Raw genomic sequence first — 72,089 nt, forward strand, 5'->3', positions numbered from 1 at the left:
CAGTGCTCCTGAGCTCCCATAGCCAGCTGCTTACTCCAGCTGAGCTCACAGGATCCTCATGCTCCAGCTCCCACAGGAAAGAAATCTGGGAATGCGTGAACCTAACTCTAGAAAGGAGCCAAATTCTGGCACAAGACTTCAGTGTCTTGACACAGCCTCTTTCCTGAGGAAGATGGGGAAAAAAAATCCATCTCAGAAGAGATTCAGTGTTCAGTGCAGCCTTTCTACGCTGCTGCTGAAGTCCAGCAGCCCTTCACCCGTTATTTTACACTTCATACCCATGAAGCATATAACAGCTTGCTAGTAGATATGCCGTCAAAATGTGAGAACGTTTTTCAGTTATTCACAGCTAGGCATCGAAACCAGGCACAAGCAAATCTGCTAGCTACTGGATTTGCATATACACAGGCTTTCATATCAAATGAGATGCACTTTGTGTGAACTCTGTAGCTCTTATACGTTTTCAATTAATATCTGTTCACTGGTTTTAATAGGTTTCTCCTATAATGTTTACAAGACTGTATGGACTCTCCTTTTGACTAATTAACACATCTTTAAATTCCTTTGACTAAAGCTTTTCACTGTCTGGTGAGTAATACTTTGATTTATCAGGCTTTAGATTCAACTATTTGGGAGGAGGAGTCATATGTTCATTAAAAAATAATCTCTAATATTATACCCTGTCATTGTAAGGCAATGTGGCAAGTCTTCCACTATGTTCTTTGGTGTTTCAAAAGCTGTCATTTTATCTGTGCTTTATTGGTGCCATTTCACTTTATATGGGGAAACAGAGGTAACTGATTTTGTCAGAGTTGATGGTTCAGAGGACTACACCTTTGCTCCAAGCTCAATGATGCCTACAAGAAATACACAGAACCACGAAAACTGGCATTGCCTTTGTCCCAGGAGATTGAGCACGGCTTTGTGATGAAAATGATCTTTGCCCGAAGCCTACAGGAGATAAAACCAGTAAAATCCTGTACCATCTACAACAGCATGTGTCACCGGAATTGCTGAAGAATTGGAGACCCAGTCTTCCATACTGGAAAAGCTACTCACAGCCTTTACAAAAACAATGGATTAGAAGCTGATGCCTTCAAAACAGAGCTCCACACTGCCACAGTTACAGAGGAAAACTACACCTGCTTTTCCCCACAAGGAGTCCTTGGTGTTGACCACACCTTTGATTTTCTCAAAGTGCATTTGTGTGTCCTTCTCAGAGTGCCTGCTTCTGGACTCATGTCGTCAGCCATGGACATCTGACTCTTTTAAAATCCTTACTTCAGCACCTCTGTGCTATGATAAAGGATTATCCAAAAGAATAGTCAATCAAAGCAGATAGCATAGATCTTTGTAAGAGCAGACCTTTGCTTTAAGGAGCAATAAAAACCTCATTTAAAAAAACACACAACCAGCATCTGATTTAGCTGCCTTTGAACTTAGCAGCCTGAGTGTGGAAGTTCACAGTACACGGCTATTTTTTCAGGTGGACACCACTGGCACTTGGGGGTCATATTTTTTCAGATTTTCTTTGCTATCATAACACTAAGAGATTTCTTTTTAAAACAAGGAAAAATAAAGCTGACACTCCAGAGAGAGTGAAGAGGACAATATGTCTCTTCTAATCCTTGTGGGGGCTTTTGAGTTCAAATCGTGCAACATGGTGCACGATTCAAGAACAGAAATCTTCAAGAACAGATTTGAGTACCAGTATCCACTAGTGAGTATAATACGAAGTAAATGGAAATAGACTCTGGAAAAAATCTGTTTTACAATGCAGTAAGTATTACTTACAATGCATTAAGTATTAGAGTGCTTACACATAAAGGTAAAAAAGCAACAACAACAACACACACTAGCTAACACTTTTTCATTGTTTTATTTCTACAGTGAAATTTACCTCCCCACATGGAAAAATAAAGCAAATGGTAATATAGCTCCCTAAATATAGTTTCCATAATGACCTTATAATAAGCAAAGCTGGTGGCCTCATGTGTTATATAGTTCTATTAAAAAATAAAAGTGCCTGCTTATTAACTTGCCATACCCAGCCATTTTTGCTGAAATTTTCAATACCAGGTGCCTACCCAAGCTGACTGGTTTTAAAAATCTTTGCCAATTTTTTTCAGTTATTTTCTTAACTACATTATAAAACCAATGAAGGTATTGTTCTTCCCAAATTTAAAATTCTGGTAGTCTTATCTTTGAGTTTTGAAAGCCTTATGGTTCCAAATAGGGATCTGGTATTTAGCAGGGTGGGACCTTTTCAATGGGAGGTGGTTTACCACACAAACCCTTTGAAACACGGTGAAGCGCCAGGCTTCTGAAGTGTTAGGTTTTAGCAGCTTCATGTCTCAAGATCTGGTCCCCACTAGGCATGGTCCAGCCAAAGATCAACCAGGATTTTCTTGAAATTTGCAAATTCCTGGCGTGGATGTGCTGGGGCCCGATGCAAGCTCCCAGGAGCTCTTTCCTCCCATGATTGCCGTGGACTCCCAGCAAGGTGCCGGCAGCCTGGCTCAGCAACAGTTGTTCTCGCGGGACCTTCATTTTCCTGTCCCATTGGGAATATCAGAGCACTCAGCACTGTTGAGGACCCTAGAGTAATCCTTAGAATAGATGCAACATTTCCTGTAATATATGTGTACATATCCACATACGCACACAAAATATGTAGAATGGGCATATGTATTCATATAGACAAAGACACATTGATTCTTCAGAAAACTCAGATTCTTGATACCTCAAATTCAGGGCTTGAAATTCTTGAATACTTCGGATCTTCATTTCTGTGTGCCTTTGTTTGCCATTCATAAAACACAGACAACAGTCTTTCCTTATTTTATGTCAGTGTTGTGAAAATAAGTTCCTTACGATGTGAGACATCCAGTGCTGCAGTGAGGAGTACCATAAACAAGTCCACAAGGAGATGAGGAATTCTGTCTTCTGAGCAGGATTTGAATGTTGTTAGGTACATACACACACCAAATAGCTAAAAGACAACACTGGCTAGTTGTTTGTTGTTTCAGGCACTGAGTCGAGCAGAGATCCCATGGAAGACACAGAATTTGATCAGCTAATGCAGAATCTTATTTCAACATGATACTGTTTCAAGGACAGGCTGAATTCTGAATTTGAGATCTTACAAGTGCTTGCTTATGCATCTTCTTTCGTATCTTGTATTTTATAATATTCTTTTACTTTTTTGCGTGTGATGCAATCCAAAGCACGAAGGATCACTTTGGCAATCAAGAACTACCATTCATCTGTACTGTAGAATTAATTTCATTTGTGTCTGCTGGAAACAAACTGTGATGAACATACTTCTTTTAAAGCATGCCAGTGCAAAATGACATTTAACATAGAAGATATCTTCAATCAAAAAAAAAAAAAGTAATGAATCAAGGAAGAAATGAACAAAAGAAACAGTATGCCCAAGGAAGTACTAATTTAGACTAGCAGAGGGCTGAGAAGAACTATTGAACAATTTCATTATCACATCCTTTTCAAAGAAGGAAGACTCCTGCTTTCCTATTTCACTATAATTGGGTGAAGAAATGTGGGTGGGAGCACAATTCATTGCAGAATTTGATGAATTATTTACTAATTAAGGAGAGAAGCAGGATAGTATGAGCTATATTACTTTGATATGAATGTTCCTTTTATTATATTATTTATACACATGCAATTGTTGCTTTTATTAACTAAGAGGTTAATCACTTGAATGGGATGCTTTGCATTCTTTACAATTACATACAGGAGCAAATTGGCTAATTTTATGTGAAAAAAAAAATAACCTAGCAATTTTTCTAGTACTTATCTGTATGGTGCAGTTTAATAACATTTTTGCACTGTGTAAAATGAATAAACCAGCTGGTCTTCTGTTTTGGCAGCAGCACTGCACATTGCAACATGGCACACACAGACTCAGGAGCCCTTGTTGGGGTTTAGGCACACTGCAGAGGTGATGACACACAACTCCCAGAGGGGTGGAAGATGAACCTGGTGACGTACTGTGTCTCCAGACAGGCTGTTTATGGGGCAGGCTTGAGGATGACTTCAAAGGTGGCTGCCTCATTTTTTCTGCAGCTGGGAGTGCCATTTTGTTCTAGGGATATTGTTTCTGTAGCAAACTGATCACTGTCTAGACTGGATGAAATTAAAACTGCCCTGCTGTATGCGTTAAATACTGGTAGTGCAGCAGAACCCCTCCCTCCCTCAACCCTCAAGCTTCTGGGGTTGAAGAACTGATCCTGTCTGATGCTACAAAGCTTTGGCGTGTCCGCATGCAGAGCACTGGTGCTGTGAAGTTGCCCACGAGCCTTTCATCCCATACCATCAGCCAGACTGATGCTGCTAAGCCCTTTGATGGTAGTTGTGCTCTGCCGCTGCTCCCCGAAAAGCACATGCCGGACTTTATGGAACTGGTGCCGTTCAGGTAAGATCAAAATAATGGAACATATCCCTGGAGGAAAAGGATTTTGCATCTGGACATCTCTTCATATCTAGATCGCCTCACCAGAACTCCAGAGGAGCCCGCACTGTAGCAGGCCATACCACTTACATTTTTTTTTTTTTAATGTACATACAGATTGTTAAAAAAATAACCGAACATATGGTCTCCAGACAAAAACACCTACCTCTATTTAAAATATATAAAAATATGAAAGAATCTCTGTTTAGATTCCTTGTTCACATGTCCCACCCTTTCTTCCCTGATGCATATAAAGACATTAATATGTAAACTTAATTTATTAGTCGTTAGAAAAATAAGTAAAAGTACATGGTTTGGACTGATGATGTAATAAGTTATTTAATGATTTTTACTGATTCAATGGAAAAAATTATCTTATTGTTCACTAGAGATGGGGGATGGGAGGTTAATATACATATTGGTTTAGATATGAATCATTTTGGGAACATTAATGGAATTTTTTTCAATTGTAACCACATGGGGGTTTATTAAATTTTAAAACTAAAAAAAATGCAGATGGGGCAGCTCAGCCATCTAGCTCACTTTTCACATCTTCATAACACACCACAGTGTAGCCAAACTAAGCATTTATGACCGCAGCCCTGGGAAGGTCTGGGGAAAGCCTGAGCCCCATGGTGCAGAAGGCTGTTCTCCACTGCCAGGAACAGACATTTTCTTTGTGTATCAAACTCATTCCTTCTCAAGAGAGCACAGGGGCACTCTGGCCAGTGTGGTTGTTCTGTGTGAGCATCCTGCCTTTGACATACATTACTGGGACACAGCTGAATATGACCCAGGCACCTTCAATAACTGAGTCCAGAAGAAAAAACATTCTTAACTTGTCCGAGTCTGAGATGACTGAACTTCCCTACCCTTGGCAGCTGTAGTCTGAAGATGACACAGGTCAAAAATAAATATCCAGCGTACCCAGAACATGGAAAGTTAAGGGGTGAGAAAATAATAACAATGGTAAGAGAGAAGCACAGTCTGTGTTCTCCAGTTATCCAAGGAAGAAAGCATCTTTACAGCACAGAAGCACAGCTGAACTTCAAATTGTTATCAGGTTTGGCTGGTAAAATTCACTTTCAAGGATATCTCTGCACTTGGAAATAGTTGTTTAGAATAGACAAACAGAACACTCATATAAAGATAATAAATAAAAAAATTCTTATGGAACAGTAGTGGAAAACCTTAAATTCAGTAATGTCAAAATGTGCCAAGGAAAAACATAAGCATAATGTTGACTATACCAGGCATATCTTCCATGGAGATGTGGATGTGAAATTAGAAGAAGCTATTCAAGTGAATTTTCTTTTACTTTACCGAAATGCTTCATTTCAGAAAGATCACATGGAAAACTCCATCAAAACTGACATCTCTCTCTTAAACATTTATTCATTAACAAATCTGTCTTCTTTTTCAAATGGAATATCCATCAATCAAAACTTTTTTACTTGCTCCTACTTTTCCATCGTTGCAAAAAATCAATCCCCTCAGCCTGGGCTGGGAACCAGCCCCTTGGTGCGGAGATGCACGAAAGGCTGTGTGGGGTACAGGCACCCCCAGGAACAGGCACTATTGAGCAGGAGAGTCAGAGAGGTCTCATCCCCTCAAGCACCACTGCTGATATTGTGCACAAAGCCATTTGCTGGTTTGGGGGCAGCAGCAGGCTGACCTTTCCTTCCCGGAGGCTCAGCATGAGGTACCGCAGCATAGAGGCAGAAAGGAAGGGGGGAGGAATGCGTTTGTTTCAGACCTGCCCCCCAGATATGCACAGATTCTTCCGTCAGACTGATCCAGCCACATAACTCTCTGATTCTTGAGGGCTGATTTGGTTCAAGGCATCCAGTCGCAGGCTGAATCTGTAAAGAAGCTGAGTGCTGAGCACTTGCTGCAAAGACAGAAAAAAAGGACCGGGTAGGAGTGATCACCCAGCTTGCAGGAATATGCTGAATCACCTTTGCACTTCTTTTGCCTCCACTTGAAAAGGGGTAAGGGAAGTACCTCAATGGGATGAGGCACTCTAATATCAGGAATATCAAGAATCACAGTTTTCCAAGGGACAGTCTTACACACTTCAAAGCCTGAGAATGCCATCTCAGATTTTGCCCTGTCTTTTCTAGCTTTAAGAGTCTTGCATTTGCCTGGGTGCTGCGTGAATGCTACACTGGTCAAGCGAACCCGTTGTGACACTTTGGTATGGCTGGGCTAGCTATATCTGCACTTTTTAAAATGAAAATTTAATAACAGTCCATATGGTTATAATTAAAGAAAAATCCATTTACATTTTAAAATGCACACATTTTATTGAAAACAGCTTACATAAACACATCTGGAACACAGCTTTAAATAAAAAGCATATGCAGGGTCTGATTCTGTTATTGCTTATGCTGGAGTAAGTAAAAAGTGACTCCATCAAAGCCAGTTCACAGGTGTAAGGCCAATGGGAGATCAGAATCTGACCTAGGGCTTTTCATTTCAACAAACAGAATATTGCCAAGTTTCACTTCAATCTTGCAACTTGGAATACAGGGGAACCAAAAGTTTATAGCCCATATGAAGAATTATTGTATTACGAATAACTGAAGTTTATAGAAAAATTGTTTCCAATGGTTAGACCTACAGTTTCACTCTCCACAAAAGCAGACGGAAAAGCAGACACTGACCTCTCAGCTTTAGTAGGCTTTTACTGAGAGGTCTGTACTCTAGGCAATGTCCAGATTTCTTCCATGCTCTGCTACAAGTAGTCCATCTTCCATTCCATCTTTCAGAGTTAAAAAGAAATGTAACTGCAAATAATTGTATCATATTTAATCAAGTGCACTCTCCATGTACTTTGCAATCTATGGTGTCTATTTTGCCAGACATTTATCCATGAACTTCCCTTCTATTTCAGGGATTTGGTCCACGCACAGATAATTTATATGTAGAGCTAATACATATGAAGTTCTCCATAGATTAAGAACTGGTGGAAGGGGCCTGAGTACTTGCAACATGTACTGAAATAAACAAGTGACACAGCCTTTCAGCTCTGCTTAGAACAGGAGTGAGGAGTAGCAGGTACCTTGGGGTTAAATGTATCCCCTTTTTAGAGGAATTCCAAAAAAGTCAACCAAAACATTATGGTAGGATGTTAAACATTCAATGCATTGCATTATGGGACACAAAGCACATTCAAGACAAATACAGTCCTTCTTATTTCTGTCATGTATATGTTCTGCATCCAGCATGGCAGTAAATTAAAAACACTTTACTGAGGTAATGGTAGATAATTTAGTCTGCTTTTACACACTGTTTTTGCTTCCAGACATGAAAGGAATGGCTCTCCCTTTGCAGCCAACGTTATCCATTTTCCAGTGGGATTTGCCTCTCTACTGACCAGTGAAGGCTCAGGATCTTTAAGATAGCAGATTTATAATATCATAAGTAGGAAAGAATTAAAACCTTGCAATTCTGAGTGGGCTACATGCTTGTGTGTGTGCGTGTATGTTACTATGCTGAGAAAGGCTCCGTCTGTGTTGTGTTGTGACCAACAGGACAAGTGTGTACTTGCACACTTTATTTAATCATTTAATCCACTGCTATAATGCTGTATTTTCTGGGACAGAATGTGGCTGCCAGCTAGCAGGCCACCACTGGAGTATGAACACTGAAGGAAACCACTATATCTCATATTAAAAGCTCAGGGTGAATTTTAGGGTGGAAAGAATTAGTTACTCAGACTACAATTTGATCCTGAGATGAAAACTACCACCTTTACCTTTTGAAGCATGCCGTGGGATCCTTAATGACCACAGATGGTGGAGACCTCAGTTTTATGTCTCATCTTAGAGAGACAGAACAGCCTTTATAGATCTAGATGCAACTAACTGCTGGCAAAAGCTGAAACTTTTACATTTAATGAAGCTGAGGATCTAAGAGCAAATAGCAACTATTGAACTTGTTATGGACAAACCCAGAATCTGATTAAGTCCATGGAGCATTCACTCAAAAAAAGCAGCCCATTGTGGTTTACATGTCAACTCTCCTTCACTGTTAAAGAAATCACTGAGTTCTCTGTAGTCTGTGGTCACAAAAAAGGTGTCTGCTCTGCATACCAGCACCAAAGCCTGCCCTTCCAGTGAAGCCTGTAAGCTACGCGGGGAATGAACTCTTGTGGGACTGAGTATCTTAGCTGGATACTCACCTCAGAGAAACATAGCTCAAAAGGAGACACTGAGCCTTTGCAATGCAATCACCTTGATAATTACCATTAACAGAGCATAGCCTGCTCTGGGAGCCTTCCAGGATGTGAGGTGCAGCCTAGAAGCACAAAGGTGATGGATGAGTTTTGAGAGCCCCTCCGCTAAAGGAGTCACACATCTTTCCCCTGGGATTTGTGAATTACCTTTCGTGCTACAACAATACGGTGTATTATTTTAAACAGCTTTAGAGGGCAGGGCTGTATGGCAAGTCTGACAATGCACACAAATAATCCAGGGGAAGAAATAAGGCTGTATTCTTTAGGCTCATTTCCCCTTAAAAAATAGCATTAGCATCCCCCTCTGGGATTTTTTGGGGTATAATTCAGGGGGTGGGGTTGGCATAATTTGGGGGGGGTTGCTTCTGAACTGGGCCTGGATGTGTTGAATTCAGACCCCCTAAGCTTGTGCAGTTTGCAGGCCACTCCATGACTCTGTGATGTTTTTGTGCTTTGCAGTCGTTTTCTGCTGTTCCGCTGCCAAGCTTCGCAATTAACTGGAATGTACAAACATTTCTCCTGGGTTTGACGGGAGCAGAGACCTGTCTGTATGCTGAAGGTCATGTGAGAAGTTTCGGCAGGGTGCACTGTCTGAAGCCACAGCCTCCTGACATCCCCCTTACAACCCAGTGTGCTCATTCTAGATGTTTTTTTACCATAGTTTGGCTGCTCTCTGTGTTTATTTTGGAGCTGGAAACTAGACCCAAAAGGAGAGCGGTGTTTTTACTGCCCAGCGGGAGGCTGAGCCTGCGAGTCGGATCTGATCTGACTCACCACTGTAGGAGAGAAAACAAGCACATCCTGAGGCTCGATCCAAGTGTGGAGTCCTTACCTAAACCCCCAGCCCCAGGGAACTCCAAAAGCTGGGGTTTGGCAATCCTTGACTCTCCAAAGAGTTATCCAGAGACTTCTTCCCATGCAGTCAGAGTTTCAGTGAGGAGGCTTCCTATAGCAATAGGGGAAGATAAGGATTACTAGGATTTTGCATAATTACATGTAGTTTGAAATAGGGTGTTTTGTAAGCAGTGTTCCCCTTCTGGTTTATTGTGTTTAACGTTCAGTTCTAGTTTATAAACCTTTTTTTAATTTTCCTAACACATGAAAGCATATATTGGAAGATGTATGTTGCATGCTGGCTGATCTTTCAGGTCATTTAAAAGGTAAGATACTAGGAATTATTCCTACCTAAGTTACAGCTATGTAACACCCCAAAATAACTCCATCAGAATACATCTATACCAACTCATAGCAAAGGAGCTACTTGGGATTGCATGTCTTGGCTGTCAGCTCGTCGCGGTGGGGGAGGGGGGGGTTAATTTGAAAATCTCAGCCTTAACTTCTGTGCATGTCTGCCCTTTGTGCCAATGGCCTAAAAATAATTTGTCTTTGTTAAAGTAGTTTCACATCCACATATGAAAGTCACTATAAAATGTTAAGTATATTGTTATTGTTGAGCATACAGAATGTTGACTTTGAAAGCAACGTCTATTCACTTTTCACTATTTGGAAAGATGATATTGAGAGAGAACTAGAATAGGGCTTAACTGAAGGTAACATGAAAGCTCTGAAAGGGGCTCCAGGGGACGTGCTATGCTTTCCACTCTGTTATGGACAAAGGTGAATATAGGGAGCAGCAAGATTAGCAAGGAAGTCATATTTTAATGCTGGAGACATAAGATAAAGACTTGTCTGAAAACAAAGTCTCTAGTCAGCAGTATGAATAAAATGCTAGGTTCCTTAAAAAAATAAGAGTACCCAATCATAAAAAAAAATAAATCAAACCTCTGTTTTTATTGCAGTATTTACCCTTCTGCTCTTCTGAACATGGAAGCTCAGAAGGTATGTGTCAGCAGGCAAGCTCTCCACATATAATTAAACAAGTAGGTTGGTTCCAAGATGTGATATGACAGACATGTGTAATATTGTGTAATATGAAGTGTGTAATAAAAAGACACAGAGGCTATTTTATCTTTCTAAAAGCAATACTGTATAGTACTGAACTAGTTTTGTTAGTCCCTCTGATGGATACAAAGTGCAAAGTGGTATCCATATGGCCCTATGGAAGTATAACATCACATTCTTCTAGCTTATACAAGTTTAATGGCACTGAATTAGCATGGGCTGCCCTTTGGTGCTAATTCTTTCTGCACTCAGGGGGTTAAAGGAGCTTCATACTATCCAGATGTTCAGTGGCTCCTGCAAATGAAAGATTAGCAATTTTTGCAACTGCTGCTCTTTCTTCTGCTCCCTTTTTAAAGCTGATATTTTCCTTAAGAACTTGCTTAGTATCTGAGTCAGAGGAATCTCTTCCCTAAGGTAAATCAATCAATAGGCTGCACAAGAAAAGGAACAAAATGTAGAGGAGGCAGGCCTGAGTTGTATTAATTTGTTTACAGGTATTGCCTTCCAGGGACCAATACATTCGTCCCAGGGTTTAATTTTCCTATGTGAAATAGGAATAAAACACAGCATTATTTCAGGGTATAAAAATAATAATACCAAAAAGGAGCCCAAATTTCTTAAAAAAAAACCCATCTTTTTTAGTGCTAGTGAATAAGTGTCCCTTTTAATCTTTCACATTAGACTATAGGTAAGTGATGCAGTTATCAGAAATACAGCTATCTTAACTCCCACCTGCCACCAGCAAGGCTTCCTGGAGAGAAACAGGAAAAGTAGCCGAAATGAATTCCAATAAATGAATGCCAGCTTAATATCTACTAAGCCTGTCTTTTGTATACATAGGTTTACTCAGGTTCCTGCTGCTGCAAGAGCTGCTCAAGCATGGAATAAGTAGAGTTCCAATGAGACAAAACCTTCTGCCTCAGCTGGCATTTAACAACCTGTTTTCTTGCTGCAGCTCAGCTAGAATTTTTCTAACCTTAACAGAATGGGTAGATTTCACATCTTGCTCTAATATGTACTTTTTCAGTGCTCCAGATATCATACAGGAAGCAATGAATCGTCTGAGGCAGAAAGCAATGTCAGATGTGTGTTTCTAGCACTGTGACTGCGCTTCATGAAACTTCCCTAATGAAGACATTCACCAGGCTCTTCTTGCTGTTCTTCCTCTGCCTTCTGTGGAGTCCAGAAATGTCTTGTGCCTGGGAACAAGCTTTTTCTTGCATAGCTCCACCAGCTTCCATGGGAAAACTAGGTGGAGATACCATCACCTTGCATTAGTAAAGCCAACGTGGGGGCATGATGGTAATGAATTATTTGAAGAAAGTACTGCCTTAAACTTATGACTACTTGAATTAATTGCTTATTAGATTTAATGGGCATTAATGTTTGTTTGACATTTATTCTCAGGGCTCTGAGGTCATTGCCAGCCTGACCGTCCATGCCAAGCTTCCCCCAGGGTTCCCCCCATCCCTGCCCATTGCTCCAAAACAGCGAGGGTCCTAGACCTGGAAATCCCTTTGTTGACAAGGAGCACAAAACAGTTTGGGAACACTGAGTTGGGTAAAGGGAAGAGACACTTTGAGGAAGAGGGTTCTTCCAAAGCAGAGACTCAGTTATGGACTTGCAAGGATTTCAGTGTGGCCCATCAGAGATGCACCATGGCAGCCTGAGGCGCACAGCTACATTGTAAATAGTTCAGGACTAGCATGGACCATATGGCAGGTGAGCTGTGCCACACATGGATCAATAGGTCACACATACACTTACGCGTTATTGCTCTGGGAGGAAAAGTTATTGGTAGGGAGGCAGTTGTGTGCTGGGAACCCAAGGCCATAGTGAAAAGGAGATGCAGAACAAGGCAAATAGGTGAAATGCCAGTCTCTTTATGCTGCAGATCTTTAAACTTTACTGGACTTCATGAAATATAAGAGTTTCTCCGTTGCCCATATGCTTACAGAGGCAATAACCACCCTGTTCTTTCTCACAACAGCTTAAAGGATCTTGAAATCTGCAGAAGGAAGGAAGGAGAGGGAGAGATATTAAAAGGGGGGGGAGGGGATAAAACCTAAAAAAAAGGATCTTGCATCAATTCCACTAATGTGAGGATCTCAAGGGATGGACAAGCTGATTCTCTAGGCCTTCTTAACTCTCGTCCCCTCCTACTTGTCCCCTCCTAAACATCTTTGATATGTCAGTGGTCAGCTATGCTTATATATTGTGAAGAGATCCACAGAATTTTATTGTGATGTGATCTGTTTAGCAACAATATTTGTCACAGATCAGATTTATAAGCAAGCATGGTCCACTTGCATACACTTGTCCTTTGTAAGCAAATGTTTGATTTTAAGCCTGGGAGGTACTACATCCCCAGTCAAACAAAAGCAAAATCTCAGCAAGAGGAGGCCTACACCTTAGCATGTTACTTGGTTCTAGCATGAGGGATCCTGAAAGATGCTTTTGTAAACCTCGGGCTTTGGGAAAGTGGAGGGAGCTCCAGTGGCTGGTGAAGAGACTCCTGTCTCTTACCATTCCAACAGAAGCAGCAGTTTGTGGATGCAGCAGGAAAGAGTTACAGCAAAGGGGGCAAGGACTGATGGAGAAAGTTGATCAGATCAAAGAATTGCACTCTTGAAAACTAATACCTTTACCTCTGTGTTAGTAAGGCCTACAAACTCAGTCAGAGCATAGCAAGTGGGAGAGTACAATACCTGGCACCACTACCTAATTCAGGAATTGTGCGCTACAGTGATGAGAGGCAGGTATTTGGAGGGCACTGAATCAGCAGCGATGAAAAACTTACTGCAGAGATTTTGCTGATCTATCAGACTAAAGCTGCTGTTGCCCAAGCAGTGAGCTCAGAGCCAAGGCCCTGTGGATTGTCCCCATTAGGGTGAGAAAATCATGATGATCTACTATTTTGGATATAGTTCCTTTTATTTTCCAGAAACGCGTAAAGCCTTGCTTCTCAGAGCATGGGCAGAGAACCAGACAACAGGAGCCTGTTTCACTTTTTACAGCTCCTGGCTTCTTTTAGTCAGCATTCAGTCCCCAAACTCTCTCTCCAGGTAGCTGTTTTGTTTCAGGGCCACATTAGTAGTGCTTTTGCATCTGTTGTGTTTTACCTCACTGACTCTTCCCTCAGCTGCTCTGGTCTTTCTGTTTCTCAGAGACACTGAATTACAGCCTAGTGTATCAGCCCACAGTTTGCTGTGCCAGCCACCAGGGACATTGATTGGTTTGTAGATAATGTCTCTCTGTGAAATTTTTGCTTATTTTTTTGTTCTGGGGAATGGTCCTTCTCCACCAGATCCCTGATATCACAAAAGGACACTTGTGGCTTTCTACAGCTATCTGAAAAGAAGGTGGAAGACTAGTTCTGTCAACTACAATTCAGTCCATCTTGTGAGAGTAGTCTAAAACCATTTTTTTTCTGTCAGCTGTCCAATGAAACAGCTCTCTGTCCCAGTAGGAAACATGTACTTGAACATTAAGCCAGTGTCAAGGCATGACTTTATATCCACCAGTCCATTGTAGGGTCCAAATGCAAACCAAATATTTGCAGGAGTGAATGTTCTCTCTCAAAGACCAGATACAACATGAGCTCTATCCTGTATAACAAGCCTATGCACTTCAGGAAATATCTTTGGATAATTAAATTCTACAGGGAAGCCATGATCACTAGAAAACATCACAGCTCCACCTCTTCCCCACTCCTTTCCTCTGTACTATGGGAAACTGTTTTCTCTCTGTAATACTGTCTCCCTATTTATATTTTGCTTCCGCCACTCAACTCAGCCATAATCCCACATCACACTGTGTTCCTTCTGTCTAGCTGGCTTCCTTGAGTCTGGCTGGCCTTGCATCACACTGACCAAGGCACCAAACAATGCCAGTGGACACCTCAGAACAGGAACAGCATCTCTGCCACATCACAGGATTTACCATAATTTAGGCAATGAAAATGAGAGTACTAGTAAGAAAAGTCACCTTGGCTGTCCAGCTCCTTCTCTCCTTGAACTCCAGTGGCTCCTTGGCTTTTGAAATAATGTAGCACAGAAAGCTGGTCTCCCAGGCACTGAGTTTCTTCTGCTGGGCTCTAGCCAGCTGCTCTCTTTGCCTGCTTTCTCTCTTCATTGACAATTTATTGGCTGCCCTACACCTATTTTTTTTCCTCTTAAATTTTCTCTTTTCTGGGCAAGTGTTATACTTGACTCACCTGGCAGTATATTTCCTCCGTACTTGAGCAAGAACATGTCAACTGCAAAGAAAAAAAAAGCGCCGTCCCTCACCGAACCTGCCACAATGCCACGGCCATGCCTGTTAACATCGAAATACAGTGTGCTTGGGAAATGAAACTGCTCTTCCATTTCAGTGCTACCTCCTGCTTGTACCTTTGTACTTGGTTTGTTTGGATCATCTCAGAAGGCTCTGGAGGATGGTCTCAGACATCCCTGCCTCCCACCTCACTGGTGGCCTCTCCTTCCACCAGGCTCCGAGCTCAGTTCCCTTATTCCCCCTTTCAGCTGCTACACCCAGTGGCTCCCATGGGTATTCATTTCTATGCTGAGCTTCAGAAAGCATGTTTAAAATCACTTTACATTTAAATTAGCTAAAGGCCATAATGTTTGGATTATGACTAAAGAGCAAGCGTGTTGTAACTCTTTCCTCTCCTTTGAAATTTAACATCTGGATTAAGGAAGGATGGAGTTTTTCCTTCTCCAGCTCTGCCTTCATCCTTTCTCCCAGCAGGTCCTCGGGTCTAGCACCGGTTGGAATAAACTGCCTGTCCGTGCTTGGGACTAATCGGGACTGGCCACAGGATGTCACTATTACTCCACAAACATACAGAGAGTGAGGGGTTTGTTTATAGAAGGGCAGAGTCTGAGCTTTAGTTGTCCACACCTCAGATCCTGCCAGCGTGCTCAGCTCCGGCGTGGTACTTCAGGAGACACGTCCTGATGCTCCTCAACAGAGCCACAATCCCGTGTAGAATCTGGTGATGTGTGCTGATGCCATGTGTGTGCGCGTGAATGCGTGCACATGCTAGCTTCAATTTGCCCCAGGTTTACACAGCCCTTGGATTGCACCTTGGATATGGGATTCAATTGACTGAAGTCAGCCAAGGATTGCTTTGTTTCAGGCCAAACTCACATTAGGCCTCTGAGTATCAAATGGTTCCCTGTAAAACCTTAAATCAGCCCAGATCCCCTCCAGCTCAGTCTAGGCTCATAAAACTTATGGTAAAATTCAGTTTCAAGTCCATAACAAAATGCAAAGGCAGGTTTCAGGTTCACTTTTGGATTTTGTTCTGAATGTTTGCTTAGCTCTGCTCAATGCAAGGTCACACAGACTGAATGGGGGAAAGGCTTTTAAAACGTTTTCATTCTCCAAAACAGAGATAAGCACATGGCTGTGAGCTGGTGCAACCAGGGGTGAACATTCAACTGCAGAAGCAGAGAGAAATGTCTATTCAAGAGAAGTAGATCTTCATAACTGCAGACAGAAACCAGACTAAGTAAAAGGATCAGAAGAAAACTTCTCCATTCTGGGAAGCTCACTATCAACGTGTCAGTATAAAGAGTCTTGCTCTTTTCTCCTCCTTGCCTCTTCAGCACCTTGTCCTTCCCTCCTCGTTTCCCGAGATGTATGAGCTGCTGTGCCTCAGCTCTGCTGTCTTGGGGAGTCTACAGCTCCTTTCCATGCCAGTAAATTTTATTATTCACATCTTTCTCACAAAACATCCCAATTCACTAAAATTTGTCCTCTGGATATATATTATCCTTGATTTGCTGAATTTTGAGAACTTATTCCATGTTTACACCTCCACTATACTGAATCCAAGAAGTTTGCGGTTATTGGTACCAGCTTTTTTTTCTGGAGAAGCATTATAAGGATTCAGATATCATTGGCAATTCAGAAAAAAACCGGCTCACATATGTACAAATACTATTATGTTCTTAATTTTTGCATTTTTGCAGAACTTTGGTGATGTACTAAGACTTCTCTTACAATTTGGGAATCCTTCTGGTAGCACTAGGCATAATTTTTACTCTTTGGATAATAAGGTAGCTAAACCACCAGAGGTAATCATATCCTATTCCTCTATAAACCAGGAATGTTTTTTTCTCAGTATTCGTTCAGGAATGCCTATTCTTACAGTGCTGTTGCTGTGATGGGTAACAGGCAACAGGTGACCCATGGAAAAGAGACTCCTACAGAAGGTCAATTTGGACAGACCTATCTAAAAATATGCTACCTGGGCACACTTTATGAAAGTTAGGAATGTTATTTTGGGAACCAAACTTCACTGGTATGACCTTGGTGGGCTAAGATAAGTTGGAAAAAGGCTATTATAAAAATCTAGAAGAGGATTTCTTTGGTTTCTGAGGAGCAGAAATATAAAAGTCTGTAAAAGTGAAGCGTTTCTACCTTATCAGAGGCGGAGAGTTTCCACAACTCTTGTTATGTATTTGTATTTTTCTGTAGTCTCAGTGCCTTGTCACCAAGTCCCGTGGGCTTTAACAATAAACCTCAGGCCTTGGTATTTGCTACATCCTACTGTTCAGCTTGAAGGATTCTTGATTTGGACTTTGCCTGCTAACCTAATGCTTTTTGTGCTGTTTCTTGCCTTCAACAGATAGAAGGAAACATCATGCAGCCAGAAGACTTCCCTTCCAATTCCAGCTTCCAGCCAGAAACCAACGGACGGGAGAGGAGGCTGCTACCTCTAGGGAGGAACTGCTGTTCCAGGCTGGCAGAATTTAAACTGTCCACCTGAATTTGACTGTGAGGAAGCTTCATTTTCAACATCCTCTTTCTGCTGCTTTGTATGTCTCCTTAGGTACAGAAATTGAGCTGTCAAATCAGCTACAGCTACAAGAGACTGAGAAACCTTCAGCCAGGCTAGTCCAAAGCTACACAGGTAATGAGTTAAAGAAAGCAGCTGTTGGCACATTTAATGAGGTAGATATGAACCCTGTATTTTTCATGTTATTATGGTTACCATCCATCTAGGAAAGAATTTGTAATATAGAGGTGGCTGCCTAGGCTCATTTCAGTTAACTGGAACCGCAGAAGTGGCATAACTTGCCCAAAAAGCTAAGTGGAAAAATAGCTGGTAAATACCTATACTGAACCGTGTGCTCACACGGTTGTATTGCTAACAGCACTGGAGACAGCTAGTTTAAAGCTAGCTGGAATATATCTGGTGATTTGGCTTGTCATGTCCACAACCTACATCTTTGCTTCAGAGAAACAGCCAACTGCTACAGGTCCATAAAGATAGCAATTTCTGTCCCCATGCCCCAATACCAGTTCACTGCTGAGAGAAAGAGAGGCTCCAGCATCCTTCCCAACACTTGCTTCAGCTCATAGCACATCCCTGCAGGGAGGCACATACCATGTGCTCATCCCACAGCACACACCCTTTATTCTCTGTGCCAATATGGAAGGTCAAGGTAGGTCAGCAGGCAGCACAAATTGGTTTGACACACAGACCAGCTCATATTTCCGTTGTTGAAGAAACTGATTTTTAGACATACCTGTTAGGATAGATCTGTCTTGTCTCATTGTCATTAGACAATGACAAACGATTTTGAAGCCACTATCACAGGGAGTTAACATCATCTGATCAGAACAGAGCATCATCCGTGTAATCCACAAGCCTGACAGACCAGGCTGCTCTATTTTTGTGTTTATCTTTCATTCTCTTATGCAAGTATTTTCTGTAACCAGAATCTTCATTTAAGGAACCTGGTCCCCAGCTCTTTACCCATACATTTTGCATTTAATACCATGTCCTTTACAGCTGAGCTGCAGCTCTCAGAGTAACAAAAACATGTAGTTGCATCTAGCAGTTCCATTCCCTTTCTGTCTGTCCAGTTGCAGTGATGATTAAACCAATTTAGTTTAGAGTTGGGAGTCACAATTTGCATGACTTATACTATTTATTCTTACATTGCACAAAGAGCATAGTGTATATAGAGGTACATCAGTATATCAAGATGCATCTGAGGCCTTATTCCTCCAGAGGCAAGCATGGCAGTTCAGGTTAGAAATTACTGCACTGAAGTCAGTTGGATATAGTGGAGATACGAACAAAATTGGACTTGGTACTATTTCCTTAGCGATTGCTGAGTCTTGACTATTACACTGGGTATTTCACATCGTGCCTTCAGACATGCACCATGATATTCGAGTTAAATGTCTTATTTCCTCTATTTTGTCTGTCTTGGACCTCTCCCTGTGCTTTATACCCTAACACTGCCTTACAGACACTAATGTATGGCTGTATGCTCATATCCTATTACTACAGGTGAATGAGGAATAAGGACACCTGTCAAAAATGGTATTATCTGCCTCATCTCCTTTAGCTTTGGGAATAGCAGAGCTGCTTTGAGGTATCAGAAGAAAGCACAGCAAGATTTTTTAAAATCAGTCTGATTGCATACATGGTCAGAGTGCTTTCAGGTGGCACTTCAGCACAGAAAAGGTGAATTGATTTTCTTTGGTTTAGCCATTCAAGTCACAAAACAGGCTAAATACAAATGTAATAATTTTACAATGTATCCACTAGATGGTAGCCTATGCTTATCCTTTCCATTTACCAGGTACATCAAGACATATTATATGATGACCAATGATCCATCTCAAGAAATCTCATTGTGTATGTTTTTACTGTCAAGGAGATACTTGCCCAGCCGGTCCTAGCATGTGAGCAGGAAAATGCAACCCCTAAAAATTCCTCCTTGTCAGAAATGCATTTGCCCACTGCCCCAGTTCAGATCTGGTGGGAGGTTTTGGTGATCCTTAGGAAATATCCAAGCAGTATAAACTCCATAATCCTGGCATCTGCAGTTATGTTCTTATTATTTCAAATTCAGAACAGTCGTTCACATTGGTCAACACAGTGGTTTTCCTGATTACACTGGTACCTAACATTATATTTCTTATTTAAAACATTATATTTCTTATTTTCTAGAGCATGATTAGCCTTTTATTAAAGGTCAGATTTTATACAGAAAGTCTAACAGGTTTTTCTGCATAACATTTTTGAAAGAGATAATCAATAGTAGGTCAATGTACAAGTCTTCCCCTGATCCTTCCAGAAAAAGATCAGGATAGTCATGAATTTTTGTGCCTCCTAAGCAAAATGCACTTCTTTAATCCATTTTTCCCAATACAAATAAGAAAATAGAGAGCAAAGGGGAGAGATATATTATTAAGAAGTATCATCCCTCTTCACAATGGTATCAATGTACTGACAAAGGGAAATACAATCGCCAAGGACTTTAAAGGAGAATGGAAAACAATAAAGATTACAGTATTTTGTGCTGTTTGTGGCATACACTGACTGAAATAAAAGCATGCCACACAGCAGCTTTTCTGCTGTGCATGCCTCTAATCTCTGTCCTTGCAGTGCTGCCAGGTAGGAGGTCGCAGAGAGCAGCAGGTGTTTGACAGACCTTTCACTTTAATGACATTATATCAACATGCCACAAAATGTCATAGCTACCTCTAATTAGCTGCATAAGCATTTTCTACTCATAGACATGTATATATTTTATATATATATATATAAAAAAAATCTTCCTAGAAATTTCACTCCAAGCTGGTTCCACCAGCCCCTGTGAGGGACTGCAGATGTGTCTGAAGATCAAGGCTCTCTAAGGCCATTGACAGGTCTCAGATATTGAGGTTGAAGGCATTCAGGTGAAAACTAGGGACAGAAGACATCTCGGAGAGCCAGCATGAGGCCTCACTTCTGTTCAACACAGGGAGGTGACCGTCAGCCATTACAGTATGGCACAGATTGCAGGCTATTCTTAGCCTTGAAAGCACACTGACTAGATACAAGGATATTTCTAGAACTGTTGTGTCACAAATTTCTCCCCTAAAACTTTTTTTTTTTTTTTTTTAATTAAAATTAACAGAAGCCTAATTGGCAGGATTCCTATGTGCAGATCTGGAAGTACATTTACACCCTAAATTGTTTTTACTCAGCAACTGAAAATGCTTCCCTAGTTTCTGCATCTCATTTGTATGATACACGGCAGTTAATAGAACACTTAGGAGAGTTATTAAAAATGCTCATTCCATACCATCTTTGCCATTTTTATATTATACCAAGGGGAGTGAAGCTCACTAATGCAATACTAAAGCCCTTCAGAGTTCTAACTACTGTAGTTTTTGTGCTTGGTTCATGTACCATGGGTTCATATAATGTGGTCAGAATGAAAAGAAGAGAAATATAAGGAAGGTCTCCTCTGACTTACACCTGTGCTTGGTCATTCAGTCAAGATCAGGTAGAAAGGAAGCTGACCAGGAGCGTATGGCAAGTCCGTCTATATTCATCTATAGAAAGACAACTATGGTTAAATATTACAGTTTAATTATAAGGTATTTGTGTATTACCTGCTGTGGTGGGTTGACCTTGGCTGGCCACCAGGTGCCCACCCAGCCACTCTCTCACTCCCCTTCCTCAGCAGGACAGGGGAAGAAAATAAGATGAAAAGCTCGTGGGTCAAGAATAAGGACAGAAAGATTTCTCAGCAGTTACTGTCATGGGCAAAACAGACTCAACTTGTGGAAGTTTAATTTAATGTATTGCCAATTAATAATAGAGTGTGAAAGTGAGAAATAAAAAATAAAACTAAAACCATCTTCTTCCCAGACTCACCTTCATTCCTGACTCTTCTACATCCTCCTTTCCACTGAGCAGTGCCAGGGGAATGAGGAATGGGGGTTGCAGTCAGTTCATAGTGCTTCATCTCTGCCACTCCTTCCTCCTCATGCTGTTCCCCTGCTCCAGCTTTGGGTCCCTCCCACAGGATACAGTCCTTCATGAACTGCTCCAACACAGGTCCTTCCTGCAGGCTGCAGTTCTTCAAGAACTGCTCCAGTGTGTGTACTTTCTAGGGGGTGCAGTCCTTCAGGAACAGACTGCTCCAGTGTGGGTCTGCCATGGGCTGCAGTATCTGCCAGAAAACCTGTTCCTGTGTGGGCTCCTCTGTGCAGGCCACAGCTCCTGCCAGGAGCCTGCTCTAGCTTGGACTTCCCATGGGTTGCAACTTCCCTCAGGGCATGTCTGCCTGCTCCAGTGTGGGGTCCACCGTAGGCTGCAGGGTGGATATCTGCTTCAACATGTTTCTCCAGGGGCTGCAGGGGGACATCCTGCTTCATCGTGGTCTATTCCATGGGCTGCAGGGCAATCTGCTCCAGCAGCTTGAGCACCTCCTCCCCTCTTTCCTCATGAACCTTGATGCCTGTAGGGCTGTTTCTCTCACATTTTTCTCTCTCTTCACTATCACAGATGCTGTGCAGCATTTTTCACCCTTTCTTCAATACATTATCACAGAGGCGCCACCAGTATCACTGACGGGCTCAGCTTTGGGCAGCAGTGTGTCTACCCCTGGAGCCAGCTGGAGCCAACTCTGGCTGACATGGGGGCAGCTCCTGGTCTCTTATCACAGAAGCCAAACATGCCGCCCCCCTGCTACCAAAACCTTGCCGTGTAAACCAAATACATCCACCTTTTCATCACATCAAATGAAAATCCACATCTTTCTACATTTAGGATAAATATAGAGTTGCTCAACTGCTGGACTGAAAAGGATCCCTAGTTGGTCTCCTTCTCCTCTGCCTCTAATGCACAGCCATTACAGGTCTTATTGTTACTCCTGGATAATTCACAGTCTGAAGGACTGTCTCCTTCATTTCCTACATCCCCTGCCAGGGATATCAAAATCTAAGAAGAGAATAAAATGGAGAAATGCAGCCAATTGCAAAATGTGTTCATCAGTTGTTAAATTTTAAGTGCTAATATCTGACACTAGAAAATGGAGGACTGTGTAGTGTGACCTCAGGCATTTTGTACTGGCACATGAAGAATGCAGCTATGCTGATGTTTAAGGAGAAGTCCCCAAGCAGCACTGTTGATCATTTAATGAAAAGTTCTGCTCAGAATTTAATTGCCTTTAAAAGAGAAATAGGTGAATACTATCCTGATTTTTAAAGAGAGGAAAAGAAAGTAGAGATTACACAGTCCCACAATAAGCATCAATCATGCTCATGCTGCAGCTACAGCATTCTGTACACCCAGTTTTTGAAAGGATACAGCAGAGGCAGGAAACAAGATGAATAGGAGTCTGATGTGATTTCTGTATGAAAGGAACCAAAGAGAATGGAACAGTTGAGCACATGGAGATGTGCAGGAACAGGCAAACTGCTGTACTTAGAGCAGTATGTTATAAAGAAGGAAAGTAAGATGCTCATAGTTATCATAGAGTACATTGAATTATTCTGAAGCGCTGGTAAAAGGAAATGCTTTCTACACACCCTGCAATTAGTCTCACTGTATCAAGATAATATCAATGTAAATCCCTAGTATGATCCAAAAGAGAATGCTTCAGAGACTCCAGGTCCTGCTCTGAATCTGAACTTTACAGCTAGAATTGAACGCGAATGTATCTGTTAAAAAGTATTAAAACTTGTCAGTGAGAGAACATATGTTGCAGAAACAGAAGTACACAAATGACATACGTATTTCACATTTGTCTGCTTCCCTGCACTATACATGAAGGCCATAGTTGCCATTTCACATGACATCACTTACCAATGAAGTCTGAAAAGGCAAAACCATTTCAAAAGAAACCTTTGCCCTTGACAGTGGCAGTGGCTGCAGGGGCAGCTGTAAACAGTTAAGGACTTACTTGCCTCAGGAGGTCCTTAGAGGTAGAAGCTGTTCTTTAAATTTGAATCTTATTTCATCAAAAATAAGGTAGAAGGGTCAGAAAAACCTAAATCCCAGTACTTATGCAAACCCAGCATCGCGCAGCGCAGTGTAGACTGCTGCACCCTTGTGCTCGTTACATGCCATTGATCACACCATTAGGAACTCGCCAGAAGAACCCCCATCAACAGAAACTTCCACCTCGTTAAAACAGAAAGCCAGTCCCCCTTCTTTGGGTGATCTTTCAACCCAGTGCTGGCATGCCAGCAGGACTACACAAGAACATCCTACCAGAGCAAATTGTAAAAGCTGGTGTGCAATCAATAATGGTTTGAGTTAGTGATAGCTACAGCAGGGCAAAAGCAAATGCCCACTACAGACAAGCCCCAGCAGAGATCTATGAGGCATTCAAAGTGGGCCAGGATGTTTTATTGGTAAGGCAGGTCAATCAACATGTAATTGATTTTAATTAGCACTCTGTTGAACCCTTCACATGCAGCCAGCTGTTAGCTCCATCACCAGCAGGTGAATTTCAACAACAAAAAAAAAAAAAAAGTACAGAATACTTTCCTGCAATATGAAAACTTGAAAGTAAATGATTTCTAAACTGGTCCTTAGATGTAGAAACTTTCACCAGTCATTCATTAATGTGATAGGCAAATATTCCAGCATCACTGGCAGCTGGACTTTTAAGGTAACTTTTGATCCTTAGGGGCCTAATGATCATTAAATAATGACATATAAACCTAAACCACATTGTATTGGATAATCTTTCAGCAACCAGACACTTACATCCACATAACACAGTGATGCGACTATTGATTACATTACAGGCTAAGCCACAGCAATTTAATTTCTGTGAAGGTCTACTCGGTAATTTGCTGAGGAGCGTTCTGCAGAAAGCACTGTGGCAGCTGCTATATGTTGACTTCAGGACTGGTAACTCTGACAGTGACCAGCAGCTGTTCTCCAGGAGACTGGGAAGATGCTAGAAAATATAGAATCTCTGCAGGACTTTAAGAGACATCTTGCATCTTGGTGCAGCCTGGGTGAGATTTACTCACAGACCAAATCAAGTTGAAAATCCGCTGTTGAGGTAGCTCTGGTCTCAGCACTCGTATCTTCTGCCTTAAGTAGTTCCTTTTGACCTCACATTCCCTGCTTGTGTCTTCCCTAGTTTTGACCATCTCACATGCTTTCTTCACTTTCTGTTCCTACCATACTGTGGAAGTGTGATCCCATACAGCACCTCGTTTTATACTTTCCCATATTACAAGTGAGGAGGCGAAGCCCTAAAGTGAAGGTCCCTAAGCATGTGAAAGTACCTCAGCCCTATTGATTGGAAAAGGATGACTAGGAAAAATGTGGGCTCGCTGCTGAATGAGGTAGGTGCTCTGCTGATGGACTCAGAGAAGGTAGTTACTAAATGCCTTCTTTGCCTCAGTCTTTACCACCAAGGCCAGCCCTCTGGTTTCCCAGACCCTGGAGGCAAGAGAAGTCTGGTGAAAGGAAGGTTTTCCCTTGGTTGAGAAGAATATTGTTAGAGATCATTTAAGCAAACTTGACACTCACAAATCCATGGACCCCAATGGGATGCACCCCCAAGTGCTGAGGAAGCTGGCAGATGTTATTGTCAAGCCACTCTCCGTCATCTTTGAAAGGTGGTGGAGGACAGGAGAGGTGCCTGAGGACTGGAGAAAAGCCAGTGTCACTACAGTCTTCAAAAAGAGCAAGGAGGACCCAGGAAACTACAGGCTGGTCAGCCTCACCTCCATCCCTGGAAACATGAAGGAACAGCTCATCCTGGAGGTCATATGTAAGCATGTGGAGGAGAAGAGCGTTTTCAGGAGTAGTCAACATTGATTTATTTATCAAGGAGAAATCATGCCTGATCAACTTGATAACCTTCTGTGATGGAATGACTGGCTGGGTAGACAAGGGGGGAGCAATGGATGTTGCCTACCTTGACCTCAGGAAGGTTTTTGACACTGTCTCCCATAATGTCCTCACAGGTAAGCTCAGGCAGTGTGGGTTAGGTGACCGAACAGTGAGGTGGATTGAGAACTGGCTGAATGGCAGAGCTCAGAGGGTTGTGATCAGCAGCGCAGAGTCTAGTTGAAGGCCTGTGGTTAGCGGTGCTCCCCAGGGGTCAGTACTGGGTCCAGTCCTGTTCAACTTATTCATCAATGGCCTAGATGAAGGGACAGAGCACACCCTCAGAAAGTTTGGTGATGACATAAAACTGGGAGGAGTGGCCGATACACCAGAAAGCTGTGCTGCCATGCAGTGAGACCTGGATAGGCTGGAGAGGTGGGAGGAGAGGAACCTCATGAAGTTCAGCAAAGGCAAGTGTGAGGTCTTGCACCTGGGGAGGAACTCCATGCACCAGTACAAGCTGGAGCTGACCTGCTGGAAGGCAGCTCTGCAGAGAGGGACCTGGGAGTCCTGGTGGACAGCAAGCTGGCCATGAGCCAGCAGTGTGCCCTGGTGGCCAAGAAGGCCAGTGGTATCTTGAGGGGCATCAGGAGGAGCATGGCCAGCAGGTCTAGGGAGGTTGTCCTCCCCTTCTACTCTGCACTGGTGAGGCTGCATCTGGAGTGCTGTGTCCAGTGCTGGGACTCCCAGTTCAGGAGAGACAGGAAACTACTGGAGAGCGTCCAGCAGAGGGCTGTGAAGATGGTTAAGGGGCTGGAGCATCTCCCCAATGAGGAAAGGCTGAGAGAACTGGGCCTGTTTAGCCTGGAGGAGAGAAGGTTGAGACTTAAGACTCTAAGACTGAGATTTATCAATGTCTACAATATCTTAAGGGTGAGTGTCAAGAGGACAGGGCCAGGCTCTTTTCAGTGGTGTCCAGTGACAGGACAAGGGGCAATGGGCCCAAACTGCAGCACAGGCAGTTCTACCTGAATATGAGGAAAAACTCCTTTACCTTGAGGGTGACAGAGCACTGGCACAGGCTGCCCAGAGAGGCTGTGGAGTCTCCTTCTCTGGAGACATTCAAAACACACCTGGACATGATTCTGTGCAACCTGCTCTAGGAGAACGTGCTTTAGCGGGGGGGGGGGGGGTGGTGGTGGCGTAGATTAGATGATCTCCAGACACCCCTTCCAATCCTGACCATTCTCTGATTCTGTGATTACAGCAAGATCTATAAACTAAGCCCATTAAAAAAATCATGCAATGTTTTAAAGCTGCAGCTATCAGTGCCAAAATCCCACATTTAGATCATCCAGTCACCATGTCTCAGCTCCCGTCTCAAACCCTTTAGGAGTTTTCTATACAGAAGTGTCTACATCTTCAGTTTTAATTTCATTAAGAGCCTTGAAGGGCTGCCCTTGAGCACTTTTCCTCTTGACAGAGCTGAGCAGGTTGGCACCAATTTCATGCATCAGCCCCGCTGTTGCTCATGCAGCAGACATTTCTCCACACCTCTCCTCTTTGCATGACTCAACACAAAAAGCACTCTGAGTGCCAGCCAGCAAGCTGGACACTACATAAAGGCCACTCAAAGAGCAGCACGGGTGGTAAGGACATTGTTCCCTGTGCTGCTTTTCCAAAGTGTTAGCTGTCAGGGGGAGACAGAGGAGTAATCCCTTCCTCTGCCAGAGAAAAGTTGGAAGCAGCCTTGAGACGACCAGGTGATGGCAGTGGGAAGGGGGACAGGAGCACTCATTACATCCTGGAGAAGCAGTCCCACTTAGTGTGGAGTAATTATGTACAAGTCAGGTCTCAAAGAGAGAGAAAATCCTAATCTTAAGGAGTGTCCCTCAAGAAGGAATGGCCCTGAATGCAGGTCTTTCTTCCAACAAACACCTCACTCATTGAGTTTATGTCAAAGGTGCAGCTCGTGCAAAAGGGAATGCCCACAGCAGGATGGAGAGGGAGCAGATGTGCACACCCCCATGCACAGGGCACTGCACCGGGTGGTAAAAGTCACAGTTCAAATCATCTTAGGCAGCCAAGAAAAGGGTACAGAGATTGCCCCCAGGGACCTGAGCAGTGCTGCACAAGAGGGAGCAGATTCTCACTAGTCTTCAGAGAGGTTCCAGCACTCCATTGCAGGAGACAGCTGAGGATTTGGGCTTGTAAGAGGGTGAAAAAAACTCTTGGTAGCATGAAGTAGCATTCTTACATCCTGGAGCAGGTTGGACACTGCCCTGACATCTCTTGAGGAGAGGCCAGCTCTGCCAGGCCATTGCAGACCTCGTTCAGCCCCCAGTGTGCTGAGATCCTGCCTTTGCTGCAGGGGAAGCATGGGTCACTGAACCCAGGGCTGCAGATACAGCTCAGACCTAAGGACAAGGGAAGCTAAGGAAAAGCATGCTGTTGCTGGGAGATTACAGAGACAGGAGCTTGGCCACTTTGGACCTTCACTGGCAGACATTTGGATGCTACAAAAAGCTACCATCACAAGTTCTGAAAAATCCTGTTTGGGCTGAGAGCTGTGTGCCTGGGTCCTAAGATGCTTCCCATGTCCTGCACGTGCAGAAAGTCTGCAGCGGAGCTGCGGGTTTGCCCTGAGCCTCAAGCTGGAATGACTGAAACCGTTTTCTTCCTTCAGCTCACAGGAGACAAGAGAAAAATGTTTCTTGGCAATTAGTGCTCAGGCAGCCCCTGAGTTGTCATAGATTTAATTCAGCTATACCAATAGTCCACAGACTAAACTGCATCAAATATCTAGGGCTACTGAGGAAAGGTAACCAGCATTTTTTCATGCTTTTATACATGAAAAAAATACAAAACTCCCTGGAAAAAAAATTATTTTGGCAAAGCTTTTCCCATTCTCTGGGGGCAAAAAAACCTGTTCATTTTAATTTCTTAAGTTTTCCTTCTTGGTTTTAATGCAACCCAGTAATAGACTATATCGACTTTGTCCCAGACATGCAATAATCACTCTGTGGATGAAGGGTTTACAGTCAGGGCATTTAATAGGGAACTTTTTGCATACACTCATTTCCAAATACATAAATAAATAATCTCAGAAGCAGCTAAACTCAGTATTAGCAGCTGAATTAAACTTGCATATTTCTGAAGTTCACAGTCCCATTGCCTGAGGAAAAACTAAGAGAGTGAGAGACATTATAAAAGTGGCAGAGAAATACTGAATTGCTTGGAAAAGCTGCCTTTCCCCTTTTGGTGCTAGCACTTCCGTGACAGCACCCAGCAGAGCCTGGCTTTGGTACCAGAATGGCATTAAAATATAATTGCTACAAAGGTGACCAGCCTGATACATGGACCTGTTTTGTGGGGATTTTTTTCCCTGGACGTGAAAGAGAAGAGAAACCCTTAACTGAATCAAGCTGAAATGAAAAGGCCACAGGCCACAGGCCAGAGCAGCTTGAAAGAAAAGATGAGGTTAAAAGCTATGTTGTGTGAGAACCATTTTGCCCCCTTTTCTATTCACTTATCACCACCTACACAACGACTAGTTAAATCGTCATGGGGATAACCACCACATAGATTTTTTTCTGGCAGCTAAAGTGAAACTTTATTAATTTGACAGCATCTCGGATAAATCGCATAGAGATCTAGAATGCAAGATTTCCCTGACAAAAAACACAGTTTCAAAGAAACTCAGACAACTCCATCAATAGCAACTGATACAGCTGAATATCCAGGGGGAATGTATAAAGCAGTAAAAAGCTTTTCTGGGGGGTCAGAAAATTGCCTGTAAGAAATGTGTGATAAATGTAGATTTCAAAATGACTCTACATTTGTTTGTGCATGGAAGTCAGCTGAAACAGTGAACTGGACCGGTTTTGAAATTTAAAAAATTTATTTCAGCAACTAATATCTGCTTATTTGTTCAAAAGGGAAAAGGGGAATTGCAAAAAGTTTCCAATAGAAAATTGCAAGACAGTCTGAAAATAAGTCCTGGTGGTGTCAATATGGAATTTTGTAAGTTGTGTATGATACTGTGCCAGGCCAAGCCAAAAGGGGAGACCATTTTTAGGCACAGTGGAATGAAGAAGATCACTCCTACCTGGAAGAGCTTACTCTGACCAGCTGGGTTTGAGACTCATTTTTCTTTGCCATTTGGCTTAATGATTCTATAAATGTATAAAACAGCTCCACTGTTACTATTATTATAGTAGTATCATAATTTACTATTTGATCTACAACTCTCACTTGACTACTGCTCAAAAAAATGATGCTGTGGTGGAGAAGCAGGCTGAGTCTCTCACACAACGTTTCCTCCCTGGAGCAGGCGATGTGTGACTGGAAGCCAGAATCAGCTTCTCAGTCTACTCCCGGGGCAGACAGTTTAAACAGGCCTTGTGTATGGAAATAAAGAACAGGTTTAGAAAGCTGGAAGTGGATCACACCTCTTGGTGTATCACCTCTAGCCCATGGCTCTCTCAGACACTAGTGTCTGAAAACCCCTTTCAGAAGCTCATCAAGTGCCATCTTCCAGTCTGGTGGCTTTTTTGACCTCACTGTTAAAGGGCTGATCCAGCGTCTAGTTTTGTGAAAGTCCTTTCTTGTGTTTAACTCCCTCCCAGCTTTCATTTTCTGAGCATAAGCAAGCCAAAATCTTCTGGTGTTTTCTATTATGAAGAGCTCCCCCACTCCTCATACCATCACAGCATCCCCTTACAGTACATTTTCTAGGTCAAGTTCACCCATCTTGAACTGGGATGACCCAGACTGTATGCAACACTCCAAGTTAAAACCATTTCACTATTCATAAGTACTTATAAAATGTGGTGAACCCAATAATTATTTGACTGGGAACATAAGATACGGTCCCAGCCCCTAGAGGCTCTCAAGCCACCTCTTGCACTGAAAAACACTCAAAAATATATGGCAAGACCGTTGGTAAATAAACAATTATAATGCTCTCACTTCTGACCCTCTGAGTTTGCATTTTAGTCAGGCTAATTGCTCATTGAAAAGGGGATATGTGGGGTCATTTTTTGAGAATTAATCTATTTGGTGACAGTTCTAAACTCACAGTTACTTTCCTATGATCACTTTTCAGTTTAATATGTGAACAAATGAGTCTCCATTCTAGCCTTCTGAAGTGATCACGTTGGGTTATTTGTCAATATATGTATTGGACAGTGTGTTTTTCCAACAGGTGTGCTGAACATGGAAAACTATTAATTATGTCCATATTTTTCAGGATAATTTTAATTAACCTTCATGGCAAATCAAGATGTTTCCTGTTTCAATAGTCCCACACTGACACCATCTCAAATGTAGTAATAACTTACAGTTGATAAAAGAAGTACCGGTCATCTAGTGGGTGGTCTCTAAGCAGTGAGCCAGAAGACAAACTATTCCTAGCTTGCTTGCTTGCCTACAATATGAATAATGATTCTTTTACATCTCAGTTGGTTTTGTACATGTATGCATATTTTCTTCTTGCCTTCCCTCCTTGGATTTTAAGGTGATTGGGTCATAGTAAACTACATTAGCAAGTAATTTGGCACAAAAGGTATGTAACCACAGAGCAAAACTGTCAGAACTGGGGACCCAAGAGCCATGGTATTCATCTCTCATTTTGTGTAGCATATTTTGTCCTATGCATTTTGTTCTAGTCTGATTCAAAGCCCCAAAATCCCATTAGCAGCCAAAGCACCTATGTTTCTGGTTCAGTTTGGTTCAAAAGCAATCCAGTTTGCTTTCTTGAAAACCATTCCTTGATGGAAACCAGATTGTGGTAAGTACAGGTGGCCAGGAGACCTTCTTGAAAACTACACTCCTGCTCTGAGTGAAAACATTAGTGTATACTCATATGCTCTTTCATTTTGTTGTATGTTGTAAATGATATTAGACTGGAGCTTTCAAAAGTTAAAACAACATTAATAACCTAGAAAGACAGAGCAAACAGCAATACATGAAGAAGAGGTAGAATGAATGAAAAAACATCAGAGCAAACCTATGCACAAAGCCAGCCTTATTAATCAAAATATGTCAGTTTGGGAATGTTTGCAATCTTGATAGAAAATGCTGGCATTCCTGAAATTATACCTTTCTGAGTTAGTTCCTCACTTAATGATAATTAATTTTTTCTCCTTCATTGGGACACAAAACCGAATATTAAAATACTAGAATTTGGTGTAAGTTACAGTTTCCCCTTTTCAGTCAGTAACAAGTCCTTTTTTTTCTAAAAATATACAGACTGAACATTTTTATAATTTTCGACCAAACATTTTGTTATTTGAGATTGTGGTTTCTCATGAGTAAATAACATTGGGCACATTGGGCCAAAAACTGGCATTTGCATTTTGCAACTCCAAGGAAGAGCCAGTAATCAGAAGACAATGGCAAAAGCTAGATCAAAACCAAGATCTTAAGTGGTCTCCTCTTCAGCATCAAAGCCGTCGACAGCAGCTGTTACTGACTACCAAAGCAGGGCTTGATCACTGGGAATCAAAGGTCACAGTAATGCAAGCTGTATCTCCTGACTTCTTCAAATACTGTAGGAACTTGTTGACATTTTGGAGTGAAGTAGGAGAAAATTTTGCTAAGAAGCATCTTATTCCATAGAATTCACTTAATTTACTTGAATTTTTTTGCTTTCCTTAGATTTGTTCACCTAAATGGTAACTTGTGAATCTATCTTATTAGGCACTTGATTTTTGCCTTTATGTGTGGAACACTTTCTGACAGCCACTGTTGCACAGAGTAACATTTGTATATAGTAAATGGAGGCTTAGCAATTGCATATCATCGTCTACCCCAGAGAAACAAAAAATGATGATTCCTGATGCACACAGATGGCTTTTTATCTTCAGGGAAATACCAAGCAATTCTCTATGCACCATCCTCTAATGCTGTTAATGTTCATAATTACTATATGTTTTCATAACAGCATATTAAGTTTTTTTCTTCTTTATGAGCGTTTTCATTAGCCTTTGTTTACTTCCTAAAATGAACCCAAGTTCATTTCAGTTCACTGCCATACTTTCTTTTCTTCACACTTCTAACTACCAACGAGTTGCTTTATTTCAATCGAGGGCCTTAACAGGCTTAAGCTAAGGCCTGTTTAAGTGGCTCCTGCACTTAGGTCACACCAGCCCCACGCAGCGCTACAGGCTGGGGCAGAGCGGCTGGGAAGTACCTGGTGGGAAAGGGCCTGGGGGTGCTGGTCAACAGCCAGCTGGACATGAGCCAGCAGTGTGCCCAGGGGGCCAAGGTGGCCATCAGCGTCCTGGCTTTTATTAGAGACAGTGTGGCCAGCAGGAATAGAAAAGTGACTGTCCCCCTGTACTCGGCACTGGTGAGGCCGCTCCTCGAATATTGTGTTCAGTTTTGGGTCCCTCACTGCAAGAGGGACATGGAGGTGCCGAGTGTGTCCAGAGATGGGCAACGGGGCTGGTGAAGGGTCTGGAGCACAAGTCTTATGAATAGAAGATGAGGGAACTGGGGTTGTTCAGCCCAGAGAAGAGGAGACTCAGGGAGGACTTTTTTGTTCTCTACAAATCCCTGATAGAAGATTGTAGGCAAGTGGGGACCAGTCTCTTCTCCCAAGTAAGAAGAAACAGGATGAGAGGAAGTGGCTTTGTGCTACACCAGGGGAGGTTTAGATTGGATATTAGGAAAAATTTCTTCTCCAAAAGTGTTGTCAAGCATTGAAACATGCTGCCCAGAGAAGTGGTGAAGTCCCCATCACTGGAGGTATTTAAATGACATGTAGATGTGGTGCATAAGGACATGGTTAAGTGGTGGACCTGGCAGACCTGGGTTAACAGTTGGACTCAGTGGTCTTAAAGGTCTTTTCCAACCCAAATAATACTATGATTCTGTGATTCTAAATGTCTGCTGAATGGTACCACCTCCATGCAAAGCTAGAGGGGCCAGAGATTTGCAGGTTTTAAGCTAGGTGTATCACTTGCCAGGGTTAGGTAAAAGGTCCTGTATAATCAAGTTTGGGCAATGGATGCCCAAAGATTTTATCTGCACAAAAGGTTGTTTGTTCTCAGAATGTTTACTGTTGGTGTCTAGATTGCTTTGTTTATAAAAAGAGGTTTTAAGAGTGAAAATAATCTGTCCCTTCTGAGGCATCTAGGTGGGGGATGAATTCAGGTCATTTTCTTTGCACCATCAAGACATATCTGGTGGCATATCAGATGTACCATGCATACACCTTGTGAAAGCCTCAAGAGTAATGCAAACCCAGGAGCTTACATATGAAAGCGGTGGGAGCATTCAGAAAGACAATATTTCAGCCTATCAGTCTTGATAAAGGCCCAGATGGGTAAAAACGTCAGCTTTATGTGCATGTTCCAGCCACTCTCAATCAATCTACTTTCGTATGTAGGTTACTGAGTGTGTCTGCCCCAAAGCCTTGAAGGCTTTAAATCTTGTGCCCAGAGTGATGCCATTATTTTAATGATAAAATTGATCCAGGCAGACATCAACTTTCATTTTCATGGTGCCAGACTGGTGGGATTGTACTTTTCAGCTCAATGGTTCTAGAAATTCACATTGCAGTGGTGATGTATTAAATTGATTCTCCTTTGCTTTATATATCACTAACGCTGCACAGGAGAAGTGGAGGGTTTTTTCCTTTCTGCCCACATTTGATATGATGTAACTGAAGTGCTCAAAACCAGGGGACTTTAATAATCTTTCCACAAGGTCTTACAGCGAGTCCAATTAGTGTATTAGATTTCAACCATTGTATTATTAAATGCACTGGAAAGGATTCAGTGACGGAGAGAGAAAAATAACATTTTAAGGCCTGATGTGTAGCATACCTTCCCTTTTTTCTTGTCTTTTCCACATCTCATTCTGCCTCTTAATTTTCTCTTGGAAGTTCCACCTTTACTCCTATAGCCTCTACTACCATCATATATTGTATTTATAACTTGTCTTATAAATGCTTTTTTGTCTCCTTCCCATCTTTTCCATTTCTCTCAAAACACTCCTCATAAGCTCCCACCTCTTGTTCATCCCAAGCAGACACTGTCTGGCAAGCTGTCCTGTCCTTGGACTCTTCACCACCAGTACCTTGCCAAATCCTCACACAGTAGCATGGCTCTGGACAATCACAAAAGTGAACCACAGGACAAAATCCCTAAGTGTCTTTTCTGCACAGTAGGAAATGGAATGAAATCTGAAAGCAAGTAACACCCTCTGTTCAAAGGAGCAGACACGAAGTTCAGGTACAGTGTCGTCCAGTTAGGTGGTGGTTTTCGTAGTGAGGGCTCCTTGGTAGTCAAGCAGTATGCTGGGGTCAGAAAGGCAGAAAGGTGTTCTTGACACTATCACATATCTCAAAACCCCTGAGGATTTTCAGGCCACCAGCCAGTTTTGGTTTATATCCATCTTCTTGTCAGACATTTTTCACCTTCTCTGTGAGATACTCTGAACTTGAGGAATTTACCCACAGTTTTAAAACTTCACTGATCCATAGGGAGTTGGTCAATGAGTGGTGTCTTTCTGTCACCTACAATTCCATTTTATTTTACAGGTATTCCTTCCCAGAAAATAACTGCAAAAATAAATACATTTTAAGGTTTTAAAACTTTATAGGCATAAACACATGCCTCCATATTTACATGCTAGAATCATAGCACCTCCATGCATCCATGATACCTAAAATTCATGTTTGTTGCAGGGAGAAAAACATTGTTCTTAAATCCTTGAGGCATCAAAAACATTACCAGGGGATGACTTTTGGTTTCTGTAGAACTCTGCTGCTTCCACCTCTATCAAAGTCTGTGACACTTCTCCTGAGGATTTGCTACTGCAGAAACACAGGTGTTAATCCTCAGCAACTCTGCGTGTCCAACCCACTGTGAAAATTACAGAAAACAGAGCTGTTCTAATTTATTCTGTGCTTCCCACTGAATCCAAGGGAGCAGCTCTCCAGCATTGTCCCATTTCTTCTCCTTGTTTCCTTCCCTGATGTCTCTTGGACTTTACAAGGCAGACAGAAGCCATAATGCTGCATTATCTACCAAAAGCAGGGAGTCCCTGAGTGCAATAACTATATCCTACTGTGAAGATCCACTGCCAGCAAAGCCCCTTAACCTAAGCAAGTTAATGCAGAGGTTCCCCAAAGTAGCAGAGTCTCAAATCTATTTTCTTAATAGAAATAATTGTTCAAGCAGCTTGTGAAAGTGGGAGTAAATGTTGATGTTGAATTCTAAAGGGTAAGATGGAAAATTCCTTTCCTTACTGAGCAATGACTGAGCAATGTTTAGCTATTCATGCAAACCATTTATGCTTACCTGTAACAGGGAGGAAGATCAGACTGTTATATACATTTCCCATTTCACTAGCCTTGTACTAGAGTTTCATAGTCAAACTTCTCCAGTGTAAGTCCGTAATTTAAATAACACTGAAACATCAAAACAAATCAAGCTTTTCTTCCTAGAACCACAGGATGCCTTAAAGTCTAGATCCAAATTCAAACCACCCCACAGTTCTGAAAAGCTCAAATGTGGCCACATAATTGATTAAAAGTGGACTTTTCCTCATGTAATTCCCTATGACTGCTATCTAACACAGAGAATTATTTGATCAGGAAGCCATTGCATCAGGGGTGTGGAAAGTGTTATCTATAATACCTGAGGCAATCCATTGGCACTTGAGGCTTCTCAGGCCATTCTGGATTAATATTGTTGAAATTAAGGACTTTTAGCTAATTTATTGGCAGAATATTCTGATTAGTCATATACTGGTCATGACTGTAGGCTGATGGCTTCAACATTTACACTCTTCCCATCCTCTAGCCTCTCTACCTTCATTTCACTTCTAAACTATCGATCTTACTTCTCCTAGTCCTTTCTTTCATCCTGTTTTCCTTCAAAATTCTCTCTCCTTTTTCATGTCTTTCTTTACCTATTAAAAAATAAGTTGAACTAACACAACATTTACTATTGCCATGACATATATCTTCGTGGTGGACCACATCCCTTGGCAATACTGTATCTGGCTTGTTTTCATAGATTTATGACATAGACTATATTCCACTGTCTGTGCGGTACAGCACAACAAGGCCTGATTTTTCAGTTGGCCCTTATGAATTATGGATAATTATTACTTATTGTTAACAAACAATACTAAAATTTCTAGAGTATCCCTTCTCACTAAGATCTTGATGACTGAATCTAGAGGAAAGACTCCTGCTGATGTGAATGGTCCTTACATTTTAGATCTGGGCACTGTGGTTGATATAGTCCAAAAAGAGAACTCACCACTTGGGAAGCCAATGTACACTTAAATCAAATCTTTTGAGGATGAGTCATCTCTATACTCAGCTCTGCTCAGTGACATTTAATAATAGTCTTACAGATTTCCCAAAGTAGCCTTTTATATCTGCATGAAAATGTAAAGAAGCAAATACCGAATCAGCTTGTTGTATAATGAAGAGGGTAGAACTGTGCAGATTTTACCACTATGATTCTTTTATCACCTTTCAATTTAACATTCAGAGTTGGTGCTTCTGAAATAGAAAGCAGTTTTCTTAAGGGATAACAACACTGCAGGGCTTGGAATTACACAACTGAATAAGAATATCGAGAAGGCTGCATACATCTCCCAGTCAAACACTTCCAAGTAACCATCATCGGTAACTGAACATAGTCCCCCAGCCCATCTTGATGTGAATATGGTTTTCAGAAAGTACTGGCTCATGCGGCACTGTTGCAATAAAAATATTTATTTATAGACTTTGAATAGTTTCTCTGCCACAATTGCAAATTCTGACTTCATTCTCATGTCCCACTAGGGCATTATTTGCTTATGGAGGAAGTACAGAAATATGAGGGAAAAAACCCATTAAAAAAAAAAAAAAAAAGAAAGAAAAAAGGTCTATTTGATTTCACCAGTTGATATGAATATACTTTGTGGCTTTCCAAAGGATGACGTAAAGCATCAAATCAAAGTTGTCTAGTATATCCTGCAAGTTCTGGGATTTCCAACAGGCTGGTAGGTGTTTACTTCTCCCAAGACCATGACCTACTGCTGAAAGAGTACGGAGATCCCTGAGGTCAGCTCCAGTGGGACATGGAGCTCATTTGGCATTTTGTGGATTTTGTGTTAGCTGTTGTGCCCAGGACATCTCTCTGCCCAATGAAGCACTGAGAAAAAAGACCTGACGAGGGCTGTCAGGTCCTTTATATGAGAGAGTGCAAAAGTAAGATTTCAAAAAAATGCCAATATAGGAAAAAAACATGAGCTGGATGGGCACAGTGTGGGAAGAGATGTTTTGTAGTGATGGAGTGACAAGAACTCCACACTTTAGAACAGCAATAAGGCAAAAAATCCACAGTGAAGCACAGTAACTATTTAATGTGAGACTGACTAGATCACTACAGATATAGTGATCACTAGATCACTGCAAATGTATCAGTGACTGCAAATAGATACTAGAAGTCTAAAAACCAGGATGGACAAGATGAAATGCCTGGTTTAAAATGGAAGTATCCCTATATTCACACCTATAATTTAGGGGTGTAAAGGTGATCAGTGAGACATTGTAATGTTATGATACAAAGGAGACTCAGTCAAGGCGTTGATTTATTTTTTAAAGTATTAGACAATATAAGAGTAAATCATCATCTTAGAAATAACTTGGAATGTGGCTTGGAATTCCACGCATGTTAGGAGTGCAGAACTGTAGTCTTCCACAACCTGCTGAGGAAGGGAGATTAACAAATCTGTGAAGGCATACAATGATCAGATGCTCCCACATAAACATGCTACATCTCTGAGTCAGTTGTAACACACGGGCTGATTTTCAGACATGAGAAACAGCTCCTCCTTGGAGCAGCTAGTCTGAGCACTTGGAAGAAGAGGAGTAAATTGCAGTTTAACTTGGACTTCAAAAAAGGTTCAAGATGCAACTGTGTCCCTGTCACAGTGAGTATAATGCCTTCAAATTCAATGTCTTTTTCTTTCACAGGAAAAATTTTTAACAAATCACACTAAATAACATTTGATTTTTAAAAGTACAGCTACATAATAATGAGGAAAAAATTTAAAGCAAAACGAAGTGAGCTGCTAAAATAGACAAAATGCTTTTTGCTGTTGTGGAGGCTGCCTAAAGACTCTACATCAGAAGTTCGGGTTAACGCCGTATTACTCCAAAAGATCCAGACATGCCAACGTGGATGAATGTTACAATAAAGGAAATTATTATGAGTAAAAATACATTTGTAAAAAAAAAGGAAATTCATACATAGGTGAGGAAATAGACCAGAATATGAGCATTTAAATATAAAATATATATCTAAATATATATATATGCATGCTAAAATATAATATATACTAATTCAATACAAGAAAGACCAAGGAGCATCTACCTCTATAGAAAGCAGAAAGCCTCCAAGCAAGTTCATGGGATCAAAAGTCAAGACAAGCACATCACAAAAAGCTAAGTGACTTACTTGTATTAGCATGCACATCAGAAACCAGGAAGTTTTCACACCACAGTAAACCTACATGGGTAGTGAGACTGAAAGATGTATTGCAAAAAAAAAGTGTCAGTGAAGATATTTCAGATTGAATTAGTAATTCAAATTGTAACATATCAGGAGGTAGGGTTTTGTGTTTTTCTCTTTTTTATCCAAAAGCTCCAAAAGAACTCAAATATGAAGTTGATCAGAACTGATTTTAGTTTGAACAACAGTTTATCCAATAGTCCTGTTCCATAATACAGGACTGAAAAATGGGAACTCTGACACCAGTCTTTAGGAAAGCCTTGCAGGGGTGATTCTGGGAACTACAGACCAGTAAACCTGACCTCTGCACCAGGAAAATGCTAAAAGCTATAATAAAGAGTGGAATTAGCAGACACAGAAATAAATAAACTTGGGGACAAGTCAACACCTATTAGTTCTTTTGAATTGATTTTGAAGAAGTCAGTGAGCATACCAGTAAGTGGCATTCAGTTCATTTAGTAAGGTTTGTTGGTGGCTACAAAGCATAATGAAACTTCCAGCTCACAAACCCACTAGGCTTTCAGTTGATGGAAGATGGATGTCTTTGCTGGTTTTATAAGGCAGCACGTGATGATTTCCTAAGGCTCTCAGTGATATCCCTGTCTCTGCTCCACCAAAGTAAATGGGAGTCTTGTTAGGAGCAAGACAAGTTTTTTCTGTTTTGCCTATGAATTTGCAGTGGCACATGTTTCCTCCCCTTGTAGTGCTTCCATATGCACTTTATTTATTAACTTTTTTGTCTTCATTTTAATGTTATTTTTATTTGAATTCTATTTTTCAGTTGCTTATCACCCCAAGTGCCTCTGCAGGAGAGTAGGGCATACTGTGCCCTTTATAAATTAAGTATTAATTTTATGATTAATTATTATCATTTCAGTTCCCTGGAAGGTTTTATACAAAGACAGTTAAAATGCATATATTCTCTAAGGTATGTCTGTAGTGTGATTATGAACTTCACACTTAACAAAGCTATTGATTTCTTTCATGTACTCTAGTCTACAATACCATGTTCTATACCAAATAGACAGTATTTTAATATGTTCCTCCTCTTCATGATTTTTTTTGTATAAATTTTTTGTATAAGATTTTATGGAAGGGAAAAAAAGAAAGTTGTATAATTTCTCACACGGAGACAGAAATTTGTTTCCTGAAAAAAATCTGTTCCCTTGGGAAACAGGGAAATTGTACTTAACCTTTGTTTTCATTAGTTGCTCTATATTATCATTTTGCTTCTATGCAATGAGATGGTGACTTTAGTGAACGTTACAGGCAGCAAAAGGATTTGCACTTATAGGTGAACTCAGAAGAAACCTTGCAGATATCTTCAAGCAAGGCCTGCTTTGGCTGTGGTTGCCACCTCAACAACAGCCTTGGGTCATGGGGAATTTACACTCTGTAATTTATTTCAGAGGCGCTTGTGAACACTTTTGGATTTTCATGCCTCCCAATTTTCCTTCAGAAGCTGAAGAGCAGCAGAGCAGCATTTGCCTGTTGGAGGGTGAGTACAACCCTCACTGGGCTTGGGACACCCTGTGCTCATCCCACCACTGGGGATTCACAGCATTCAAAGGGAGGAACCTCCCTCCAAACGTTTCCTTCCCTTTAGTAAAGCTATGAAGGCAAATGCTTATGAAAACCCCAAAAGACAGAGATGAAGTGAGTGCCACAGAAATTCAAGCTGACAGAGGAGCACAGGTGGCATGGGCTGGAGACCCGTCTCCACAGAGCTTCTCCAAAAGTAGCTCTCCCACATGACAGCCCACACTCCTGGGGACCACAGACACAGAAAACCAGGGAGGGTTTGGCCACATCCTTTTTCTGTCTGATTCAAGTGCTGTTGTGTTCCTCCTTCTGATCCTCACACGATGGTGGTGAGAAGGGAAGATCTTAACTAAAAGGATTGATTTGAGAGAGCAATTGACATTCTCAGCAGTACCCGAAGTTTATCTAATCCTATCAAACCTTATTGTTACTGCCCTAACATACATTCATCAGCAATAATCAAAACAATATGAAACTACACAACATCCCCTCCCTGGGGAGAGGGATGTTCCAATTTGCAGACTAGAAATATTTTTTCAAAAGCAAAACATTGTCATCAAATCCTCCAAAAATGATCTTGCTTGACAATATCCAATGTCTCCTCCTCAACGCAAGAGTATGGACGCCGTTCACCTCACTGACAATTAACCCTCCACCCTAGAAGGAGAAACCCATCTGCTTGTATGTCTGTTTTTCTAAACCATTTGACACTGGTAAGCTTAGCTAAACAGTCTTGGCTGCATTTCTCAACTGGAGTCTGTGTGCTATTCTTGTAGGCCTTTTAGAAGCCACATTAGAACCTTCTGCTGCCTCTCCTGTAGTCTGTGTCTATAGGCAGGTGACAACAAGGTAACGGACAAGCACGTTGTGGTAAATACCTGCACTACCAATTTCTGTTTTGTATGAGGTTGGTTTTTTTTTTAAGATAATGTACGACCTTTGGTTGTGTAGTAACAAGCTTTGATTAAATCAGTCATTTTATTGCAAATCATGTCACTAATCATCTTCATTTATTTACATATGTTTACATGAAAAATAATATTTTATCATATTAATAACTACAATGTGATGAAAGCTGTACTGTCTGACTGAGTTGTCCTAGTGGTCCAGGGGTCAGTACCTACCTCTGATTAGGGTCAGACTCTAGATTTTGTGCAGAATTAGATATGGATACCAGAGCTGTATATTTACGCCTTAAGGCTGTTTTGCTCTTCAGTATCAGGCTGGAGAAAGTGGCTGTCTGTGCCTATGCCTGTGCTCCCACTGAGACAAGTCAGAAGCGAGGGAGACAAGGCTGTCCTCTCATCCTAGCAGCAGGGCTAACCACTGCCAGGCATCAGCTGGTGCTGAAATGTGGTATGGCAGGTAAGTAAGAGCAACCCTCCATAAAATTATGAACTAGCACAATCCAGCTGTCACCACTGAGTTTGAAGTCCCATTAGAGAGATGGAAAAACACTGCTAGAGAGCAACCAAATCAGTCATACTTTAGGTACTCGGCAGCCCAAGTAACCATCACATGGAGGAAACATCTTCAGCTGACCTACTTGTGCAATGGGAGCTGGAGTCCTGGTCTGGACTCACACGAGGAGCCAGAGCGAAGGAAAAACTTCGTCATTCTGAGCAGCTTTAACACGAGTGTGAGTGCTGCTGGGTGGGGAAGCCTTCAGTTCACAGATTGCTCTGCACAGCAGAGCTGGTGCAGGGAAAGAGGGGTGGCAGGAGACATGAACACCAGAGCTCAGGGCCAAGCCAGCTGCCCTTGCTTGCCTTTGGTGCTAGATTTGAGGTACTCTCCCATTACATGTCCTGCAGCACCATGTGAAGCACTAACCCAAAGCATGCAGCTTGCACTGAACAGTTGCTGGAAGCAGAAAGAGGCAGGAGAGGAAGGGTGTTGCAGGCATCACAAGGGCACAGGGCCCACGGAGGACTGCGGTGTCAACTGACCACAGCAATACCTCCGCTGTCCTTCTCTGGGGCCAAAGAGATCATCCTCAGCTCCCAAAGCTCAGCCCTGGTGGCCCTGAGCCAGCCTAGACCCCTGCCCCAGCTATGCCCCTCATGCCAGGGAGCTGCTGATGAGCCACCTTGCTACAGTGCCGCTCGCAGCTCAGCCACACACTGGTCCATGCCATCACCTCAGTGACACATCCAGGAACGTCTGTGGCTAACGGTAAGTAGTGGTTGTAAAGCAGGGGATGTTCATGGGCTTAAACTTTAAGCTCTGTCCCTAAAATGAATTGGAAGCATCTGGCTGTTTTGCTGTTGGTGGGTAATGATGCAGCCCCGTCACAAGTCCAGATGTGATTCTACATTCCTGCAGCTGTTCTGGTGGGAGTTTCAACACCCGAAACATCTGCTACTGGGAATCAGAGGCACGATACTTACATGATCTTTTAGGGCTGTTATTTTTATATGTTTGCGATTTTGTTTTTTCCTTTCCTTTGGAAAATACATTTTCTTTCTATAACGTCATTCTCCATTTGTCTGGCAGTGACGGCTCCCCCAGTGAGAGGGGATCCTCACGTAAAGTTGTGCTATGCAGCACTGGGCACAAACCGCAGCAGATTCAGGGTGTCACAAATGAGGTTTATGGGGGTTGACGCTGCAGAACGTTATGGTCTGTCATGTAAATATATATGTAGGGAGGTGCTAAAATGAAGTCATTACTGTCGGCTGCATAAATATGTATTTAGACCATCTTAATAATACAGAAATGCCCATCTATCAGGCAATTAAATATTTAGACTGTGGGAGAAAAGGCTGTTTTGACATCCAGTAGTTACTTACATGCATTAAAAAAAATAAACCATCGAGGCAAAAGAGATGAGAAGACCATATCATGACTTTACAAGGACGATAAAGGGAAGATGAAAGTATGCAGGAGAAAGCGAGCTCTGGACTGTGGGGAGTTGGTAAAGCCTTATAGTGCCCAGACTGATCTACTGAATTTTGTAGGGGGGAAAAGGCAGTCCAGCTGGGACCTCTAAATACCAGGATTAATCCTGAAGTGAAAGTTCATTTTCGTATTACTCAAACCCATTAGAAACAGATTTTCTAATGGAAATGCTGACTTTGCACTGTAACACAAGCGGTCAATATTATAATTTCTTATTTCCTGTTACTAGGGACAGTTAATACACTGTAAAGAAACAGAGGACCTGGAAAATTTATACAAGAGACTATATCGTGCCATTTGTTACCACTCTGATAATCACACTTTGGTTCTCATTGCGTGACTCGGCGCAGGCTCACCAGCCCCCTGCATCTGGAAGCCATCCCTTGCCCTCCCGCTTCAGGCAGTTAATCCTATACCTTTTAGGTGCTGCAGAGGACATGCTACCCCACCAACTCTTCTGCATGCTGATCACCTCCCAAGCACCCATGAAAATGATGATCATCATGCCTCTGGTCCCCATGTTACTGTACGGAAGTGAGGCACCAGGAGGCCATGGTGGTGGTCGCTGGTGGCAGGGTCCACCTGCATGGGACTGGCAGGCAGCACTACACTCAGGAGAGAGGGGAAAAAGCCAGAGTAGGTGATAAGAGAAGTTGGGGACACCAAGGACAAGGTGATAGGTGCAGCAACTGAACGGGGCGGAAAAGGCAAGGAATGAGAAGATGGGAATGGTAGGTCAGAAAAGGAAGGAAGGCAGCCTGGAAAAAACTGTTGCCCTCAGAAACGTTGCTTTATTCATGCAGTTCATGGTGGGGCTGCCTGGAGAAGAGCCACTTCTGGACAGGGTAAGGGCTCCTGGGACAAACTGGGAAGCCCTGAATTATCCGCCCCAGCATAGGGAAGTAATGAGGTAATGGAGCTGAAGGGGGAAGCAGGGGAGCAAAGGGAAAGGCACATCAAAGGGATCAAGCAGAAATATTATCTTCTTTTGCAGTAGGGGAGGAAGCCCCCATTTAACTTTTCGATGTTTTTTTTGGATTGTTTTCAAGCAAGGCACTCTGGGTTGGTGCTACATCTCAGGCAAAGAAACTCCAGCAAAGCAAGCCCAGCTCCTCGCTTTGGCATCTCAGTCAGCAGTAATTTATATCGCTGTTCCTCCTTAATAAAATCCATCGTGCACTCCAAAAGAGTAACTAGGACACTTAGTTTTTATTCCACATGCATCTCATTTGTCTTCAGCAGGTTCTTCCATAATCTCATCATTATTGCAATCACCCTCTGAGGACAGCTGACTTGCATTAATCAGCTAGGCCTCTCATCCCTCACTAGATTCTTTACAGTTTTACTGTGCCCTTGGGCATCCTAACTTTACTTGAAAAATTAATAAACCTCCCCTCTCTTATCTTACCTTATTAATGTCTGTCTTTGTAACCCATTATCCCTGCATCTCTTTGGTGACCATTTGAGAATGTGGTTACCACCAAAGGATTGTGCCCTGGTGAGGCAGCACACAAGAGTGCCCTACATAATTGAAAAAAAAAGAAAGAAAGAAAAAAAAAAAAAAAAGAAGAGTGGGTGTGATGAGAGAAAGAAGGGAAAAGACCCTAAAAATTTTCAAGTTCAACATCATTGTTTACAAGACAGAATAAAAATACAGGAATTGCTAAGAACCCAATATAGACTATTAAGACTCATCAAATAGTTCCTTCTTGCCTTATTCCTCTTTCCATGTAAGCAGCCCCTTGCCCTGCAGCTCTGCCCTCCCCCCCCTGCCCCATGCATTCTCCAGTTCTCACCGATCCCCTCCTGCTCCCTTTCCCTCTGATGTACCCCATTAAACCTGACTCAATCGTTTTAGATGTTTTGAAATCCTGGTACATTAATCATTTGTGTTTGCACACACTTTATGTGGGTTGTTGGTCATGGTCTGTAGTTATACTGGCTGTCTCCCTTGCTTACTTAAAAGTACAATCCAATTGAAAATAAAGATTTTGCAGGTTTGCTCATTTCACACAGCGATAGCAGCTGGTAAGTGTCTTTTGCAATTCATCAGAGGCCTCCCAGACCACCTGCTCTTGGCATCCTGCAAACAGCTGGCTCTGTGTAAGTACCATAAGCTATTATCTTACTCAATAAATAATGAAATAAAGAAAGAAAGCAGGACAAAACCACATCTTTGTGAGCAACATACATTCACGACTAGCCATCTATCCTGTTTCGGAGAAGAAAATCAAGTTAAGATCCTTTGCTGGATTTAGCAGTACCTCATGACAGAAGAGGGAGATAAATCAGCACCAATACATAGGGCTCTGTATTTTCTTTCTTTCTTTCTTTTTGAAACCTGCTCTATTTCTAAAAAGGCCATAGGGAGCTTTTATGAAAATTCAGCTAATGTCACCAGATGTCCCACTATTGAGAGGTGACTCTTGGTCTTTGAAAGACTGTCCCACTTAACATTTTTTTAAATGAACTTTTGTCCTCTCTTTCTGGTCCCAAGAGTAGATACGAGGTCACTTTCTCCTCCCCAGCGCTCTGCTGCCCGTGAGGCTGCTGCCAGGTCTCCTCCAGGCTGGGGGAAGAGCTGCCAGCTTGTCGGGCAGGAGACAGGCTGGAGCTGAGATCAGAAGGGCTATGAGCTGCCAGAGCTGGAGCATGAAACGCATCCCTGTGACTGGGAAGGAACTTCAGAGGTGAGAAGGAGGAAGAGAATGATGGGGGAAACAGTGCCAGAATATTCCCTCTAAAGACAAATAAAGGTTTTAATAGGAAAGTGCTGCATTTTGGGCACAAAGCCTTTATCTTGTAAGGATTTTTATTTTTTAATCTATGAATTCTACGAGGCGCATCTAACAGATTTCTTGTGCTGCAAACAAAGGCAATAAATAAATGCAATCTGTTGCATGAATGATTTATATCAGCACAATTTAAATTTAGGGTCTGATTTATCTTATTTTTTTTAAATGGCCTCCTGTTTTATGTTTGCCATAAACTGAGGATGTGAGGGATGTCAGTTGGAGATTTGACTGCCTGAGCAGCAGAGAAAACTGGGAAGTTCAGTGTCTGCCACGATTTGCAGACACAGCCGCTCTCCCTCCCGCAGAGGAAAGCCTTGCTCGGTGGGCTGTCTCATTCCCTTTAATGGCAGTCCTCCTGTAGCAAGTTATTAATCACTGCGAGAAAGGATGCCTGATCCCAGCTCCTGTTATTGCAAGTGGGGACTGGGAGAGGAGTGTTTAAGAGCTGGCTTTTACATCCTGTAAAAAAGCATACTTGCGGTGGTTTTCAGAACAACTATTTTTTTGCCTTGCAACCACCATAGGGGATTTGTTACTGAAACTGCAGACCAAGGTATCATTCCCTCTCCTTAAATCAGATGGAGTGGCTGGTTCCAGAAGTGGGGTGGAAGGAAAGGAGCCCTCGTTTGATCTCATATGCGCCAGGCAGCACAGCTGAGCTGGCGCTGGGATGTTTTAGTTTGCTCTTGTCATAGATCAGTGGTGTGTTAATACCTTTCTGACATGGTGTGTAGCCAGGAGGGGGGCAAGGCAGGTACTCTGCCTCAGAGAGATGTCTCTGATGGGCCCCTTAAAATCCTGTGATTGACAGGGCCATGCCATGCACTTCTAATGAAGCATTAAAATGCCCCGGTAAGTACAGCAAATGTGCATGACATCCCTGCAAGCTTTCCTGTTTCATTTCAACCTTTCTGCCCTTTCCAGTCCCTCTCTCCTCTTGTTTCCAAGAGCAGTCAGTTCCGAAGGCCAATTTACACATAAACATGAGATGCAAACAAACCTGCCCAACACTTACCGCTCCTTTGGGCAAATGCTGGGGACAAACAGCTGCAAAGAAGTCTTTGGAAAACCCTGGTGCAAACATTACCAGTGGGTGGTTTCTGGGAATACTTTTCAGGACTGACTTCCAAGCCTGTGACATGGCAGACCATCTTTTTGGGCCATTGCTGTTCCAGCGGCAGGGCGGCCCATTCAGGGAGTGTGGCTGGCCAGAGGTCTTAGCAAGGGAACCGCTCACCCCAGTCCCTGCAGGCAGGGTTTTTCTGATTAAATGGGAGTGAAGGAGCAATGGCTTTGACAAGCATTGAGCAGTTTGGCTGCTTTGATGAATCCCGCAGTCTCAAGAGAACAGCAGAATGGATGGCAACATCTCTGTGATGTCAATGGGATCTGCAGAGGGTGGAAAGATCTGAATTGGCCTCAGATACTGAACGTTTTGCAACTCCTCTCCTGTGGCATTTATATACTTCTGCTACTAAGGAGATGAATACTGTCCCACTGAACATTATGTGTTTCTTGTGCTTGCAATAAACTGGAGCCTGAAGCAAAAGCCCAGACCTAAATGTTCCTCCATTCTGCGTATCAGATTTTCTTTATGCCCTATATCTTGCAGCTTTTTCTCTTTTTGCCACTAAGCATTTTCTGAAACTTGTGGCTAGAAGCTATAGTTTTTATGATATTTTTAGTACACTGCATGGTTGTTTAAAGTGCACCTTATAAAACTTCAGTCCTCAGCCAGCTCCCTATAAACTGGTTCTGTTTTACATCAACAGGCTTCAAACCTTCCTAGCTGTTCCCCACCCTCCCCTTTTAATAACGAGGCAATCTATAGCAACAATTTCTCTTGCATGTGGTGATGCAGCCTACTCAGAATTCAAGACGGGAGGCTTTTACTTTATTATTTCACCAAGACTAAAATCCTCCAGATACTATTTACATTTTTAAGAGCAGCCTGGGTAAACACTGAAGATAGAATTAAGAATTTTGCTCTTGACAGAAAGAAACTGAATAAAATGAACACAGGACATAGCATAACCTAGCCAGGAACCTGAAAAATTAGCTAGGGGGGGAAAAAAAGAAAAAAGGCTAGCAATTCACTATGAGCACAGGCTCACTCTATCAGAACTCAGGCTCTAAAAGTCCTGAAACACGTGGGCAGTTCAGATCTCATTTCTGATCTGGCCAAATATGTGGTCGAACTGGTCTTTCAATATTAATTTTGAAGAGTTTGGCTTTGCAGCCAGCAGCTTGTGTTTTTCTATAAAAAGCAACGATGGGCCAAGCTTAAAGCGTATGAGCTTTGGCTAACATCTATTCTTCAACAGCAAGGCTATTTCTTTGAGAGTTAAGTGAACTACCTACTTCAAGACCTGCAAAACTGGGTTAGAAACAGCATGTTTTTTCCAATTATATTGACTGCTTCTTTTCCATCAGGACAGAAGTATACAAGTATCCTCTCCTGTATGGTACTGATGCCTCTAATTAATACATTACAATACTTCAATTTCAATACAGTAGTATTGGAGACTGCCTAGAACAATCAGCCAAGCCTAGAGCATTGCTGCAGTAGGCTCACTACATATATATATTTAATAGGAAACTTAACGCTGGGAAAAAATAACCATCAGTGAATCCCATTCACCACTTTTGCACCAGCCTCAGTGGAGTTTCTTTTATGCTTGGACGGGGGGCACATGCTTGCAAAACTGGAACCTCATTAGACTAAGAATAACAGAAAGGAAGTATTTTTACTTTCTCTGTCATGGTTATTGTTACTGTTTTGGTTTAGTGTTATTTTCACTGAGGGAATGGAGTAACAAACTCTCACCTGTGAAAGTTCCTCCTAGTCTCTTCTGCAATATCATCTTCCACACCAGCAATTCAGCACTTGCTTCCCTTTCTCCGAGTGTCATCACACACAAGGCAACATGTTTTTCAAGCTGCCTGCCACTGCAGTTGAAACTCCCATACTTAAAAACTAAAAGTAGATGGAGGATATGGAGTATCAATGGGAGGTAGCACTCAGGCTGATGGTGCAGCACTGTTAATTACACAATACTTTTATAGAGCAATTCAGTGGTAATTCTTACTGCTATTCCTCCTTAATAAGATCCATTGTGCACCATAAAATAGTAACTAGGACACAGTTTGTATTCCACATGCATCTCATATCTCTTTAGCAGGTTCTTCCATATCCATAATCTCATCATTATTACTATTACCCTCAGAAGACAGTTGACTTGCATTAATCAGACAGGCTGCCATTCCCTTGCCAGATTTTCTGCAGTTTTATTGTGCTTTTGGACATTTTAATTAACTTGAAAAATTAATTAAAAATCTTACCTTATTAATATCTTCTACCTTCCCCCTACTCGGTAATCTATTATCACTGTTTATCATCACTGACCATTCAATTCCAGAATGGTCTTGTAATGGAAGAGCACACTAGAATGCCCAGGTAATGCTAAAATGATAGGGTGACTCTGAGACATCTTAAAATGCTCAGTTTGCTCTTTTACTTAAAGTATACACGACCGTCGGAGAAGTAAAACCAAACTGCTACAGCTCATTAAAGACTATTCCAATTCCTTCCCACTCACAATCCAGTTTAAATGCTCAGACTTTTCTTCTGTTCTTGTACAGTTGGTTGGAGATTGCCAGAGAACGGACTGAATGAAATGAAAGCAAACTCATTTAAAGATGCCATGACACATCCCTGAAATTTGGTGACCAACCACATTAGTGTTTTACAATCTTCTTTATGAAAAAAAGAAAATTAAACAGGGAGCTATAGAAATTAATAAGGAGTCCATGGAAATTACTCTTAAAACATATGTACCTTAATGGAGTAAAAAAGCCTTTCTACTGATATTTTTAAAGCAAGCTACAGGAATTAGTAAAGAACAGTTGCCCCAATACTAAATTCTTTAGGGTGGTTTAAAATTCTCAAAGGCTGCAATATTTTGTGCAAAAAATGCAGTGTTAAGCAGAAAGGGTATTTTTCATGCATTTTTTGTCTTTTCTGCCGTGTCTCTCTGAGTCGCTCAGCACTATTAATATGTAAATTATGATTGTACTAACATGAGCCAACTAGACTAACTAGACTAACACACTAAGAGTGCCACATGCCACAAGGGTGCACAGACCTGTCCTCAGCACTTCTGTTTGAGGTGACAGCTGGGATCTCACCTCTGTTCTCCAGCTCATACAAAGTGTGATGCCTGGACTAAGATTTGGAAACAGAATATAAGATTTTTTATTCAGTGCATCGCTACTTTTAGTGATGATCCAATGATATGTCAGTGGAGCCACTACATATTACCTCAGCTTTAAAAACCTATTCAATGTTGTATCTTGGTCTTTTGTTAAGAAGGGCCAAGAGACACCTGAGTCAGTTCCTCAGGCTTAGGAATGGGAGCCCTCAAGCTGCTGAAGTGATAAATTATCACACACACATCCTGCAAGGGTTCATCTCCCTTTGCCCTGGGAAGAAGAAAGATAGCACCTGTGTACTGTAGTCATCCACGCAGGGTTTCAATAGTGAAAATAAAGAAAGAAACCCAGGTTCCTACAGACATTTCTTGTGATGCTGAACTTCTTTTAGAAAGAAACAGCACCTGCTGGAGACGCAGTGAGATTCAAGGTTTACTTTCCCTAAGAGTAAGAAAAGATTGCCCCATGGTAAAGGCACTTGGCTCATGGCTTAGGAGATGTGGGGTAAATCCTACCTATGGGCATCCTATGAGTCTAAATAAAAGTAATTTAGACATTGCCTGTCTCTGTCCCTCACCTGTAATCAGAGACATGTAAACAACTATAACTAACACTACTGCTCAATGGAGAGTCCCAACAGCAGAGAAAAAGTTAATTGATTATTGCTAATTAAAAAAAAAAGAAAGTTAAAAGTTCCCAGCAGATAACATACAAATATTCACAGCAAGAACAGCACACTTCCAGCTCCTCCTAAACAGGACAATTCCAAGAGCTCTCCATAGAGGAGGATGATCCAAAAAAGAGATAACACAAACTGCCTGTGGTTTCAGTCCTTCCAAGAACAAATTTGTTTTCTAATTAATGTCAGAGTTTCATGCACAAAGGCATTCACCTACTTTTCATCCAAGTAAGCACCCAGATTACCAGAAGACAAAGAAAAAGGAGTGGCCAGTATAGCTTATTTCCTAACAAAAAGCACTTTGAGGTAGTTTAAAGCTGTGCTTACTATCACAGCCAGGAGACAAGCTTCTGAATTATTTAGTAACCTCAGGCCTTTCAAAAGGAGAAGAAACTCATTGCCCGGTTCCATGGGACTTAGATGAAGTTGTGTGGGTAAAAGTAGTAGATATTTATTCACCATGGACTTTGATAAATAATTTACTGGTTCAACTGTGACTAACAAAATCGCTGAATGGTGAAATCTCTGCAGTAAGGAAATAGAAATGTTTCCTCTGCCAACTGCACAGGTGAGGTCCCAAACTCATCAAAAGAAACCCAGGCTGCATTTTCTAAAAGTCAGCCAGGTAGCCAGAAAGCTTTAGGGCAGTGGACAGAAGTATTCTGCTTCACAGTTATCATTATGGACCCAGTCTTACCTGGCATATGGTAAATTAATATAAGCCTGCACTACTGGGTCAGAGGGGCCCTCTGCCCAGTACCACAGTGCTTTTCACACAGATGTGTCAGAGAGATGAGGAAAGTGTCTTGTTCTTACAGCAAGCAAGCAAAAAGCATATGAATCCTTCTCAAACAGCAGAGCACTTTCAGCCATGCGTACAGAAGGGAAGGGAGTTCCCTTCACTAATGCTGCTAAATGTACAGAAGCAGAATTTATGTGCATTCCTAAATAGTATACCTTTCTCATTCCTTTTAAATAGGTGGCCCAGAGGCTTTCTTTAACCCCCCTGTCCCGCTCTTCTTTTGAACCTACCCCATTTATACTCTTACAGTTACATGTACATTGTCAAGCAATAGTGACATCAAGTGGCCTAGTTCAGCTGATGGCTAGCATTTTTGGTTCCCCACTCATCTGGAGGCCAGATATCGATCGTCATCAATCCTTTGTGTAAACAGATCTGAAATAAATCCAGTATCAGACATTTATCCTGTTGAGAGTATTGCTCATCAGCTTGATTTAAGTTATGTTTATATGCGAGTACAGTATGATTTACAAAAGACCTCCCGACTTTTCACTGTATGGTAGTTTAAAAGTTCTCTATCAGAAATATACCAGTATAATCCTGACAGTAAGAAGATTAAGCACCACCTTCTTCCATCTGATCTATAGCACAGGTAGACCAATGCAGCAGGAATGAGTATTATTTATTGTTTGTATTTCCTGACTGTCTAGTATCCACCAGCAGAGATCAGGGCTCTGTTATGCTAGACACTGCAAACACATGAGGAAAAATGATCCCAGCACCAAGAGACCTTGTAGTCTCCCCAGTGAGAAATGAAAAAGGCAGAAGCAGTCAGCAGATGGGAAAGCACAAGGCTATGAATAGACAAAAGCAAGACAGCAATGTAGTCCTGCCCCACCAGCTCCCTAAGTAACAAGGAGGCATAAAACCTTTTTTTATGGCTACGCAGCCCCTAAAACTATAAAGACATTGTGATGGCAAACCCGCCACCGTTGGCTGAAGGTATCTGGTAATGGAATGAACTTCCAGAAGAGATTAAATGATTCCAGGGTCTAACCATCACCTGGGACCACAGCCAAACCTTCTCCTCTTCCCTAGTGACACCTGCAATGGCAGGTCCACCTCACCTTCTTGAAAACAACAGCTGAAAATACTTATCCTTTTCCTCAAACCTACCAGCATTTTGAAGATTTCAGTCAGATGCATTAGCTGATGAGTACAAACTATTTTTACACTATTTTCAACATATCCCTAGTGATATATTCAATTGGTTATTTCCTGTGAGCTGTAAGTCACCTGATGTATTTGAATGGCCACAAATGGTACTTCAGTAAACTGCCCCTGAATTCTGAAAGTTTTCTGGGACAAAGGGTTAAATTCATACAGGTATCCATTCTTCAGAAGTACTCTGACCAACATCAGACAGTAGCACGTGGAAAAGGAGTCGCTTAGCAGACAATGACTCCACCACACACATTTTCATCTTAATCACAGCATTTATGGGCCCTAGCAGCTTTAACACGTGCCTTCGGTCCCTTTGGAGAGAGGGATTAGCGCAGCATACAAGGAGGGTGAGCATATGCTAGTGCATGTACTGAAGATGTCAATACAGAGAAATAAGTATAGATGCTTTTGAAAGCACACTTCTTCATCAGTGACTGTGATGGTGTATATGAAGTATACTCACCATCTTTTTAGAGGTACCTTTGGGTTTCAGATGGGGTCCACCATCAGCGGTGGATGTGGATGCAAAGCAAATTGGGGGAGGTAATACCATGAGCCTGCCAGCTTTAATCTAGTAAGGCAAGTGTAAGATCATGGAAGGCACAAACGAACATGCCTAAAAAGGTTGAATAAGGGTGGTAAGAAGTAGAAACATGCAGGGATGCTTTTTCCTTCTACATTAAAGGTGATGGTCACAGTCATATGACCGCACAGCCTGTCTAGTCTGGCTGCAGCTGTCCAACCTCCAAGCTAGTCACTGGGCACATACCCGAGTCCCTGGTTGCCAGTGGGTGTTGAAGCCTGTGCAGTGCACCTTCAAGGCTACTGATAGTCATGCTGGTCAACTGGCATCTGGCACTGGTTCCTCTCCTTGTGCTAAAACCACACCTGCAGTTTGTTATGGAGGTACATCCATGGCACCATGTGGTTCCTCTGCATCAGACCCGCAATATGTGGGAGCTGGATTTCCAACAAGAGTAAAGTGTGAGGGGCTGGGCTGACCGTGGTCTTGTCCTGTGCTTCTTCACTGTTTCCTGACACCTAAATAGCAAGATTCCTATTTCCTTCCTCCTGTATTGAGAAGTTAGCTGTGGTACAGCCCTCATGTGGGTTCTTGAGGCCCAGGTCCAGCTGAGCAAAACAGTGGTGTCTCGTGGCACACAGCAACACGGTGCACTACCCAGAGTGACCTGTATGGCACATGCACAGTGTCACAGCCAGGGGAAAAGAGGCCTTTGCAGCTGGGAGGTCCAGATCATGGGTCCCACTGCCCCATGCTGTCAGACAGCCCTGGTTATTGCTGAGTACAGGCGCAAGTGAGAGAACATGTTCCTGGTTATTAGCTATTCACCATGTGTGCTCCAACATGCATTAGTCTCCTGTTTAACTAGAGTTATTCAAGTAAGGAGCAGAGACAATACCATATGATTTATGTGAACACACACACGGTGAATAATGAATAGTGAATAGCCAAACTGAACCTCTCACTGGACTGAAAATGCTTTGTCCAAGCTGTTTAACAAATACTTAGGAATAATATTCCCATTGACAGAAAATGGATCTTGTTGAGGAATAATTGATGCATGCACAGAAGAAATGGAAAAAAAATAACCTTTACACACACAGTTTACTGAATTTTCTCACAATGAATAACCTCAGTAGGCTCTATTTTTCTGCAACTATGGAAATCCTTCCTTGGATCCACAAGAGGGGGAAATATATAGTTTTATATATCTACGCACCATACTTTTTTTTGTTGCTGTTACGGCTTTTTGTATTTTTCTAGACAGCAATAGTACTGAAATAGTTTCCTCTGACAGCAGACTATTAAGTGGAAGCACAGTGGAAAAGTAGGACAATGTTGCAGCCATGCAGGGGCTCATTCATCCTTTCAGATTTCGAGGGGAGGGACGTTCCTTCCAGTAGCAAGTTGCCCACATAGGTTGTAGGGACTATGCAAAACAAACAGAGATGCCTGGGCACAGACTCGCTCTGTCATTCTGGTCTGTCAGGGGATAACTTTTACTCCAGCTTTCTCATGTTGGGTTGTCATGTTGTGTTGAATTCAGTACTCAACCCAGAAATGAGAGGTGGCAGGATCAGAACGCTGAGACAGCTAACAACAAAGATTATATGAGCTGGAAATTATCTCTTACAAAGCAAAACCGTAAAACTAAAGGTAGCTGTATCTCCTGGTTATTATACTAATAACAGGTAGGCTGGATAGATGTTCTACAAGGTTCAACAAGGCTCAGTGCTGGCTCCTGCACTTTGGGTCACACCAGCCCCACACAGCGCCACAGGCCTGGGGCAGAGCGGCTGGGAAGCGCCTGGCAGAAAAGGACCTGGGGGTGCTGGTCAACAGCCAGCTGGGCATGAGCCAGCAGTGTGCCCAGGTGACTGACAGCATCCTGGCTTGTATCATAGATAGTGTGGCCAGCAGGGCTAGGGCAGTGATTGTCCCCCTGTGTTTGGCACCTCAAATACTGGGTTCAGTTTTTGGCCTCTCACTACAGGAAAGACACTGAGGTGCTGGAGCGTGTCCAGAGCTGGGCAACGGAGCTGTTGAAGGGTCTGGAGCACAAGCCTTATGAAGAGAAGATGAGCGAACTGGGGTTGTTCAGCCCAGAGAAGAGGAGACTCAGGAAGGATCTTACTGCAGGTAAGGATCTTATGACAGGTGGGGGTCAGTCTCTTCTCTCAGGAAACAAGTGATAGGACAAGAGAAAACAACCTCAAGCTGCACCAAGAGAGGTTTAGATTGGATATTAGGAAAAATTTCTTCTCCAAAAGGGTTGTCAAACATCAGAACAGGCTGCCCAGAGAAGTGGTGGAGTCCCCATCACTAGAGGTATTTAAAAGACATGTAGATGCAGTGCTTAGGGACACACTTTAGTGGTGGACTTGGCAGTCCTGGGTTAGTGGTTGGACTTGATGATCTCAAAGGTCTTTTCCAACCTAAATGATTCCGTGATTCTATGATTCTATATGCACGGGCTATGCACAATGCATTGGATAGCAGCTTGAAAGCTGCTCCAAATGGCTTAGAGAAGCTGCTGAGGAGAAACTAATGTGTAAGACTTTTGAAACAATCAAAACCCTAACAGAATCTGAAATGGTTTCATCTTCTGCATTGTGTTTTGAATTAAATGACAGAGACACAAGCTGAAAATGAGGAGCTGTAGCCACAGCTTGATCCCTATATAAAGCTTACCTCACCTCACCAGAAGGATTCAGGGTAGTGTTATAAGCCAAATATTCACATCCTCTGTACTCTGGCATAACACACAGCATCATCTTTGGAAAATATATGACCTACCAGAAATAGAAATGTATAGACCCAGGATGCTGAAAAAATGTACCCTTTGCAATCAGGATCAACTTTTGTTCTTAACACACCTCTTTGTCCATTTCATTTCATATCACTCTGGTTTTTTGCACAGGAGCCATGCATAGCGCTGCAGATAGAGAGTAAAATCCCAGGGCTGTGTTAAAAAAATTCCAGATGTAAAGCAAAATGGATTAATACACTTTTCTACAAAGTGGTAAAATGAAAACACATCTGATGGACTTCCACACAGTTTGCCTCAGGCAAAGAGCATTCCATTAAAATAAAACTACATTTGGTTAGAGCAAATTAAATGTTCCCAAGGAGGAATAGCTTGAGGTCAAAGGTGAAGCCACTTTACTTGCACACATGTTTTCAATCTGTTTGACCTCTGTGATCAGCAAAGCTCAGATGTGCAAAGGGGAAGGAGCTTAAAAGAGATTGGGAAGAATAAAAAAATAAAATACAAAGAAATGCATAAAAGATCTGCATAACATAGCTGTAAACTCCCTGTACTGAAAGACAAAAAGTTGTGAGTTTTTCTGTGATCCTTCTCTGGGTAATAAAAGACCTGGAAGATCTTGACCACATTGCAGAATAATGTTTTTTCTCATCAGCTGGGACAGAAAGAACCACTCTTAAGCTGTTGTGGCAGGGATTGTGTGGCTGATGGTGAGCACACCTGAAAAGACTCAAGGGAATTGGATCAGAAAGAAGAAAAAGAGCAAGTGAAGGACTTTCTGAGGAACCAGTCCCCTGTTCGGCACACACTCCCCATGGAATGTGCTCTGGCTGCTCTCTTGCAGGCAGGCTTTTGGGGCAGGTTAGTGCCCAAGAAACCAGGGGGTTGAAGCAATCAGGCAGAGAACAGCACCCTGCCAGCTGGCCAGGTGACAACCTCCAGCACAACTTTCTCAGTGGCTTAAATCCACAAGGGATAAGCAGTGCATGTCCTGCCTCCTTTATGAGACTAACCTAAGCCAGGGTCTTATTCCTGCACTCCGGAGAGATTCAGCAGGCAGGGGAAACAGGGTGAGCAGGGGCAGGAAAAACGGGATTGTGTGTTTTGCCCCTCAGCTGCTTCCCATCTTCTCCTCTAATAGACATCATGAGTCACGATCTTCTTCAGCACAATGTGAATGTTTCAAACCCAGGCTCAAATATGTCCAAAGAAAAGTGAAAAACCCAAACACACCTCAGCTGAAGGCTCTTTGGAGCTTGCTCGCTTCAGCATATGTAGCCCAGAATGCTACAGACTACAGACGCCTTTAGTGCCAGCCACAGGTTTATGGTGCCTGCTAGCGCTGCACGTTCGCTGCCCTGGCAGCCCGCATCAGACTGGCTTTCCCCTGCGGCTGGTGCTTGAGAGAGGAGCCTCTCAGCAGTAGCTGTTCCTTGCAGCCGAGCCTTAATTGGGTCAACAAGAATGGATTTTGCTTCACTCTCCCAATGAAAGGCTGTCACATGAGCAGACTAGAAGTCCACAGATCCTTTGGACAAACTAGACTTACCCAGGAGCCACATTTGGTCGGATTGCTGTTTTGAAGCCAGTTGGTTTAGCTACTCAGTATTTCACAACTCATCTGTTTGCTATGGGTTAGCAAATCCATTGGCCCCTCTCCATCTATGACAGCTGTGTTATTGCCTATACCACTGCAGGAAAAAAGAAAGGTGCTTTACAACTTTCCCAGGTTATTACTGCGGATTGATCCATGCAGAGTGCTGCAGCTGCAGGTTGCATCCTTGGTGGCACACTACTCACCCACATGCTAGCAGGCACCAGTGCAACCAGTGCATCTGCTATGCAAAGCCCTGGGCTCAGCTGGGGCTCATGGCTCATCTGTGCACCCATCTGGGCTCAGAAGATTTGAGTGGTATTTCCACTGGGACTTTCAGCACTCCTTCATCTTCTCAGCTGCTGCAAAGCAGCAGACAACCACAAACGCATTTTTCAGAAGGGGAGTGTGTCAGCATCTCTACTAACTCCTGATCAAGAAAAGCAGCTCTGTCTCTGTCACAAATCCATCTTCTCGCTGGTCCTGAAATCCCAAGCCAGCACCTCAGCCAGCATGAATGAGAGGACCTGAATCAATTTCAACTATATGATATGGGTTAAAATCAGCTGAAAATCTGGGAGGCATGGGAGGCAATGTTCAGAAAGTGCACAACCAACTAACGTGTGCTTCAGCTGCAAATCAACCCCAAAGTTCTGACCTAAATTCACCCTGCTTTGAGTCAGTCCCAAAACTCACACCCCGGAGCTTTGGGGCAATGGGGATCCTGAAATCAGACTTGAATCATTTGCAAGACCAATGCTATTTATGCCTTACCTGATGGCAGCCACACACCCAAAAGGGATTTGCTACACCTCTCTTAGAGTAGCCAGGATCTGTGAGGTCAGCTTTTTTATTAACAGGTAAGTGTGTGCCATGCGAGGAACAGCAAAATTTGCACTTGCCATCTGCAAAATGAATTACATGTTCCAGGCATCTGCAGCTTCATAAATTATAACGCAGTGTCAACAGTGCACCTGTGAAGAGATTTTAGACAACAGGAGCAGAGACACTGCCAGGGCACCAAGGGGATGCACAGGCAGACATGCTGGAAAGGCATTTGGATGCTACTTGCTTCTGCTTGCTGAGCTTTTCCCTCCCGTGTGCTCATCCACCAGCAGATTTGCACCACCAAGCTTTTCCCTCCTGGCAGATTTGCACCACCATCACTGACAGTGCACACTTTCATCAGCCTTTTAAAGGCTCAGCTCCTCTCTGTAATTAGGCGTGGTGATGAAGCTCTGCTTGGCATTCGGATGTGGTCCCCCTTGAGCACCGCTGGTGCGGGGCCCCTGGGGGAGAAGGGGGGCAGGCAGGGGGCGGCGGGGGCTGAGGTTTTGCATATGAGATTAAGGACTGAAGATCTCGTTCATTTCCCTTTTATCTGTCTGTGTGCTGCAGCACTGAAGTCTCTGCTTTCTCTGTGTTATATTCAGTGTGCAGTGACTCATCTGCAAGCGCAAATTACCTTGCTAAAGTATTCTTAGGAGAAATAATTAGCCACAAGCACCTCCTCTCCAGCCTCCTGTATGTGCCTCCGGGGACTGGGGCGCTTGACATAAATCATTTAGTCCCGAGCCCTAGCACACACCTTTCCCAAAGGACTCCATAATTGGCAAAGTAGTTGCCAACCGGGTTTAAAGTGATTTGGAATTGTTTTCCATACAGCCTTGCTGATAGCAAAAGGTTTCCCCCTTTCCTCAAGCATGAGTTACAGTAACATGATTGGATGTAACCCGTTATTCAGTTCAAGCTGTGATTCTGATACGGTATAGACAATATAAATTCCCCAGAGGTCTGTGAGGCCACCTCAATGGTCCATTTAAGTCCAATTCAATTAGGCTCACTATAGTTCTTAGGATTTCTTAGGTATGTTTGCAGCAGCCTTGGGGTTTGAATGTGAGAACAGTATTCATCTAGGAGTTTTAAATTAGGTCTCAGGTGTCATCATTCTAAATGAATTATTACAGTGGTGTGTTCATGCCATTACAGGTAAGGTTATGTTAGTATCTCCACTCAGCCATATTAATGCACCAAGGGTTGGAGCTTGGTATGTATGTGAGGTCCTTGCCTTACAGTGACTTTTTTAACCCACTTTTCAAAATAATCAGACTGCCGGGCACCGAGCGGTATTTAAAATGCACGTAAATAAGTTGTTTACTTTCAGTTTCTGACTGATTGTCAGCAATGTGGTGTAGGCGACGACGCACTGCCAGGGCATTCCCCTCCACAGAGAGTCGGGGGAAAGCATCCCTGCCCTGCCCAGCTCGCTGTCACTGCCTGTGGCAAATAGGTGGCCAGGGGGGAAGGGAGTGCTGGGATGGGCAGAGTAATGGGGGAAGGAGTGCAAGCTGCTGCCTCACTCATGCCTTCCTTTCAGTTGTTGGATTTTGGAGTCCGTCTGGTTTTGCTTTATTTCCCTAGCTACAGCTGGTGGGGAGGGAAACATAAAGATGTCCTTTATTTTGCTTTCCCCAGCTTTTCTCCATTTGTATCTGAATCCAATCTCTCTCTGATGTTTAACACTTTCAGGAATGAGTGTGGGGAGGGGAGGGAAGCGCTTCAGCAGCCCAAATGGCTCCTCCATATTTCGTGTCTACAGATGGACACCGTTTGGTTCCTCTAATAAGGCAATGCAAACGCCAGGTATGCAGATGAAGCTTACTTCAAAGAAGGAAGAAAGGACCAGAGAAGATGTTTAATTTTTAGCAGGTAACTCTGGAAATCTGGCATTTTGACTGAATCCCAAGACCAGTATTTAAAGGGGAAAGATATGTCTTTATTGGCTTAAATGGAGAAATTATTTTCATTATTTCACTCTGGTCCCATCGAGTGGTTCCAACAGAAAGTGAGAGCCCCTCGGTCCATCACTGTATTAACAGGAAAAAACAGTCCTGCTAGGGCTAAATAGAGAAGGGGCAGGGGATATGTCGGGGGGGGGGAGCTGAGGAACAAAGCAATCAGCTGTCCTTTACATAGTTTTACACAGGCTGTCAGGTCTCCTGGATCCAAGCCCCCTCAGACCTGTGTAGTACTTTCTAGAGGAGTATCTTACCCCTCATAGCCGTAACCTTTTCCTATTGCTTTTATCCTAGAAATATCACTTAGTTTCTCTCTATTCAGATATGCTATGACCTACTCCTGTGCTCCTGGGAGAGATATGCCAATATTTTGCCTGTGTTGTGTAGGGGAATAGTCGGAAAAAAAGACTCAAAATCTCTTTCCTCTGCTCTCTGTCGTATCTTTGCTAGGGCCGACTGTAGCCCTAAGGTCCTTCCAAGATCAAATAAATGCCTCCAGGAAGAAAAGATCAAAGGAGAAAAAAGCTTAAGAAGTCACTAGTCTGGGTATTTCCTCATATTAGAGTGGCCCATCATGATTCAAGCAGTCTCCTGGGTTACAAAAATTAAGGGGCAAAGCATCCTTCTCTGGGGACAGAGGTCCCCAGGTGAGGGGGAGGATCCCCTAGGGCACACCCATACAGACAGGGCTCACTTTTCCTTTCTCCCAGCCATCTAGAAGAGTTAGACCTTATCCACAGGCCAAGTAGCAACATTAGTACTGATTATTTCCAAGATTCACAGTAAGGTTTGCGGGCAGTGCAGCACTAGCAGAGGCTTGGAGAGCCACTGCTTCTGAGTACCTTGCTGCCCCTTCTGCCTGCCACAGCCAGGGTCCCATTCTGGCTGAGCACAGAGACATGGGGCCCGGGAAGGTCATGGTTCCTCCAAAGACATTTGGGGTACACATTGAGGAATGGTTCAGTTGTTTCTAGACCTGGGCTGGGATATCCTGACTGTCATTATGCCATGGGAGCTTTTCTGTGGGATTAACACTAAGTGGGGGATGCCTGCACTGTGCACAGATTACAGTTTAACCAAACATATTAGGCCACCTGCTAGGTGCTGGATGTTTTCCAGGCTTTCTTCAGTATCTGTTTCTAGTAACGGAATTTCAGCAATTAATTTTCTTTTTGCCAGCTTCACTTTTTCTGTCTTAAGGTTTGTTTCCTCACTCTCCCGTATCATCTTCTTTGCTCCTTTTAACGCTGCTACTATTAAAGTACAATCAAGATCACTTTTGGGTGTCACTCATGGGACTGTCCCTTGTCTGCAGAAACCCAAGGGAATTAGATCCAAATGACTTGAAGTTAGTCACATAGATGTCTTATTGGCTCAAGACTCCAGTGAGAGGGAATGTGTTAAAAGGAAAAATAAACATCTCCTAAGGAGCAATGTTCCTTTGCAAAGTTTTATCTTGTTCAGCAGAATGTTTTTCCTTCAGGTACTGGGAAAGCCTATGCCTTTCTGAAGTTTTATTTAAATAATTAGTTTGTATGGATGTATTTTCTTACCATTTAACTATCCCCTTTTGGAAGTTTTTGCATCAGCTGGAGAACAAGGATTTAGTAGGAAGACATCAGGTGCCTACTTTATACCTTAAGAAAGGTAGGACATTTCACACAAGAAGACAAATCTTGACATTTCTACAAAGTTAATCTAAAGTCAGACTGGCAACTGGGAGCAAAAAAACTTCCCTGAAGCAAAAAAGCACAACAGCTCTGTGTTGGACTCTCAGATCTACAAATTGATCCTCATCCGTGAGGGGCCTGTGTTCGGCACAAGTATTGGGGAGGAAGGAAAGAGAAGGAAAATTACTTCTGTCTCTGCTTCTCCAGTCCTAGAGCCTGCTGGGGCCTAATCTGTTCCTACACAAAGCAGGAGCATTCACAGCTTTGCCTAACGTTGTACTGGCTGCAGGCACCCTCGAGCGCTCCCAGTGCAGGCACAGGGCACGGGGAGCAGCCCCAGGAAAAGTCAGAGGCACCCTAAAGCTGCTGCTGGGGGATGCTGCTGGCTGTCTGGCCTGGACCAGCTGAGAAGAGGCTTTGTTTGGGCCAGAGATTTGTTGCCACGTTTCTTCACTGTTTGTGCCTATTGCATTTTCGCAAGCTGTGAGCCAAGAAGCTGTGAATGTTCTGAAGTGGTCCTCAGCCCAAACCTGTCACTTCAGGGAAGCTCTTTCTGCCCTGTACCCAGCAGATTTCGTCAGGGTTTGCTTCCAGCATCGGTAAGGAGCAGACTCTATCACCAAACAACGCATGGCACCAGCAGGGCACAGTCTCAGAGCTTGCAAAATACGGCACCCATAGCATCCATACCCCACACCCACCGCATCCATGCGGACCCTTTGCGTGAGACGGGACTGCTCGGAGCCACTTAAAAGCAGCAGATTCCACAGAGGGTGTGAAAATCTGCGCTGTGCTCTGCCACCCCTTGCCATCAGCTCTGCTCCGGCGGCGGCTGCCGCGGGGGTTCCGCGGAACAACAGTGACATCCAGTGGCCGCGGCCACCCAGCCGAGCCGCCTAAGCCCTGCTGCAGGCGTCACTTGGGAGCGGGCGGCTGCTTTGCCTTCGTTATGGAAAAAAAAAAATAAAAAAAAAAATGTGCAAAGTACAGCCAGGCTGGTGAGACAGCAGCCTTACGGGAAATACAGATCTCGCTTTCCCGCAGCAAACCTGCACGCTGCTAAAGGCAAGCAAAAAGGAAGGGTCGCGGTTCAACCAGGGGACTCGGGAACAGAAACTGCACAAAGAATGCAGACGGAAATATTTTGGTGACAGAGGAGAGGGTATTTCTGGAAGGGGAAGGTTACCTCCATGCCCCTGGCCGCTAACCTCCAAAGCCAAAAAAGTGATGGGCTGTAGCCTCATATTAGCAAAATTGGCTTGGTGTAATTTTTCCGTCTCCTCCTTGTTTCAAATCTCACGAGTGTGTCTGTAAATCTTTCAACCATAATCAAGGGGCTTTAAAAAAAAAAACAAAAAACAAATGCTGTGACTGTCCTGATACCTGCCCATCACTGTAACCTAGTGAGTACTGGGAAACAGGCAAAATCAAAGGGTCGGTGATGTTGCAACCTCTCAGACTTTTTTTTCCCCCAACAGTCCAGCTTTAGTGTAAACGCTGACAAGAGCTACCCTTACAAAACTGACCTGAGGCTAAGTCTGCACTAGAAACCTCTATCTGTGGAACCACATTGGTTTAAGCAGTGACATTTTTATTCCTGTTTTTTATTCCTGGTAAATCCCTAGAGCAGGATTAGCTGTACTAGCAAAAGCTCCTGTGAAGGAGTGACAGGAGGCAAGTTAACAGGCAGTAGTCTCCGCTCACTAGCGGTGCCTGGGGCAGCCCTAGCTCAGCCTCAGTGTCCTTTCCTCCTCACCTTCCTCCCTCTGAAGCGCATCCCATTGCCCGTGAGCTATGCCTCTGCGGCTGCGCCAGCTCGGCTCTCCCGCTACAAAGCAGCCCTTCATCATCACCCTTGCCTGCGAGATCCCTTACACGGCAACATGCCAGTATTTCCAAGCATATGAATTTACTGGCAACAGTACCGATTACAAGTGCTTCAAGGTAATTTACCATAAAGCCTATATCAATCTTTCCTCTCATAAGATCTATAATAGTAAAAATACTCATCAGGTGGAAAAATGCCATCATAAAGGAGGGAGAAGGGCTCTGAGCACCAGAGTCATTGCCTGTGCATTAAAAATCAAGGACTGGAGTAACTACCTGAGAAGCCACTTTCCAATGTCATCATCCTCGGTACATTGTAGATATCAAATCTTTAACATTTAAAAAAGTTACATGGCTGTTGAGAGAGGAATCCATGACCCGTGAATGTTGAGAAGTGGCTCCTTGGTTCCTGAGAGGAAAGAAAAACATCATTAATTAAGGTAACTAGTAGCTTTATTTCTAGCTTTCCCAGCAGCTCCAGGGTCATTCAGGACTGTCAGTGAATTGGAAAAAAAAATTAATCAATAACTAGTTGAGAATTAAACATTTGCTGCTACAGGTCATCCCATGCAACCTTAAGCCATGGAAGGGGAACTCTATTCTTGTAAGATCTCTATCCCTGGGGCAGGTTGAAGACATTGGCAGGGCATTAGTATGGCCACCTCCCCCGACCACACGATACCCCTGAAGGAGGACAGGTCCCCTTAGGGCCTCCTACTATAGCAGGAGGTTGCACTGTCACTCCAAATCATCGCCTGCTTCTCCCATTTGTATGCCACTCAGAACAGTGCCTGGGACATCTCCCTTGCCCCAGCCATGCTCCAGCCCTGTTCATGCCTCCCAAGAATCACTTGCTTTCTAGAAATCCTGTAGGTGGTTTCTTCACTAGCAGTGAACATTTTGGGGATGCTATGGGTACCTAAGCAGTGCCAGACCTATGCTGGATGAGACGGCACCAGCAGGTGACTGATGGCACAGGAGGGCCTGCACAGGTGCCAAATCCAGAGGCACATCTGTGGATGCACACCCAGCACATGAAAAACTTCCCCTTCTGGGGAATACCCTCCACTGATCTCATGATGATAAAATGACTTTTTACCACTGCTGCTTTCGTAGTTACCACTGCTGGCTGCCCTGGCAGGCAGGCAGAGGGATGTGCTCCCTGTCCTCATCAGAATGCTACTACATCAACAGAGCACCCACAACTGCTCCATGCATGGAGGCCAAGGAAGAAAAAGGAGGACAGACTCCACTTTTCCACCCCTCATTAGCAGCTGCAGTGAAAGATGGACTGACCCTGCCTGTTAGAAAAACCCTCTCACCCAAGTTGCTTGTTTAACAGTGTTGGCTACTGCTGCTGCCTTTCCTCCCAAAGCCTAACAGGGAAAAACCCACGAGAAACCAGCTGCTGCTAGGTGTGCAGCAGTTCCAGCAAGGGGCCTGGGTCAGCGACAGTGATGGTAATGTGCCAGGACTCCTGGAGCCAGGGTACAGCTGTCAGCACAAGAGGTGGGCGCCAAAATTACACCAGCACCTCATTAACCTGGAGAAGCAGCTCTGCGCAGCAGAGGAGGCAGGGATGGCCGAGGAGGGGGAGGCCAGGCTGCTGCTAGGGTGTCAAAGCACAGGCGATAATTGACAGCTCCATGCTGGCAGGCAGCAACGAGGGAGAAATCTGTAGACCTGTCCTCCCAACATGAGGAAAGAGCCGCGTGGTTCTCTAACAACCTCGCTTCTGCATCGCCTTCCTTTTCATGTGTGTAATAGTTACCAGCAGCAGCAGCAGCAGCATCTCCTGTCAATCGCTGACAAAGGATCCCACCTGGCACTGTGCAGATGCTGCCTCACAAACAACAGGCCACCAAGAGAGAGGTGTTGAGTGTCGGAAGATTTATAGGAATCAAACTCTTCTTTGTAAAAGAGAAAAAATGTGGGTGGCAAGAACAAAAAGGACAGGAATGAAAAAAAGACTAGGAGGAAAACCTGCTGTGAGGAGGTACAATAAGGCAAATAACTACAGGAAAGAAGACAGTGGCCCAGACGGGCTGTTGTGGTGAATTTTAGTGCTGTGCTGATTTTGGTCCCCCCTCCTGGTTTGGTCCCGCACTGATGCTCCTTGTTATTGCTGGGGCCCAGAAGTGGAGCTGTGATGGGCTTCTACTGCAATGCCGGTAAAGTCCATCGCTTGTTGCTCTTTGCTGTCACAATACTATTGACTCCAGGTATATTTAGCCAGTAGTTCTTCACAAACTCATGATACCCCAAGTGGGGAACTTGAAATTTTTTGCTTACGTATGCAATAACTCACAAGTCTTAAATAAGTCCAGATCCATCTTGGTCTGGCACCAAGATAATGATATAGCAGTTCTGTAGTCTCCCCAAGTCTCTATTGTCAGCAAAAATGCGCAAATTTGCTGACTTCTACCCCGTTTTGTCTTTTGCTATTAAACTATATCAGGATCTTCAGTCACGAATACTGCTCTGTAGATGGAGGCCTGAATTTCCACAGATAGCTCCTACAACTCTCTTTAACTAATAAGATTTCTAAGTAGTTGTCATATCCCTTTCCCCAGGAGGGGCCAATAGGTGAGGTGAAAGATCTGAGCAGTGGCATTTTACACGGATACTTCTCCATCCTTTCTTCTCCTCAATTTAAGTTTCAAAGGTGCTGAGGGCTTTTCCTTCCCTCTAAATGTCATTAAGTGTTGATATTAGGTAGCACTGGATCTACAACCAAGACATAGCTCTACAATATGTCTTCATTTTTCACCTTTTTGTTTTGCAGAGGCACAGCCCCTCTTGCTCACCTGGTGAACTGAGTCATCTGACATTACATTTGCACTTTCCCAGAGGCCAGCAGGCTTCAGCTACTAAGCCATCATCATCTAGCGTCCCCCTATGGGCGTAATATGCTAATTTATATCCACAATCAAGCATCTGTGATACCATTTGTGCTGCAGATACTGTGGAGGGAATTGATGGTTATTCAGATCTTGTGTTAACTGAGGAAAAACTGATTTATTTCCCCACTGAGTGGAGCAGTTACTAAAACCAGTGTGGATGAACTCTCCTTTTTCACTGTGCTTTGGCTGCATGCTAATAGTTTGGAGTTTAGGTGACTCATTCATTGGAGAAACTTTGCTCTCTGAATTATTCACTTATTCAGCCTACTAAGCCAGATAATAGGAGATGGCAGAACCTTTCCTCATCTCTCAGAGGGTATATTAATGTCTTTTAAACATTCATACTCTGCCCAAATATATATATTTCAAGACTTATTTGTGCCTGTGTTCTTTTTCTTTAGTCGGCTTGATACTCTTTTGTTCTAACTTCGCTTGTATCAAGAAGGTTTGGCTGAGAATAGAGCCATGCTTCCACACAAAGAAAGGAGATGGGTTTCCTTTTTTACGCAGACAACTTATATGTGAGGATGCTTGGCATTTATCCCCAATGATGGGGGAAATCCCAACACCACCACCCTCTTTCCTGCCCTATAGACATTGTCTGTACCCTAGGATACAGTCATTTCAAATTTATTTTAGAACACAAACATTTCTATATGGTTGAGTCCTTCATCATAATTTATGTAGTTTACATCAGCTTTTTTCTAAGATAAAATCCAAGATGCACGTTACTTTTTGTCTCTATTCAAAACGGATTTTGTGACACTTTTGTAGCCGTCTGTCCTTTTCCTTATGCTGATCCTCATTTCAAGTCCACCTCCTGCCTTACAGTCCTTTGCTGTGCCAGGGCCAAGCTTCCCAAAGTGCAGACCCCTTCCGCCTGCCCTCCTCTTACCAAAGGCCCTTGTCCTCTGTCTGCTTTACTTCCCGTTTGAGCCACAAAAAACAACATACTACTCCCACTTCCCTCTTTTTCACACCTTCTTCTGTGCTGATCCCTCCTCCTGGAGCACACTCTCCCCACCACAATGTGGGTCACTCACTGTGTCCCCAAGCTGGTCCCAGCTCCTCCAAGGTGAATCACCGAAACACTGCATCAGGGAGATGCAAGCCCCAAAGGAGAGAGAGGTACCAGAAGACCTTGCACACTGGCAGGGATTTTAGCATTGCTCTTGCTCTTATATACATATCACCATATATTTATTTATTAACATGTATTTCATTAATGAAGAACAATACTGAATCTAACATCAGAGAGACAAGATAGGTCTGACCCACCATCCTAAATCTCTCTTCAAGACCCACTTCTTCCAGGATCTCTGAAGGCTGAGAAGGAGTCACAAATGGCTGAGATGCTCTTCATTTACAGGTTTTATTTTATTCTATCACATACCAAGAGTGTTAACAGTTTTTCAGGCAGGGAAGAGATCATTCTGTGATTATAAAGCACCGTTCTGTAATTGTAACGGCCAAATCTTAGTCCAGCTTGTCTGCCAGCTCCCAGTTACACAAATTATGATAATATCTGACTTCATGCCTCTCCCTTTGTCCCTCCCTTGGAGCATCCCATATAAGAGTCAATCAGGGAGCAAACCACCCTTTGCATTCTCTGTTGCAACAGACTACTGTCCCAAGTTCCTCTACAAAATTAATAGAACAAAATAATACATAGAAAGTCTTCACTCATACTGCTTTTTTCGCATTTACTCTTACTATAGGAACTTAGCAAGGTCACATGTAATGATAATAATCATGAGATTAGGTGTAATTTTGAACATATATGAGGACAGTTTCTGATCACAGTGAGGTGAAACATACCTTTTTTTTTTTTTTCCTGCTGAGGCCTATTTGCTCTGAGTCATTATTTACCTCTGGCTCTTCACAGCCCTGCTGTGCTAATACTGTTTCAACAGAGATTTTTAACATTTAATCGAAGCACTATGTTAGCTTTTAACCAACTGATTGTTATATTCTTCATTGCTGAACTTAATTTTTTCCCCTTCACTTTTTTCAGGTGAAGCATTACATTTCATCTCAACCTGTCTCTGAATAGGCCAAATTTAAATATGTGCAAACTTTGTTGTGTTTTCTCCACTTCAGGATAATAAGGCAGCACATGAAATTAGTGTTTCTGAAGTTTAGTGCTGAACGACACACTGAGAAATAAATAACACAGACAGTAATGGGTGAGAGAAAGAAACAACATGGTGAGTGCTGTTTTAAGAATTAACACTTTCAAGGACAACTGGAAACACACAGGGACTGTGCCCATCCCATGGATATAAGCATAGGAGGGACCCAAAGGAATTTTTGCGCAGCCAGTGTAAACCACAGCAATACCCTTTGTGCCTTGTTGCTCCTTGCAGGGTCAAGAAGCAGTGAAAACCTAACACATATAGAGAGAGACACAGGCAGAGCCAAAGAAAAAAAAAAAAAGGTCTTTCTCAGAGGTGTCCAAAGCTCTATGGGTCCATGCTATGGTACTATCTAGCACAGAGCAATATGCCAACCCTTTACAGCAGGTAAATAAAGGAGAGACAGTGTTAAATTTTTTGGCATCCAGTTTAACACATGTTCCATTCTGGGACCTTAATTATATCCAGGTGGTGTCCAGGTGCAGTTGTCTGGACTATCTCCATTGGGCACATTTGCTTATAGAATAGTCTGGTGGGTGGTTTGGTTGGGTTTTTTTTTGTTGTTTTAGAAAAATGCGCTCTCCTGGCCATTCATTATGGGCTTCCACTCTTCCCAAATTTTCCCTATGTCCCCAAACTGACTAACAGCTAATCAGAACCATAAATAAAAGAAGCCCGCTTTGAAACTGAGAACACTTTTAGCACAGTTTATACAGTATGCTTGGCCTTGCTGATTTTTCAGAAATCCACAGCAAGGGCATATTTCAAAGCATGGAGTATTATTCCTGAGATTAATATAGCTGGGGGTTTTCTTTTTGTTCTTGATACCACTGAATTTCACCATGAAATTTACAAAATAACCTGAAATTTATAAGGCACTTATAAAAGAAGAAAGCCATAATAAGAAAGAAGGATGATACCAATATAAAAGAAGAGCTTGAGGACAAAAATAAATCACTGTTGAGTGACAAAGGCATTTTCCAATGATCGGCCACTGAATTCCACCACCACATTCAGCTATGCCCAGCAATCTCACTAAGGTTGCTCAAGAGGTAAGTGCTGTCAGAAATGTTATTTTAGCAAACACTGGCAGCTTAGATCTAGGTTAGCAACCAAGTGCTTGTATGGCAGTATGGTCTGGCAATACTGTTAGCTGGGATGGCCAACAGGTATCTTCAGCCTCAGCAACCTTTGTTCAGTAAACATGAGATGATCACAGTCTAGACTTGATTTGGTTCATACTATTCATACTAAAGGCATTGTACAAGACAGCTGATCATAGAAAATACCTTTTATGAAGTTATTACAAACTGGTTCAGCTTAAACTAAATGGGAAACACAGCAAAAATGTTTTCTAAGTTAGGTCATTGATTTGAAAGAACAAAAGTGCAGGTAAGTCTGCCAGAATGAATATTGAATACAAAGAAAATGTTCAGCTTCCCTAAGACAAAGGTGACCAGCGTGTTCAAATAGGAAGGATGAGAAAATATCCTGCCTTAAGTTAGGACAGCTTTGTCATATGAATTTTTAAGCAAACCTCTTTGTTAAAGCAATCGAGTTGTGGACAGTGGCATAGGATTGGGAAACAGCAAAGGTATGACCTACAATTAAGAAGGTGAAAAAACTGACCCATATTTACAGATTTATTGGAGCCACTTAAGTAGCTTGCTAGGCTTTAAAATAGCATTCTGTGGGGAATCTAATTAATGATGCAGAGGTAAAAGCAATATGGGATAAAATGCAACATGGGTTTACTAAAGGTAGACCTTGCCAGACTCATTCCATTTCTTTTTTTTTAAAGGTAACTATGAGGGCAGCAGGGGAGGTATTTCCAGTAAAAATAGGGAAGCATTCATGTCACTGTACAAGGCCCACGTGATACCATATGGAAAACTGCATACAATCCTGGTCACCCACATTTCAGGGCGATACCTTCCAGCTGGAAGAGGCACAGAGAGGTCAGCAGGAAGGTCAGGAAAATGGATGTGAGATGTCTGGCTGTTCAGCCTAATGAGAGGTGGCTGACTAGGGATGTGTCTGTGAGAAGCAGCCTGGGGGGAGGAGGCGTATCTAAAATAAAAGACTACACTGCCACAGAACCTATGCATACAAAGTGGTCAAGAGTGAATTTAGGTTTGAAGGAAAACGAGCTGCAAAAGCTTTGCATCTCAGACAAAGGTTTCCAAGAAGAGTTGTGAGACAGCAAGCTAATTACATCTCAGGATGAGCAGTGGGTATGCGAGAAAGGATGGCCCAACAAAGTGACCTGAGAGTAGGGAACTGTCAGACATGCAGGAGTTGTCTTTTATTTCCTTAGTTCTCACTCGGTGCTTTTCAAAGACCATCACTATGTTTTACATAAAGCACGTGCTCTGAACTGACTTTCAAATCAAATTATTCAAATTAGATCATGTTAAGAAATACAGCATAAAACTAACATTAGGTTTGCACGTTAGTTTTGCAAAATGGCAATTGAATGCAAGGTTACTTGAAAACTGATATACATGGGTCGTTATAATATTTCACATAATTTCTATTTAAAAAATCCTGTATTTTAATATCTATTAATATTATCTTTAAAACAATTTATCACATGAATAAGTTAATAAAAGTAGGAATAGAAAAAAAGCCCAGCAGCAATACATAGTTATTGGTATAGGTATAGGCTGGATGTTACTAGCCATGAATACTGACTTCCCCTGTGAGTAAGAGGAGATACAAAAAGTCCAATTCTGTTTCCAGTTAAAACAGCTGGACAAGAGTCAAGCACTCCCCCACATTTTGATTTGGTTTCCCCACCTGTAGCACTGTAACAGGGCATAGCATTTTCAGTCAAAACTTTATTAAGGCTGACCAGGCTGTGAAAGAAATTAGGATGGTTCACAGTACTCTGTAGGTGCACAAAGGCTGGGAGACTGACATAGCAAATGGAGGCAAAAACCTGGAAAGAAACAGGGGGAAAATGTTGTTTTCATGTTATGTCCACTACCGCTTCTAACATTTGCCACCTTTAGTGTCCAGTTTTCA

At 42.7% G+C, this 72,089-nt stretch overlaps 1 pseudogene; it reads left to right on the forward strand.

Annotated features, from left to right (window-relative positions):
- The first annotated feature begins 1,612 nt into the window (after positions 1-1,612).
- LOC129735586 (uncharacterized) lies at positions 1,613-60,428 on the forward strand (annotated as a pseudogene).
- Positions 60,429-72,089: the final 11,661 nt, after the last annotated feature.

This window comes from Falco cherrug, chromosome 3 (assembly GCF_023634085.1).
Source record: "Falco cherrug isolate bFalChe1 chromosome 3, bFalChe1.pri, whole genome shotgun sequence".
NCBI classification, from domain to species: domain Eukaryota; kingdom Metazoa; phylum Chordata; class Aves; order Falconiformes; family Falconidae; genus Falco; species Falco cherrug.